General features: G+C 34.3%; 5 protein-coding genes across 8 annotated transcripts in view; 3 read left to right on the forward strand and 2 right to left on the reverse strand.

Annotated features, from left to right (window-relative positions):
- The first annotated feature begins 772 nt into the window (after nucleotides 1-772).
- On the forward strand, nucleotides 773-1692 carry LOC126706802 (uncharacterized). The gene is made up of 2 exons (XM_050406356.1): nucleotides 773-1133; nucleotides 1243-1692. Exons 1-2 carry the CDS (start codon nucleotides 890-892, stop codon nucleotides 1482-1484), a joined length of 486 nt encoding a protein of 161 aa, XP_050262313.1. The 5' UTR covers nucleotides 773-889; the 3' UTR covers nucleotides 1485-1692.
- A 5262-nt stretch (nucleotides 1693-6954) lies between these two features.
- LOC126714033 (nibrin homolog) lies at nucleotides 6955-24633 on the forward strand. 3 transcript variants are annotated; one of them, XR_007651521.1, is made up of 15 exons: nucleotides 6955-7240; nucleotides 8226-8279; nucleotides 10234-10498; nucleotides 10786-10871; nucleotides 12353-12483; nucleotides 16699-16745; nucleotides 16872-16980; nucleotides 17300-17386; nucleotides 18761-18932; nucleotides 20966-21450; nucleotides 21846-21907; nucleotides 22008-22110; nucleotides 22184-22242; nucleotides 24172-24334; nucleotides 24424-24633. XR_007651521.1 is itself a non-coding variant. In XM_050414021.1 (14 exons), exons 1-13 carry the CDS (start codon nucleotides 7204-7206, stop codon nucleotides 22235-22237), a joined length of 1692 nt encoding a protein of 563 aa, XP_050269978.1. In that variant the 5' UTR covers nucleotides 6955-7203; the 3' UTR covers nucleotides 22238-22242; nucleotides 24172-24633. The 3 variants fall into 3 exon arrangements, 1 of the variants encoding a protein (XP_050269978.1); XR_007651522.1 differs by having other exon boundaries at nucleotides 24172-24237; XM_050414021.1 differs by having other exon boundaries at nucleotides 24172-24633.
- A 3625-nt stretch (nucleotides 24634-28258) lies between these two features.
- Nucleotides 28259-29398, reverse strand: LOC126714034 (NDR1/HIN1-like protein 6). The gene has a single exon (XM_050414023.1). It carries the CDS (start codon nucleotides 29241-29243, stop codon nucleotides 28470-28472), a length of 774 nt encoding a protein of 257 aa, XP_050269980.1. The 5' UTR covers nucleotides 29244-29398; the 3' UTR covers nucleotides 28259-28469.
- A 17363-nt stretch (nucleotides 29399-46761) lies between these two features.
- LOC126700621 (uncharacterized) lies at nucleotides 46762-48581 on the reverse strand. The gene is made up of 3 exons (XM_050398840.1): nucleotides 48028-48581; nucleotides 46969-47859; nucleotides 46762-46783 (listed from the first exon to the last, which is right to left on the reverse strand). The coding sequence occupies exons 1-3, from the start codon at nucleotides 48579-48581 to the stop codon at nucleotides 46762-46764; spliced, it is 1467 nt and encodes a 488-aa protein (XP_050254797.1).
- A 19270-nt stretch (nucleotides 48582-67851) lies between these two features.
- Nucleotides 67852-72089, forward strand: part of LOC126714035 (WAT1-related protein At3g02690, chloroplastic) — a 7220-nt gene continuing 2982 nt past the window's right edge. Inside the window, exons 1-5 of one of the 2 annotated variants that reach the window (XM_050414024.1) lie at nucleotides 67852-68567; nucleotides 68645-68692; nucleotides 69063-69137; nucleotides 69263-69385; nucleotides 72050-72089. The exon at nucleotides 72050-72089 is cut by the window's right edge and continues 110 nt beyond it. In XM_050414024.1, coding sequence (XP_050269981.1) covers nucleotides 67950-68567; nucleotides 68645-68692; nucleotides 69063-69137; nucleotides 69263-69385; nucleotides 72050-72089 — 904 coding nt within the window. In that variant the 5' untranslated portion in view covers nucleotides 67852-67949. The remainder of the gene's footprint in view (nucleotides 68568-68644; nucleotides 68693-69062; nucleotides 69138-69262; nucleotides 69386-72049) is intronic. The other variant, XM_050414025.1, reaches the window with a different exon arrangement.

A 72089-nucleotide genomic window follows, 5' to 3' on the forward strand; every position in this document is an offset into this window, starting at 1 on the left:
TGTTTCAAAAAAAAAAAAATTGTCTCTCTCTATATATAATTATAGTCATATAGATTTTTAAATAAATTACAAGACTTGTTTAAATAATACACATAATAAATATACTATTATAAATCGTTACGTAATAAGTTGAAAAAGGTAATCTTAAATTTATTTTAAGGCATATTTTTTTATATTTCAATATGTGCTTCGAACAAAGTTATTTTCCAAAAACACTATTTAAAAAATAAAAAAAAAATCTTAAAGATCAAACGTGTGTGCTAATTAGGCTACGTTTGGATTGGGCTGAAAATGGAACATGTTTGTGTCTGCGTTTTTCCTTCTTCTTTTTTTCATGCGTTTGTGAGACTTGTGGTTACTATTCATGCACTGTTCAATGAACAGTAGCCGCAAAGTTTGACTTTTCTCATCTTTTTCAGTCAATCAGTGCACATCGTGTACTATTTATGGACCCACAAATTTCACTTTTCAGTAACTTTTCATTAAAAATAGGTCTCACGGTACTATTCACACATTTAAAAATTATTTTGTTACAGTATTTTTCAGTTTTCAATTTTCAATTGTATCCAAACTGATCCTAAAAAAAAAAAAAAAAACAAACAAAATTCAATCGTGCATGGAATTAATTAATTAGTAATTTTTTTTTTTTTTTTTGAGAAGGAATTAATTAGTAATTAATAGAATAGACGAGTGATTAATAGTACAAAAGAAGACAACTTTCCAGCTTCCAACTTTTTCTTCTGCTACAGATATTAAGGAAGCCTGCCCTGTTTTGTGCTTTTTGCCTCTTACGTCTTTTCGAGGAGGCCTCGGGGTCTTTTCATTGTCTCCAAACGCGCGCACAGAGAGAGAGAGAGAGAGAGAGAGAGGTTACGGAAAATTTTTTTTGATGGAAAGAAAGTTTATGGAAATGGCGGAGGTGGATTGGAATAATCAAAGGAGTAAAAGGATGATAGAAGAACAGGCAAAGGAGGAGTTGGAAATACTAGAAAGCCAACATCCCAACCGTTTTGAGTACCTGAAGCTTGAGCTCAAGTCCTTCATCTTTCACATTCAATCCCAGAGCCAACTTCCACTTCCTGAGAACTACAGCTCCAGCTCCTTTCCCACCTCTTCTATTGCTACCACTCAAGGTTATATATCTTTCTCACTCTCATCTCATATAATCTTCTTTTCTTTATTTAACTTTCCATTATTTTTCTTTGTGATGACTTCCTACATATAATTTTTTTTGCTAAACAGAATCAACCAGTAATAGGAAGAGGAAGGTAGGTGATTGTCTTTGTGTATTAATGGAGGATGGAAATGAATCACCCAAGAAGAAATTGCAAATGGGTACTACTAACATTATGGGAAACATGAAGGGGATCACTACTAATAGGAAGACCAAGAAGAAGGAAAGGGTCGATGAGGTTCTTGAGAGGGCTCAAGCATGTCTCCAAAAAATTCAGCACTTAAAAGCCTCTTTATTATTCTGCTGCTGATGCCTTGTTTGTATATTATGCTAAAAGAGCAAATGTTTTGTACTTTGTAATGAGATGCAGAGTCTACTTTAACCAGATAAGTGTTTTGGTTTTTGGCAGGGTGAATCTATGTACATTCACAGATTCACTACATTGTGCTTGTTTTCTACTTTACTTTTGATTGCTTTCTGAAATTTTTTTGGGGAAAATAAAAATTGTCGAAAAAGTTTTTTAAAAAAAAGCATCTTTGCTTTTGCTGTTTTCTTTTCAAATTTTACTGATTTGAATATTGTCTTTTTCTACTTTATTTTACTAGTTGTAGGGGTAGCAATTTTATCTAATTTAAATGTGCTAAGTTTTCAACTTTTTATGCTTTATTTATTTATTTTTTGATGAATAAAAAGGAAGAGGGGCGATCATATGTGACTTATCCCAAAGCGTGACCTAATAGAGACACTCCCTGCTAGGGAATATTGGATTGAACCATAACTACTGTAATCGAGGTGCCACATACCTCAATTGTGTTCATTAATATGGCAAAATCAATTTTATCATTTCAAAAGCAATTCAATTTAATTATATGATTATTCTAAGATCACATAATAACGTGTCACACATGCAATAGTAGCAAAAAAAGATGGGATTGTCAAAAGGCATAATAATTGTTGCAAAGAAGTGGCATTAAGATACCAATGTCATATAAACCAAGGCATCAAACTAGGTAATCACCAATATCATCACACAAGGGGAAGACTACATAAAGAGCTCACATGTTAGTATAGCTAATTTACAAAGCATATTTCCCAATAGTTTCATAAATGATCTAAATATCTAAGATTTTTACAAAATTTGCAATGTTCCCAAACTATATTCTTAGATTTCCCCATCAAAATTTCCCAATAACATTGTCCAAAATAAACAATTTTGACACTTCCAAATATTCCAAAAAATCTATAAAATCCATAACCAAAAGATTAAATAAAAAATATTCATCTTTTCCAAACCAACAAATTATGCATTTTCCCATCTACCATACTAAGGAAATGATTTTTTTCATAATTAAAGAAATATTAACAATCTAGACACTACCATCGTGCACCTTTGGTGCGGTGGTCACTCTACAAGTATATATGCTTGTGAGGTGTAAGAGGGCAAGAGCCAAGATTCAAATCTCCAGGAGGGAGTTTCACACATATATACACTTAGATTAGGGTAGTTAAAAATTTTATCTTATATAAAAAAAATAAAAAAAAATTAAAAAAAAAAACAATTTAGACACTCATAATACTCTTTTAGGAAAATCTTAGTTCCATGGGCAATGTTCTAAAATATGAATTCTCCATGCGATAAAATGATTATAATCGTGGATAAAAGGAAAGTATAAACTTATAACTTGCATTTGTAAAAATTCATGATAATTTATAGGAATTTTTACCAAACAATTAAATTTATATACATGAAAATAATATATATTCTCAATTTTTTACTAATTTAATATATTTATTTATAATTTAAATAATTATTGAATTAATTATGACATCATCATGGTTTAACCTCGGTTTGATCTCAAAAAACCTTGAACCTCTTTCTTGCTTGGTTCTTTAAACGATCCAAGTTTCAAAACCATGTCTAAGATCACATGATAAGGTGTCACACAAGTGCAATAGTAGCAAAAAAGATGGGATTGTCAAAAGGCATAATAATTGTTGCAAAGACGTGGCATAAAGATTCTGTAGGGACACGATTTTAGTTGACCCGATCCTTGTTGGTCAAATCTTGGCCCAAAACGTCCCACACAATGAATTTTTTCGTAGAGTACGGGCTGAAGAACTTGGTTCCAGTTAGCTTAAACGGTTTGTTGCATGGACTCAGGAGATACAGAAACAAGAACAAAAGGAGGTAGCAGTGAAAAGAGATCCTTCTCAGATGATAAGGTTTCAAACTGGATTAATAGGCACAAATTCATACAAATAAAATTTCTCTACAATGTTCTCTCCGCTCTCTCTCTCTCCGTTTTTCCGTCCCCCTCTCTTGGGGGACTTCTACATATTATATAGACCCTCTTCTATCATCTGGGCTTTACACTTGTTGATCATCCAAACTCCTACTTGAGCACCTGTCCCATCAGACACCCTTATCAGTTCTTTGTAAGTTGCAGTGACCAAGGCAGCACTGTTCAGGGGTCTTCTCTTCATTAATGCGGCCAGGAGAGTAGTTGTGGTGCATTTAATGTGGTAGTGGCAGCCTTTGCTGAGATATTTTGGGTTTCCTTTCTTTTTACGTGCTTGAAGGGAGGACTACAGTAGCAGTGACGCACCTTTGATCTGGATTTTGAAATGTCCGAGGAGGAATTACTTCTTGGACATGTTCTCTTTGACCCAGTGGGCCTGAGTAAGGATTCTGGGCCACGATGTCTCCTCGGAAGGATCGGTCCTCGGACGAGCCCAGGGCCCAGTCAACCTATTATTCTGGGCTAGTCCCCACAGATTCCAATGTCACATAAACTAAGACATCAAACTAGGTAATCACTAATGTCATTGTGGTCATCACTAATGTCATTACACAAGGGAAAGACTACATAAAGAGCTCACATGTTAGTATAGCTAATTTACAAAGTATATCTCCAAGTAGTTTCATAAATGATCAAAATATCCAAGATTTTTACAAAGTTTCCAATGTTCCCAAACTATATTCTCATATTTTCCCATCAAAATTTCCCAAATAACATTATCCAGAATAAGCATTTTTTAAACTTCCAAATATTCCAAAAATCTATATAAAAAAATATTAATTAAAAAATATTCAACTTTTCCAAACCAACAAATTATGAATTTTCCCATATACCATATTAAGGAAATGCCTTTTTCATAAATAAAGAAATATTAACAATCTAGATATACATAATACTCTTTTAGGTATAATACTTAGGTGTTATTCTTTATATTCATTCTTAAGATTTTTCCATGTGGATTTTTTCTCATAGGATGGAAGTGTATATTTTAGTTAAGTAGCCATATGACTGAATCTTAAGAAGGAAACTTAAGGAACAACACCTAAAGTACTGTACCTAAGTTTTGTTTTTTAGGAAAATATTAGTTCCATGGACAATGTTCCAAAATGTGAATGCTCCATGCAATAAAATGATTATTTCATATTTTCTAAAATTGTACTAGGTATCTAGTTAGACCAAGAGTGTGTTTGACACCAGTTTTTAGTTTTTATGTATAGTTTTTTAAAACTTCACTTTTTTAATGCTTTTTCTTACATTTTCAAGTACAATACTTTTAGCAAAAAATTAGATAAATTATTCTCAAACAAATGCCAAGTGTCCAAAACCAAAGAGCACAACTCACGTGATACTAAATTTGTTACCAAAATCCTTGCAATTTAACAACACAAGCATCAAAAGCCTAAAGTAAAGGCAACATAGTTACTTGAGGTAGGTTCCTGTACCTAAATTTTGTCTTTTAGGAAAATATTAGTTCCATGGACAATGTTCCAAAATGTGAATGCTCCTTGCAATAAAATGATTATTTCATATTTTCTAAAATTGTACTAGGTATCTAGTTAGACCAAGAGTGTGTTTGACACTAGTTTTTAGTTTTTATGTATAGTTTTTTAAAACTTCACTTTTTTAATGTTTTTTCTTACTTTTTCAAGTACAATACTTTCAGCAAAAAATTAGATAAATTATTCTCAAACAAATGCCAAGTGTACAAAACCAAAGAGCACAACTCACGTGATACTAAATTTGTTACCAAAATCCTTGCAATTTAACAACACAAGCATCAAAAGCCTAAAGTAAAGGCAACACCGTTACTTGAGGTAGGTTCACCTACACCTATTTTATGTTATCACCGATTAGTTAAATATGAAAAATTATTTCATTTCAGCTTCTTGGATTATTATTATTTTTATTTATAATACATTGAATTATTACTTTAATATAAGCAAGTATATCCTAAATAACTATTTAAATAAAAGAAATATATATTTCATTATGAAATACAAAGTTTGTTTCTATAATGTCCAAACATCATACTTATACACAACTTCTTATTCTTCGTTTTTATTTGGGAAAATTACATTTTGCTCACCTGTGGTTTGCCCAAAAAGCACTTTGCCCACCTGTGGTTTAAAAATTGACACTTTACCTGCCTAAGGTTAACTTCGTTAGTCTCCTGTTACCCAGCTCTGTTAAAAATATGGACAAATTTGTATTTTTGTTACTCTTTTATGTCTCACTCCTCTCAAAACATAAAGAACTAAAAAATTAAGGGAAAAAAAGATCTAAAAGATAGGTTCTCTAAAAATTAAAACTTAACTTTTACATTTCTCAACTTTTAGATCTTCTATTTTAACACATAAAAAAAAAAATTTCATATGATGAGATATTATTACTTAAGGAATGAAGAAAGTAGAATTCCAATATTACCATAAATTCAGAAATGAGAAGAAGTGGTTAGTTTATGCAGAAATGATGCATATGCCATTGGCATTGGAATGTATGCTATTGAGTGTTTTTTTTTGCTTAATTAAATTATTGTTTTGCATTTTGATTGATTTGATTATACCATCTAAGTCCTTCACACAATGAGTTTTTATCAGATATGTTTAATTAGAGAGATTCGTATACTGTATGACAATTATTTTTTCTCTTGATGTTCGCTATCCTTAAATGGAAATTTGCTATATAGGTTCTAGTTTTTTCATTACATGAGATTTTAATTCATTTTAATAATTTCTTTAAATTTTCTCTTAGGGTTGGGACAAATTTACCGGGTTGTGGGTATTGTTCTGTAGTCTGTACCCATCTTATTGCTATCCGATTATGTTATTGAATTATATGAATTATTGTTTGTCAATGATGGCAAGTATGATGTGCTTCTAGCATAATTTTTTTTTTTAATTCTGAAATGTTTGTTGAATGAAAATTTATCTGTTATCCTCATAAATTTATCTGTTACCTTACCTTAATGAATTTTTACATGACCAGAGGGAATAAAATTGATCATGGATTTTAGCTGAGGCATGGATTAAAATAGAAGATCTAAAAGTTAGGTTTTAACCTTTACAAAACCTAGCTTTTAGATCTTATTTTCTCTTGACTTTTTAGTTTTTTATGTTTTCAGATGAGAGACACATAAAAGTGTAGGAAAATACAAATTTATCATTATTTTTAACGGAGGTGGGTAATAGAAAACAAATATAAGGTAGGTAAAATGTCAATTTTTAAACTACAGATTGACAAAATATTTTTTAGACAAACCACAATTGGGCAAAGTGTAATTTCCCATTTTTATTTTATCTATTTGAATGGCATACCTATGGTGGATAATTTATAACTAGGATCCAATATCTTGTATATTAAATACTTAACTAACATCTCTTAGTATATTTTATGATGATTTCTTTTATTATCATATTAATTGATTTTAATAGTTAATTTTCAGCGTTGAAGAGTTTAAATTTCAAATATTAATTGTGTTAAATGAAAAAAATGGAAAGGAATAAGGGAATGTACGGGGTTGGACATTATAGAATTTAGCCGCATGCAAATTGCAAAACGGCGCCGTGGATCGGCCTTGTTGAAATTGGCCATGTAAGTGGCAAGTGGTAGCAAGTAGTAAGTAGTAACGCGCACATTGGCCCTCGGTCTGTATCGGTCGCGGCGCTTCCGTTCGACTAAAACGACAAGAGACAGAAATCAGAAAATCAGAAAGAAGAAATTTGACAAACTATGGTGTGGGCTCTCTTTCCTGTAGACCCTGTCTCAGGTAGCTTCACTTACACCTTCTTCTTCTTCACCCAAACACCATTTCTTGATTATTTATTTGGCATTCACCTATTTCATCAAAATTGGAAATTGAATAATCATTGTTACTTTTGTTTGTGGTGTAGTAATCATCTCAGAATCAAAGGATTAAAGTTTAACTACACTTTTCACACTACCAATGTGGTTGTTGTTAACTTTGGCTTTTTTTATTTATATGATTTACGTTTGCTAAACATTGTCTTTTGTTATGTATATAGTGTAAGAGTTCCAAGTTTGTGTGCTTTTATTTTATCTTCGATGTCAAAATTTGGCATGTGTATTGTTGAGTTCAAGAAACGAGTTCTGAAGGGTTTTTGGGGTTTTAGCTAATTCATTGGCGGTGGACAAGGTAGACCCTGTGGTGGGAATTTTTGGCTTGAGACCAATTCAATGTTTGGTTTCTGTACATATTACAGATTTGGTCTTGCATTTTAGTATGTGAAAATTGAGCATGTTTGTGTTTACTCTCTTTTGGGGTCATGCTGAAGACTGTGATTTTAGATGTTGGAAAGAAAAGAAAAGATTTTTATTGTCTAAGGAATTTTGAAGATTTGGAAGGCTATTCCCCTGTGTGTGTTGTGGACTATTTGGCAAGAGAGGAATGGTAGAGATTTTGGTGGTGTTGATAGGACTAATAGTGTAATTAAGCAAATGATGTTGTGCGGATGACAGTATTGGGAAGCATTCCCTCCTTTTTTTTTTTTTTTTTTTTTTTTTTAAGATCTTGTGAGCTTGATATTGTATTTCTTTGGGAGTAGTCCACTATACATAATTGCATATTGTGTATTTGGACTATCTCCAGTTTTGAATAAAAATTATTTTAATTGTATAATGTTATTGTTTTCTCTGATTTGTTCTATAGCTTTGAAACATAATATTTTACGTCTGTTCTTATTTTAAGGTTCAGGCTTATGTTGATATCTAACTAGGTCTGATGTATATGACAGGTGAGGATAAGTACTATATATTTGCAAGGGGAACTTACAAAGTTGGTCGCAAAGGTACTCTAGCATGTGCTCCTATAATTCAATTTCCTAATATCTAAATTTTTATAGTTACACATTTATTTACATTCTGAAGGCCTGCTAATGTGATTAAAATTTTTATAATTTAGACTTCTAGGTTTTCTCTTATCTCAGCATGGTACTGGACAATGGGTGATTCTTAGACCTAGGCTATCTATCATCCTTCGTGCCTTACTATTAGCCAGTGGCAGGATGCTGCTTGGTCAAATATATTTTGATGTTCTTTTTTTTTTTTTTTTTTGATTGGTTGATTTCTTTGTTCCATAATTAGTCTCATGTCTTGGAATACCTCTAAAAAGTCATCAAAATTAACAAGCAAAAGAATGGACACTATCAATTTGTCCCCACAAATATTTCTACTTTTGCTTGAATGCTCTAGTAAAAGAATGGCACTATCAATGGTGGTTTCCAATTAGCCAATTGGTAAAGTCTCTTGTTGTTGAACTAATGATTTGGGTTCAAATCCCTCCCACACCTATGAGAACCCAATTGGTGTCTTGGCCTAGTGATAAAGAGCAGTTATCATGGAGTGGACACTATAGGTTTCCTATTGTGTGTCTATATATATATATAAATTGTCACTATCAATGAAATGAAATTCAGGACTTAGCAAATCATTTTATGATAGGTAAAGGTAATTATTATTATCTTATTTTTAAATCAGTATATTTTTTGACTATTAAACAACAGATAAGTTAGACATTTTATCAAGAGAAAGGAAAGTTTGAAATGGTGAGCTTCCTTAAAGAATTACAAACGGACATTCATATTGTCCAAAAATCAATTGTAGATATACATGACAACCCCTAGTCATAATGTAATATTCAAACAAAGATCTCAGAAAACTTTTCTTAATTTCCAAGATTGATTTCTCTTAATTTTCAAAAGTCCTATGGTTTCTCTGTTTCATTTTCAAAAGCTATTTTCATAGATGCTTTCACTATCCAAATTTCCTTCCAATGAAAATTTGACTTTACAATCCCTTTTATTGCTTTTAGTATGATTGAATAGTGAAATGACTGTGTCTATTTATTGCCCAAGGCACCTTATCTTTTATGCCTTGATACATGAATTTGGGCTAAATACAACTGAAAATAATTGTTTATCAAATCCAATTCTCAATGGTGTGTGGAACTCACACAAATTGTGCTATTGTGTATGCCAATGAGATCTAGCTCAATTGGCACCTCCTTCCCCTGTAAGAGCGAGGTGGGGAAGTGAAGATGTAGGTTCATGACCCACCAGGTGCTTGTGTAATTTTCCAAACATGAAATCCAACATATCTGGAAAAAGAATCTCACCTTGCTTTTATCTCCTTCTAAACTCGGCGAATAAAGACACTAAAGCTCTATCAGCCCACCAAATATCATACCAAAAATTCACTCTTGTTCCATCCTTAATGTGAACCTGGAAAAGGAATCTCACTTTGCTTCGATCGCTTTATAAACTCCTAAGCCATATGTTGTACGAACTGGTGTGTATCCAACTCTCCTCATTACCATTCTTCTTTTTAAATCTCTGAAACCACTTTCCCAACAAAGCATGGTTAAAACTTAAAAAGTACTCAATTTCCTAATACCTAGACCTTTTGTCCATAAGTATGTACTTGCAATTTTCCAATCCACTAAATCATCAAATTTAGCCCTTGTAATATATATATATATATATATATATATATATATATATATATATATTATTCTTCTAATCTAAGGAGGTCTGGACCATGTTCAGAAAGACAGAAACCATGGTTGGGTTGGGGCTTATCGGTGTAAGCCACATAGGGCGTGCAATAACTTTGTCAATCTTTAGATTTGACTTGTGCGTGTGCGTCATGTGAAAATTTTCTCCTAGATTATGGTTATTTTACCATCTTTTGTATTGTGTTTAACTTCTGATTCATATTTTTCAAACTTATGGTTTCTGGTTGCAGGTTGTGACGTAATTATTAACAAAGACAAAGGAGTTTCTCGGATCCATGCAGAAATAGTTGTTGATGCACTGAATTCTTTGAATCCCCTGAATAAAAGACCTTTCAACACTTTGTCTAAAGTTAGGATTAGAGATTGCTCCAAATATGGAACATTCATTAACAAGAATCTGGGGCAAAAGGAAAAAGTTCATGAGCTCCCAAATAAGGAAACAACTTTAGAAGATGGGGACCTGGTTTCTTTTGGAACTGGTAATGCAACCTACAGGTAAGTAAAATGTTTTTGCTGCATTTAGCTGCTGCATGTGTGACATTTGCTGACAGCATCATGAGATGTTCAGTTTTTGAGATTATATCTATATAACATCCTTGAGGATTACATTTATTATTTTTAAATGTTAACATCCTTGTGTATCGCATGATCATGTCCATCTCTATGTTGATTAGGTCGTGTCTGCCCTGGAAAAAAAAATACAGCGTTTAAAATTGGTGCTATTACATAAAACTTTACACTATCATGTTCTACTTATTCCTTTGAGATTTCACTCCATACAGGTTTTGTTTTGTTCCTCTCATATTTTTTGTTTGCTCGGAGTCCTCCCAAGTGAATCAACCCCTTCAAGACAAAATTTCAGCAATTGGTTAGTGAGAGGTGCCCTTTTTAGCTATCAAGAGATATGTACTTGCTTTTATCTTGGAAATATTGCTTATTATATTTTCATAAATAATATGTGTCTTGATTTTCGTTCAAATAAGGTCTTCCTAATATAATAATATGAGTTCTGTCAACAGCGCAGAAAGGTAAAAGACACTATCACAGAATCAAATGCTTCCTTGTTTATAGATTTACTTTTATCCATTGAATGAGTTGAGTCAAATAGCATATGGCCTCACCTTCCCCTTTTTGAGTACAACTATCACCTTGTTTTGTAAGGATTATGGGGAAGTAATTGGTCCTACATATGTAACTAATCATGGTTAGAGATATAATAAACATGAAATTAAGATTCTTGAGATGCTTGATAGCTGTACTTTTAGTGCTTAATGCTGGTGTATCTTTGGTATACATCCTTTGTCCACGGGTTGAGCTTGTGTCTCTTCGCTTTTAATTAATGAAATGTTTACTTAAAAAAGAAAAAAGAAAAAGAAATTAAGACTGTAGTGAGTTGAATATTTTCAAAGTGTTAGTTTGCCAATTGCAAGTGCTTTAGATTATGGCATGTTTATGACACGCAATTAGAAAAGAGTAAAAAAGAGAGAAATCTAGATCATAAATTATTTGAATTTATGAAATTATAGGTTGTAACTTCTGAAGGGGTTTAATATATATACCTCCACTATGCTCAAGAAATTCTGTTACCCATCAAAGTAGAGAGAAGACCAGACAATAACTATGAGTCTCACTGCATGATGAAATGCCTGTCTCCATGTGGTCCAAATGCTGCTGGTAAAGGGACCCTAAATGTGATACCCAGTTATCCTACATTTCAAGTAATTGTACATCGCTCTGGCTATCTTACATCTCTAAATTGTACAGCTGCTTGAATATTTGTTCACTATTGTGATTATTTTGGTTCATTATGAAAATTGAAATATTATTGGACATGACACAATTTATTTGGATTGCATCTGAATAGTAATCTTAATATTTTGGGGGTTATTAATAAGCTTATTATTATTTGGGAGCTTTCAGACCTAAGAAGTATGCATAAGAGAATTTCGTTATACTTATCCCCCCCCCCCCCCCAAAAAAAAAAAAAAAAAAGTTTCAGTAAAATTGGGTTCTAGAAATTCGATGTAATAACTTAAAAAAGAAGAAGAAGAGAAATTCAATGTAATAACCTGGTTATCCTACATTTCTAATAACAATATTTAACAAATTTTTAGAAATTTTCCCATTTAGAAATGTAGGATAGCTGGGGTATCACACTACAAAAATCTCTATAGGCTTTATGGTGGTATCATCTTTATAATCTTTTCGCCCAAATATATTTGGAAACATGGTATGGTTTTGCTCAAGGCAACATCTGACTCTTGTAAAAAATTATTGCTCCTGCTTTCAATGTGACTTTTGATAATATTCTACAAGTGATGTATAATAAATACTCTGCTTTCTTTATAGGAGCTCATATTACTCACAGCCTAGCTCAAGAGTGCACACATGTGCTTGTTGATCAACTCAGGCCAGTGAAAGAAGATGTGCTTGATGCCATTGTATCAAAAAAACCTATTGTTCTTAGTAGTTGGGTTGAGGTAAACTAACATTAAACATCTTGAATTACTTCTCTGGGATATAACTGTGTTGTTAACTTATAATTGAGAGCATACTTATCAAATAATTTCTTTCCAGAGTACAGATTTGTATGCTATTTTGATAACACGGTCATTTAGTTGCACATTCATTTTAACTTATCCAAAAAACGGCAGTTGCATGCACATCTTAAGTTTTAAGAATACCTTGTGGGCAAGGGAATAAGATAATTAATACATGCTTAAAATAAGAAATATTAAGTGCAGCTTTTAGTACATGCATTTTTTTTTTTTATTAGTAAAAAAGTTTCTTTGATTAAAAGAACATCAAGTATACAAGGAGTATACTAGGTATACTAGAAATATCACATTCTGGAGGGTTGTGCCACACTTTGTTATGTGGTGCATTTGGCGAGAATGGAATGCGAGATGCTTTGAGGTAAGTGAACGGTCTATACTTGAGATTAAATGCCTCCTTCATTCTTTGCTGGATTGGAGTACTGCTTTCTATTCTCTCCCCTATTCTTTTCTTTTAGATTTAATTGAGTTTTGTAATTTGAGAGGTTGATGTACTGCTACTCAAGTACACTTCTGGTGTACCTGGGTATTCTCTCTCTGTTTTTTTGATCAATACATTTTCATTATCAAAAAAAGAAAAAAAAGAAAAAGAGCTAAGCTTTTATAGTACAATGATCCATGAAATCTAAGAACTTAGAGAAAGGATATGTCCCTGAAGCTAGTATCCACTCAAACAATGTTCTGAAAAGTTGCATCTTCAAGTCGGAACTAGTCTGTTCACACCCAAAGTTCTAGCATTTCTTTCACACCACAGACACCATTACCATATCAAACAATGTGGAACGGCCTTCCATATTGCACTGTTTCTATGTCTCCTAAATTGGTTCTTCCAACAAGATAGTAATTCTATAACCCCCTTAGGCATGACCGGTTGAACCTCAAAGAGACTAAAAATCACATCCCATAGATCGCTAGCAACAGGACAATTCACAAGCAAATGGTTCATTGTCTCCCTGTCCTCCTTGCACATACAAAACCAGCTAACCACATTTATATTCCTCTTCTGCAAGTTCTCAGCAGTTAAGATCCTCCCCAAAGATGTAGTCCAAATAAAGAAAGCGACTCTAGTTAGAAATTTTAACTTCCAAATACCTTTCTGAGGAAATTTTGCAACTCCAGTAGGGACTAAGGCTTTGTAATAAGAACTCACCTCGAATCCCCTATTATCAGCAAACCTCCAACATAACTTATCTTCCTCATTACTTTGCACTGTTAATAGAGTACTTCCAAGAAAGTCAAAGTGGACTCCAACTCCCAGTCCTATATCCTCACAAAATTCACTGCCTAATGAACCTCACCCTTCATTTAATTACTATGGGAGAAGGAAGTTCTAGTTAATCTATAGCTCATTGGCAAAATAAACCTTGAAAGCTTTTCCCAACTCCTTATATTTTTCCAAAGGTTCACCCCCATATGTCCTAGTAACTATTGAGTTAGTCCAACTGTCCTTGAAAGAGCCATACTTCCTCACAACTACCCACCCCTAAGGTAGTCATCAAAACATGGTATCCTCACATTAAACCAAGTCTGTGACTATGGAATCTCTTTCCTTTGAAGTTTTTGGGTATATTCTTTTAATAGGTTGGGTTTGCTGGGTTATGGATCCGAATTGCCATCCACATTTTGTAAGGGGCCTAATGGGCCATTAACTACTCCTACCCTTTATCTTTAACCTATTCACCATCGGGGGCCTCCATACCCATTCGGTATTTGGATGTGGCCCACCCGCTTTATTATTTTGGTCAACACTCACCATACCCACAGCAGGGGTGGGCTTGTTGCTTGTGGGCCTAGTTTCCTTCTTTTTGTTGATACTAGCCCACTGACCGTTTGACCCATATGCCAACTTAACATTTAGGCTAAAATGCAAATTGTATCCTCTAAGTTTGATTAAAATTCATTTCAGGCCTCTAACTTTACTTTAGTTCAATTGAATCCTCTAAGTTTCAAATTTATTCAATTTAGGAATTCCATCCAATTTCGTTAAAAAATTGCCATTAAAAAAATAATTTTCTTGCATGAAAAAAATTTATAAAATTAATAAAAATACTCTATAGATTTTTTATGTGAGAATTATTTTTTTCAAAAAATCATTTTTCCTTAGTTAATTGCATACTTAACAGCAAATTTTTAACGGAATTGGATGAAAGGTCTGAATTGAATAAATTTGAAATTTAGAGGATTCATTTGATCTAAAGTAAAGTTAGAGGTCTGAAACGAATTTCAATCAAACTTAGAGGGAGCAATTTGCATTTCAGCCTAATATTTAAATTCAAATCCACCTCTTCAAATCACAGCCACGAAGCATGCTCCTACCAGATTGGAGGTGAGTGGGACTCATTGCCCTTCTCTGGTTGATTTTCTTCTTGCTGGTGAGAGATTTGTTGCTATTGGGTATGTCCAGTTTGAGTTTCCTATAGGATTGGATGGCGATTCTCAGTGCCCTTCTCCCTTGAAAAGGGCACCCTTTTCGCTTCTCAGAAAGTTGAAAATTTCACTCAACTTGACGTTGTAGCAACTTTACATGGTTGATAATTTCATCCAAAACCAATATCAAAAAGAAACATTATGAGGCATCTTAGGCCCCCATATGCTTTTCCACGGGAATTCCTTTAACAACAAAGTACAGAACCTATTCAGAAAGGGGTTGTTTTGTCAGTCCAACCTAATTGCAGCATTTCTTCGTCATTGTCCATAGACATCAACTGGCCTCCTCATTTATTCCATGGTTGTGGAGGGGATGAATTTCTAAGTTGAATAGGTGTCCTCATGCTTGTGGTCTTTGGAGGAGCATCCGGATGTGTTGGGAAGGTTTTAGTAAATACATTTAGTTTGAGGCTGGTTTGGGAAATCAAGTGCAATTTTGGCATGATTGTTGGTGTGGTGACCAAATTCTTAGAGATGATTTCCCAATCTTGTTTGAGATTGCTATTGTTCGGGAGGCAGCAGGGAGGGGAAAGGAGTTGGGATGTGAGGTTCCAGCATGATTTGAATGATTGGGAAATGAAATCAGTGGCGGCCTTCCTTCATACAGTATCAGATTCCTCCTATTGAGGGTGGGGACCGGGTGAGGTGGAAGTTGAAGAAGACTGGGGAGTTTGACATTTGGTCTTTTTATAGTGTGTTGAGAGGGCATTCAATTGTCACCTTCCCTTGGAAAGGGATTTAGGGGGTCAAGGCCTCTTGGTGGGTTTCCTTTTTTTGTTTGGATGGCGGCATGGGGGAAAATACTCATTGGAGATAACTTGAGGAGGAGAGGTTATTTCCTTGTGGATCGGCGTTGCATGTGCTGGTGTTATGGGGAATCAGTGGACCATCTTTTGATCCATTGTGAGGGTGCCTGTCATTGGTGGAGCTTTGTTTTTAGATCATTTAGGTTGCTTGGGTTCATCCTAAGAGAGTACTCAATCTTTTGATGGGATGGTGGAACTGGCTGGGGAAACAATAGTCTAACATTTGGAATTTGGCACCTTTGTGTTTGATGTGGTTTATTTGGAGGGAACGGAAAAATTGTAGGTTTGAGGATGTCGAAAGCTCGGGGCTTCAGCTTTTTGCCTTTTTTGTAGGCATCTTATTTGATTGGTCTTAGGCTTGGGAACTCATATCTAGTGATTCCTTCCTGATGTTTATAGATTCCCTTTTAGCTTGTACATAGTTTTGTGTTTTCTTTGTATTTTAATGACATTTTTGTGCCCTTTTTGCACGAAGTAGTCTTTTTTTTTGTGGCTCTTGTAAACTCCTTGTGTATTTGGGCTTCACCCTTTTTCCTTCAATAAAATTGTTATTACTAGCTGATTTATATGACTATGAATTCAGGCTTTTTAATCATTAAATACATATAGAATGTATTAATATTTAAATCTGGAACCCTGAGTAATTTTCTTAAGGGCCATTGCTGCTTGAGCCATGTTTTGGGGAACTCGCATGTGTGGTTCTTGGAGGGTGGCCGGATGTGGAGGTGGGAGAAGCTAGTAGGAGCCATCCTATTCCAATAGCATATTTTGGAACTCATGTCTAGAACCCACTAGCATGCTGTCTTTTCTCCCCCTTTCTTAAATTTTAAATATTTGTTGGCACTAAAATGCTTTTCTACACATATACTCAACTTCTGAAACATAACTGACTGTGTATCTTATTTAGTTTGTTGCAGAAAAGAACATTCGCACTGAAATTCCTAGCTGCAGTTCGTAAGTATTTCTTAAGATCTTGCTTCTTGTTGGATTAGTTTTTTATTCAATGATGTTCCTGGGGAACTAGCTTGGTTTAGCTGATTTTTTTGTTTTGTTTTGTTTTTTTTTCCTCAATAATATCAGCTATGCTCCAATGTTGACAGTAGAAGGAGAATCAATCAAAGTTGCAGACCCTAAATCTCGTGAAAACTGTTTGGAAGGATATACTTTTTTATTGGAAGAGACAAACATGGTTATATTTTGAGTCCTTTAATCTCTTTGAAATGCTAATCTCTCTCTCTCTCTCTCTCACACACACACACAGACAAGCAATGATATCATTAATGATTCTGTTGCAAAAGAAAATTTTGTGATACTTTCATTATATATCTCCTGAGAATTTTATTGGAAGATTATATCATGATACTAAAAGCCTTTTTTTTGGCAAGATGTATTGGATAGTTCTGTTTATTTTCCTATAATATATTTTATTCATATTTAAGGGCATGCTCATTGCTGAGAACATTTGGAAATTTCTCTGGTGTTTAATACCTGTTTTTGTTCATGTACAGTACAAGTTCAGGGATCGGTTGCAGTCCTTATTGGAAGTGGGTGGTGCAAAGATTGTTTCTGTATCAGGCTTTTGTTCAAGTAGCCAAGTATGCAATTCTTGCTCTTTATATACATGTGTGTGTGTGTGTGTGTGTGTGTTTTTTTTTTCCCCTTTAATGTTTAGAAATTTGTAAGTAGTTACTGTAAAATTTACTTTACTACTAATTATAGGTTTTGCCTTTCTTATTATTTTTTAGAAATTTTTGCTTTTCTATGTATTTTATATGATTAGTTGTGACATCCTTCCACTGTTTTCGTAATTTTCATTCTTAATTTCCACATTCTTATCACATGATCACAAGAAAGTTAAAAGAAAATAAGCATGTGAATTTTAAGATTAATTATGATGGAAGTTGGAGAAAGTATAGCGGCATGAGGACATTGTAACTGATTTCATAGTTTAGGGGATTGATTGTTCAAATTTTTAGGTTGTTAAGGATATTACAACTGACCTTATGGTTTATGGTGGGAAAATGCAATCTACTTGTAATTATTATATTTACCTAATACATGATGTTTCTATATTGAACCCTTCTTTTCAACTGGTTACTTTGAAAGTAAGAAAGAAAAAACAAATGGCACAAGATTTCCCTTTTTATTTTGAAGGGACACTATAGTATATGTATATTTTCCCTTATCTTTCCTTTCTCCCTTCCTTTTTCTGGTAACTTCCTTTCTCTTTTTGGTATTTTTAAATGATTGGCTTGTGAAGAGCTTAAAAATTGTAATGGGGGATTTCATTCCTAATTTTTGGCATTTTCCATTGTGCAGTCATTGTCTTGGTTACTTCTTTTATTGTTTATTTTTGGTGGAGGGTTTGGAGGGGAGAAGAAAAGAAGAAAGGATTTTTTTTGGGTTGGGGGTGTTTTTTGGGGGGGGGGGGGGGGGGGTGTGGGGAGCGTATGTGGTTGGGTTCGAAACTATATTAACCTTTGGTAGAGGTGATGGAGTCATGAAGGAAGGTTAGGTTGCTGTAATTGGAGTAATTTTGTTTTTGGTAGTATAAAGTTTTCCTTATGTGGGGTTCACGTGCAAGTTGGATTGACAAGAGTCTTTTATTTTTTTGAAGGGTAAATCATCAGGAGTCTATGGTCAAAACAATTTTTAATGTGGGTCCTTGGTTTAAGAGTCAGGTGTGTTTTGTGCAGGGGCAGGTATAAAATTTCATTAAATTTTTGCATGTAATATTATTTTTTGGGTTCTTTTTATAATTGCATTTTTAAGTATTAAGAGATTGCTGTATTGAGTGGATGAAATTTCCCAACTGTTTTTTATCCATGCTTGATTTTCTGTGCTTTTAGGCCTTGAGGTTCTCATCTTGTATACTTGGATGACAACATTCATTATTTTTTCCAGATTATTATAGTGTGTCTGTTCTCGTGGCCTATGTTCTAAAATTTTAAGTGAATAATTTATTGTAGGACTTGGAATATGGAGATAATAATCGTATGGTTTGTGTTATCCCTGGAGGATCAACAGAGCAGTCTGATCAACTCAAAAAACTCAGTTCGTTCTCGCGAGTAAATGAGATGGATTTAATACGTGCTGTTTTAACTGGATGGCTGAATCCATCCTTTTTGATATCAGCATGCGGTAAGTACTTGTATATATGCAGAATAAGTGTTCCTTGCTTTTTAATCACTTTTAAATAATGATGTGCACATAATTATTTGTACTTTTACAGGTAAACAATCTTTCTATATTCTTACCATGTCCAGTGGCTAGTTAAGTTGCATTTTATTTTTCCACTAAAGAACATTTTAAGTTTTGCAATTTTGGTTATAATTAAGGAAAATCCAATAATACTTGATTCATTCTCCAATTTCTTTTTCTTTTTCTTTCTCCTTTTTTTCCCTTGTTCTTTTTTCCTTCTCTCCGTGTTTCTAGTACACCAGTGTTAATGCAAGCAAGTTTTAGCTGTGCTTTAGTGAATTCACCTTATGCCATCTTTCTCGCTAAACTCATTAAACTTGCAAGAAAACTAGATGAGGTGTTTTGTTAGTGTGTTAGATTATAGTAATTTATTTTATCCTTCATGTTGGGTTAACAAATGATTGACATTCAATGTTGAGTTATAAATTAGAATTTGTACCATTTGGTTTCTTATTAGGGAAAAGTTAACAGATGCCCCAAAGGCATTGGTTTAAGAAGTATTTTTGGAAATTTTTTATGGGAAAAGAAAAAAGCAGCTGACTTTTTTGACAGTTTTTTATATTTCCCATGAAAATGGTATTAAAACTTTCCTAAAATGGTTTATTAACAAATGCCTAAGGGCACCTGTTAATAGGACCCATCTTATTATTCCAAATACTAAAGGCCATTTGCCAGTAAAGCACTGATAAAGAAAGTTTACTGAAACCTATGCCTGAGCATGAGCAGAAAGGAAACATATGTTTTTTTATTTTTTATTTTTTTTATAAATCAAATTTACTTCCTTTAAAAAAGATGAGTAACCACCAAGTGCATCCAAAATCGAATAAAAGTACAAAAATCCAGCAAAATTGAGAAAGAATGGCCACTTCAAGTAGCCATCCAATCATACAGAGTACATAGAAAAATCAGCTTCATATCTACATGGGTCATTCAAGGCCTTTGAAGGTTTGGTTATTTCGTTCCTTCCATATAGTCCACATGATGCACAGAGGGATTGCATTCTTGAGTGGTTTGATTATTTCGTTCTTCCCATATAATCCACATGATGCATAGAGGGATTGCATTCCAAATAACTCCATGGTGCCTAGCATATTGTCCCTTCCAACATCAATGACCCTTTTATGCATGACCCACTGCACCCCCAATAAGCAAAACGCTACTGAAGACCATAGATCTCTGGCCATATAACGATGTAACAATAAATAATCAACAGATTCCCTATCTTGCTTACACATACAACACCAATCCACTACGATAATTCTTCTTCTTCATCGTAAGTTTTTTATAGTAATAATCTTCCCTAGGGAAGCTGTCCAAATTCTGCGCTATCCTGCCTTCTACCTGAGCTTCTACTCTCCCCATTCCTGTACAACAGCAGGATTTCTCTACTTTGTGCACTGATTCTCTCCTGACAGTAGAAAAACTTCTTTTTCAGTGTTTTTTGTTTTTGTTTTTTATTTATTATTTATTATTTATTTATTTCCTGAAGTGAGCAAAACTTTCTACTTTCTTCTTTTACATTTTCTTTAGAAAACCAGATCCCCCCCCTCGGCCTGAATTTCTGTAGCAGACTCTTGCCCCTAGCTTTTATCTTGCATTTTCCACTCTTTTGCTGGAAGTAGAAGTCTCTATATATAAAAAGCAAGCTGAAGAGCTTCATTAGCAAATAGGAATCAACTTCCCCTTTCTTCGAAGAGATTTCTTCCAGAATTCTGATGATCTTATCTTGTATCTTAGTTGAATTCTTGTAGGAAACAAATTTGTTTAAAGATAGGACATATGCCCTTACTTGATAGGTCCAAGAATCCTTCCTAGAAATTAGCATTTTGCTGAATCTTTCCCTTTTTCTTTTATTTATGGCTGTTTTTACCTCTCCTGGAAAGAAATTTATACTTGATCTTTTAGATTACAATCAAATTGTGTATTTCTTTCTTACACCAAAGTAATGTAGTTCAATATTTGTCATTTTGCAGTACTTGTTTCATCTTCATGCTCCACAGACGAAACGGTGGTAGCAGATTCTGATTTAGAGGGGGAAACGGCCACATCAATTCAGGCAAATGTCACAGTCTGCACTGATGAAGCCATTAAAGTTGTGAGCAAAGCTGAAACATCCATGGCTTCTGAAGAACCCATCAAATTTGTGAGCAAAGATGAAGTCATTAAAGTTGTGAGCAAAGCTGAAACATCCATGGTTTCTGAAGAAGCCGTTAAATTTGTGAGCGAAACTGAAACGGTCATAGATCATGCTGCCATCAAATCAAAGGATATCTGTGGTACAAGCTGCAGAGACGTTAGTTGTGGTATTACAGTCAAAATAGACAAGGGTGATGAGTCTGAATGCGGAAATTCAGATATACTTTTCAGCCAAGATTTAGTTGTGCGAGATACGAACATACCTTCTCGCTTCAGTACAACCACCAACAATGGAGTTCTAAATTTCAAACGCTTCAGAAAGGTGATGACCTTTCTGCCAATACCGTGCAATGGAGTTACACATTAGAATAATCACTTTTGGCTTTTTGGAGGAAATATCCATTTGTCCTCTTCTCTTGATTTAGGCATGTGGCATTTGGAAAATAATTTGTTAACTCTGAAATTGTCTAGTGCTTAATCGATCTGATTAATAAATCAATTGATTAAACTTGAAATTTTAGGCTAGGAATACATGTTGAAAAATGTAATTGGCCATGCCCTGAAATGCATCAAACATCTTGTCTTATTTCTACAAGTATATATATAAGTAATTGTTTTTTGCTACAGTAGTTGAGAGGACCTTACCCAGGCTTGAACCTGAGCTTATAAAATGCCTAATTTTTTTATTTTTTTTTGGTTTTTGGAATGCAATGGCAGACAAATACTCAATCTGGGAATAGCTTCAACAATCTAATTCCATTTTCGAAGCACCCATATAAGTAAGATTTATGTCTCTAAGCTTATTCTGATTTCTGTGTGGTGTTTGAATCATTGTGTAAGCATAATGTATCCATTTAACTTTTTGTTCCTTGATGATAGAGATTCTGATGGTGGGAATGAGGAAATGGTTGAGTCTGTAAAAGAAGAGAAAAAGCGAAAGCAAATGGAAGCTATTGCAGAGGACTTATTTAACAACGAGAAGGTGAGAAATGCTTAATATTCTAGCTAAACTGAATTGGGGACATGCCTTAGAACTCTCTCTTTTAATTATGTAGGGAAGGAAGCGTGGTGTAGCTGGTTCTCTTCGTGGGCTTCTTACTCGTGGTTAGCGAAGGTAAACTTCTCTTGATGTGATGTCCATATATTATGTTGGGGTTAATTGTAAAACATCATAGCTGCAAATTTTGTGAAACTTTTGCCTCCAAGTGATCTAAATTGGCTTGAAGTTATACCACTAAATAACTTCACGGTTGCTAATTGTAAGGAAAGTTTCTGACCAAGAGTGCCAAACGGCACTTTGGTACAGACTGATTGTGCATAACTGCACTTTGGGTTTTGTCCAAGAATGCCGATCGGTCCTTCTCCTCTTGCCTCCATATGTGCACAGAAACCTCGGAGAGTCACAAACAAGTACTTGCAGCTTGGGATTTAAATTGGATCTTAGAGTAGAGTTAATTCCTGTAATAAAGTGAAAGAGTCAAAGCATTTACATGTTGGTTGTTAGTAGGATAAGGACCATAAGGTACAGTTAGAATTTCAGCGTGCTAGACACATTAAACACATGTTGAATTCCTATTATACACATGCTAAAGTTTTTTAAGCACATGGGAAATAGAGGACCGACCCTATGGAGCCATGTGAGCCAAAGAGATGATGGTTATGGTTCTATAAATAGCCAATTGTAATCTCTTTTCTGTTCTTTGAATGAAACTACCAAAATTTTCTTGCTTAGACTTGATTGTCTTGCAGGAAGAGACTCTCTCTCTCGAAGTCTCAATTGGAGGTGACTCTCTTGAAGAAGTCACACCTTACATCCTATCATCCATTTCTCATATCATCTCATTCTCTATTCCATTTCTATAGCCAGCACCAAAACCCTAGTTGCGTCACTATACATCCTAAGCCATTTTCCCTTCAAGAAACCAAATCAAACATTCTATACACTTGCTGCCCTAACCTTGCCTGACCATACACTTGCCTAAACAGCTCATTCTAGTCCTGTTATCAACAACTTCTTACATTTACACTTCCGCATTCAACCATAATTCCGCCTAAAGATCCAAGAAACTCTAATCCTTCATCGTTTCTATTCAAGATTCTACAAGAATTCCCTTAAGAACACTCAACCCATTATTGTGTTCTCAACACTAATTTACTGTAAGATCACATGTTCTCTCCATGCACGCTGAATTTCATATCAATTGAATGCTAAAATTTTGAACAATTCACAGAAGAGATAGCTTTTAATCTCCAATCATTGTAATATTCGACGAGTACGATACATGTAATCTAACTCTATGTTTGTGAAAATATTTTGGCAATTAAAAGATTTTGGGGGTGTTATATTAACCAAAAGTTGCAGCAGGTGTATATATAAGTACACTACACCCAACATGCACACACTCAGCCAAATAGACACATCTGGTAGGCTTCCTTTTGCCACTGGAAAACCCTTCCTTTTGACAATTTGAACCTTGGACCTCTCTTTGTAAGAATGAGAGGAATCATTAGGCAACAAAATCTGGTTAGATTGAATAAATCGTGTAGTTTATAAATTGTTATGCTGTTTTCGGTAGTTTGTGTTCTAAAAGATGATCAGGGAAATGATGTTGGAAATGTGGATCCAGAGAAAGGGTAGCTTCACTAATTTTTGTTGACTGAAATTCTGTCTTCAGTCCGATCAACTATGGATTTCACCCTGACATATGCAACTTCTTCATGTAGCACCGTTACATGTCAAGCTTCTGAACATAAAGTAGCTATCAGTTAGGAACCTTCACCCTACATTGTACTATCCATCCTAGGAAATCTAGGGTGGACAGGTATATGTGGTATAACAGTGGCTCACAATGTGCTTATCAGTATGTCCGCAGCTCACAAATCACAATGTGCTTATTTATCCACATATGCATTAAATATGTGCATTACAACTGATACTATAACTGAACTTTGGGTGAGCCAAGAAATCTTCTCTGGCTAAGAGCAATTTACAGACCTTTCGGTTGAAACTGATTCATTGGATTACTTTGTGTGCATCTTGCAGTTGGATCGCTGGGTTGGCCAATCTTCAATTGCTGCTTTTATCATGATCTGCTTTAGCCATGAGAAGGCAAGTTCTCTGGCTTATGGCTCAGCTGATTACCACCATAGTCTCTTTTTTCATCAGTGTGCAATCTGTGGCTTATCAATCAGCTAAGCATGTGCCTGTTGGTGCATTTTCCCTCGTTTTCCTTTATCCTCTATTCTTAATTTTCCCTTTTTCTTTTTTAAAATTTATATTTCTCTCTCTTTTCAGTAAACTGATGCTCTTGTGGTTATCTTGGCCTGTAACTAATATGCTCTGGCAATAGAAAAAAGAAAAAGAAAACTAATTTGCTCTGTACATGGTATTGATATAGTTGTCTGAACAAAGTTCACCACTTTCAAATTTGTAAGTTATCACATATCTCTTCTCAAGGATTATCATGCTGTAAATCATAAATGCCATTTCTTCCTTACTGCTGAAGCAACGATCCTTTTGAATACTCTTTTAAGTTATAGCAATTTTTAAGGAGTCAACGGCTGTGCTAGTAAGTAAAACAAGCAACATAAACGTAGGGATATATTAATTCTAACTATGTTGTCTTTTTGGTGATGATGGTCTATGCAAGGAAAACAAATTTTGTAGATTTAATTATTAACTAAAATTTTCAAATAATTGGCTAACATATTACTGTCCCTGATCCTTTCTGACTCTTGGCATTTATTGTTGCTTGTGCAAATCTGGCAATGATGTTGGTAATTGATCTTGTGGCTTTTGCATCAGTCATGAAAATTTGGAAAACATAAAATAGGATCTAATGGAAACTTCATGATGGTGGGTTTAATTTCATCTTCGCTCCTATGTTAGACTGACCAATGCTTTTAGTTAGGAGTTTTTGGTCTGAACTTAGATTATTGTTTAACAAACTGCTACAGTTAGCATGGCCTACAGGTTCCATTTGTTATAAAAATAAGAAAGATGTGCAAATATGTTTTCTCTATTACCTTTATTTATTTATTTTTATTAACAAAAATCTTGTTTCTGTTTTAAATTTAATCATAATCGGCTTGTTAGCTCTTAAATTATTTTGCTATCAAATATTATGGTAATGATACGTTAAACATGGTGGTTTATCTTCTGAAGCGGGCTAAGATCTCCAATGATGCCATCGCAAATCAACCCACCTGAATTTACTCTCTCTTGGTGATATCCTCCTCTCTCTCTCTTTGCAAAGTAGGAATCAGGAAAAGTTGTTGCTGGTGGAGCTAGCTTGCGTATGGGTGTGTGAGCTAATTAGCTAATTATGGTTTTATTTCTTTCATTTGGTTTTATTTGCGTATGGGTGTGTCGGCCATTTCCCAAGTTTATCCCCCGATCTTCTACCTCTTGTGAAATCTATAGGCTTGGACCATAAGAGGAAAAATTGTTGTCTGAGCTATTGGAAGTTGGTCATGAGTGAGTTTTAAGAAGCTAAAGAGTCAAAATCCTTCCTTATGGCCAGTTTGGAAGTTTAGAGAGGGAGGAGAGTAGAGGGGATGAGAGTAGTAGGGAGGAGAGTAGAGGGAAATGGTTCTCCTCCACCTTGTTTGGATGTTTTTAAAATTAATAAAAGGGAAAAGAGTAATTAGTCCTTCCCTTTATTTGGATGTTTTAAAAATTAGGATAGAGAGGAGAAGAAATGATTAAAATAGAAAAATTTACCCCTATTTGAAAATGGACTTGCAACATTGGTCTATTATTAATTTAGAAAGGGTAAATTGAGAAATTTATCTAGTCAATAATTTATTTACTCTACTCTCCCTCCAAATCTCTCCAATTTGGGGAAATTAAAAATGAGGGGTTAGAGGTGGTTGAAACCCCTCCAAACTCCTCTCCCTCATTCCTTAAAAAACTTCCAAACAAGGTAATTGAATTACTTTCCTTCCCTCTACTCTACTCTCCCTCATTTTTTAAACTTCCAAACAGGCCATTAAAGATCTTATGTTTTCTAGGATGTTTGTGAGTCCAGCAACTCTTGTACGGCTTATTCGTGTTGTCTGTTAGTCTTTTGCTTTGCTCCAGCAATTTTAATGAAGAAGATGATACAAACATGTCCTTTGTGCTATGCACTATCAGTTTCAGTGAAGCAGATGATACTATGTTGACATGTGTGAGATGTGATCTGTTTGTGATAGATAATGCTTATGACTTATGAGTAGTCAAGTATTTTGTGAGACTTGGTTGTGTGCTTCCAAGAGCAGCACTTCACTCCCTTGATGATGATGATGATGATGATGCTCATTTGTGATTGTGGGTCGTAAAAGTCCAACCCATGAAGTAAAGATAATATGGGTTAAAGGCCCAACCTATGTACTAAAAAAATTGTGGGCCAATAGCCGAATAGTTTATGAAGAAAAATTATGAATTGATACTTTTTTAGGCCTAAGCCTGGTTCCTCTGTGTTATACATAGTTAAAAATAGATTGTGTTCTAATTGTATTGAAAGTCTGTGCCTAGTGCATCCATACTACAATCTACATAGGTCTCCTTTTAGGTATCTTTATAAAATTGTATAATATAAGAAACTATGATTGGTGGCGTTTAGTTAAAGTAAATGGGCGGTACAAGTTTAATTATGCATGAACCAATCAACTCGGACTGTAGATTTGTAATTCAATTTGTTGATGCTCTACTCAGCGAAAAAATTAAATTAAAAAAAAAAAAAAAAATGACGCGGCTTGCTAGATGCTTTCTTACGGCATCTAGCGGAAGCATATATTTTGGTATGGGCAATGTTTATTAGTTATTACACACGCCTGTTTTAAACACCTTACATTAACATACACACGCCACGGACGACGGTATAGCCTTTGAACGAAAATACTACCATTTAGGGGTTTGTTTGTTGTACATGTTAAACAGATTGCAATATTTAATAATGCCGAGTACATAGCTGAATCCCTTGTGCCTTCTTTAGGAACGCATTGTCCTTTACTTTCGTGGAGTGAAAGTCATGGTAGTCACACATAATAATCTCCATATATTATGGTAGAGGATCCGAATTTCTTGTTTTGATATCAGATAGAATTTTCTAATTCTGTCAGTGTGAACAATGTGACGAATGTTTGTAGTAATCTGGGAATTCTCTTTCCAATCAAAGACTAGTGGGTTGTATTGTAGGCTAGTTGTAAATCTCTCAAGGGCTTAGATTTTTCTTTTTCTTTTTCTTTGGAGGTTGCTTTTATGTCATTGGGATATATATATATATATATATATATATATATATATATATCTGTTATAGTTATTAACTTACTATAAGGGAGGATACGAATACTAAATGTCATAAAAACATGAGAGTATCAACCAATTGAGTTACAAAAATTCTTGGCGTTATGTCATTGGGATTCGGGTGAAGATTTTTATTATATTTTAATTCGATAGTACAATGTAGAAGGGGGATTTGGGTTAAATTTTAATTTGATAAAAAGCAATCCCCATTTTGTTTTAATCATAACTTACCATATAATTTCTCCTACTCTTTGTAAATAATCCTCACTAAGGGTTGATCTAATTAGTGATACAACTATAGTTTAATTCAAGACTTTAGAAACACTATGAGATGTCAATTAAGCTACGGAACTCTTAACAAATTTTGACTTAATGCTAACATGAGCTTTAAAGAAAAAGCTCCAAATTTGAACTTTACCTTAATGCACTTTTTGGGAGCCTTAAAGCTCTTTTCAAACTTTGCCAAACAATTATGTTTCTCTTAAAGAGTTTGAAGTGTGTTAAAGCTCACTAATGAGTCTAGTAATGCAATACCATTAATTACGTGTATTTTAATCACATAATTCATTAAGCGATTTCACTATTAAATCATAGGAATATTAAATAAGTTAGGTAATTTAAGCTACTCATAAATGGTCACATGACAGATTTAAAGAGAACTTTCTGATTAAAGGAAAAAAAATCTGTTCTAACTTCTAACACTTACTATAATATATATATATATATATATTTTTTTTTTTTGTGTTGATAAAATGCTATTATCTTTAATTATAAGAGACATTAGTTATGTCACATGCAGAGAGAGAGAGAGAGAGAGAGAGAGAGAGTTTGCACCATAAACTACATATGAATAGTACTATGCTCAACAAATAATATGAAGTATAATGCCTGAATAGAATACAAAGGACATATAGCAGTGTATAAAAATAACATGGGGGACTTATGAACCTAAATCTAATCCCGCACTTCTAACTGGGAAAACCCAGTAGGTAAAAAATTAAAAAAATACAATCAAGCATCAAATGCAGAGATATACTAACATAGTATAAGATTTACAGCCTAAGCCTGAACTTACAGCTACTACTACTTATAGTAATTTGATTATTAGCAGCTAGATCATCAACTATAAGCGTGCACCTAACCCTGAACTTGACCGTAAAGAGCTTCAAGCTCCCAAGCTTAATCTTCACCGGCTGATTAACCTTAAGACCGAGCGGAATATTGCCTGTCTCTTGCCGCTGCTGTGACAACGCGTTGATCAAGCCGGTCGCGTTCTGAGTTTGTCCCGTCAAGGCCAGATCAAGCACTGTGGTGTTCTTGTGGCCCTGGTAGAATTTTGGCAAAGCACCTTCGCATAGTTGTGTGTTTTGGTACCACCCACTTATCTGACTCCCACCCTCATAGTATATCCCAATCTTCTTGTTTGGATTTGTTGCAGTAATTGTGACATCAAAAGTGGCATTTAAGGTGTCATCGCTATTGTTGAGATTGAATTGGGTTATCTCCAACTTGTCCACAGAGAACTTGGGAAGCTTTGGCCGGAACACAAGGAATAGGATTCCAACAGTAGCACCAATGAGAATCACTAGCAGCAATAGCAGACTTATTGTCCAACACAGGCACTTGCAGCAACAGCTTCTCCTCTTTGGTGGTTTTGAATGCATCACAGGGATGGTGCGTTGAAAGGGAGGGTAGTGCCCCTGCCGAACCACAGCCGGATCACCTTGGTCGGATTTGGACGCGCCTCGCGGCACCAATGGGGCGGTCGGTGCTGGAGGTGCTTCAACATCATGGGCTACCGGATGGATTTTCTGATGATCAGCCATTAGTTAAGGGGTTGATGAGAAGTTTAATGTATTGTTGATGGATCGATAGGAAAAACTCGTGAGAAACAATTTGTGATCACCAGTGAAATATAGAAGAATGAAGAAATGAAAATGCTTCTTCTGGGTCTTGTATTAATAATAGAGGCTGTATATATGTATATAGCAGTGTCTCTTTCAGCTATATAATGTTTATTTGATTAAAGTAGTTCCCATTTATTGACTTTCAGACCTTGAAAACTTTAGCGTGTGCCGCTTTCTGCGAAGTATTCAATTGTGAGTTTTTCTTTTATCACATTCCTACCCGAGGACGTAGCATAGTATTCTAGAACACATGCGTTTCCATTCGATAGAGTCACATTAATGCTGCGGATTTTTTTACTATTATTTATTTTTTAGTTTTCCCTGAGAAGTCTATTGCATTGAAGGCTATATAAGTTTCACAAAAAAAGAGGCTATATAAGTAACAGTCATTTTGTCTCACAATAAATACTAATATCACAATAGTTTCACAAAAAAATATCTCGGGACATGTTGTATTTGTAGCTTTATTAATATTGGAAAATAGAACTTCATACTCTTTAATTTGTTTTTCATACTATTCTAATATTTTCCAAATTCAGATAAGATTTTTATAAAAATATTTCACTTCTAATAGAAAAAATAAACAATGTTTTAAAAAAGAATACTATAATTTTACGTCTCTATGGGTGAATAAAAAATTGAGGTGGAAATTACGGTCATGGTTCTAGGCTTCCAGCTGAAGAATAATCTCTTCACGGGTGGGAAGTGGGAACACACTGGAACAGGATATGGTATTACTTTGGTGAAACGAATTGTCGAATGGAAATGTTGACATTGTAGCCTTGTAGGTGTATGTAGAAAATTATTACTTTAGTTTGAATCTGGTACTGGTATAGCGACTCCTTTGAGGGCATTATAGGGATTTTTCTATACTTAAATTCAAGTTTAAAGTGTTAAATTTCACACCACACAACATTTGGAGAGATTGGAGTATGAGAGGCTTAGTAAAACTGTCATGCATAATGCATATACGTATTATTGATTTTGTTTTAAAGCATTATGTACCTTTTAAATCTTAATGATTTTCTTGAAGTTTTGATTTTATACACTTTGTAATTATAATTTATAAACCAAATTAAATGGTGGAATTTTTTTTTAAATTTAATATTTCTTTTATATAAGAGGTGTCATTTTTTTTTTTCTTTTCCAAAGGATATATAATGGAGAACATACAACATATGCCTTCTTGAAATAGCAAAGGCACCGAAAATCATGGCGCAAGATCAACGGGGGTGTCAGTAGAAGCTATCAGGCTGACTATGTCGGAATTGCATGAAATTTGGAGGGTTGAAGGGAAATAGCCTTTTGATTAAGACTTGAGATTTTGCCTCAACGGTCGCCCTAATTTAGGTGAATTTCTTTGTTAAGACCCTGAAAACAGTGATTTTGATATTTTTAGTAATATTTGTTTTCCTCAATACCTTCTATTTTAAAAGTCAAAATAAGATCATGTTTGTTTCAATTTTCGCAATTATTTCAATTTTTCTATTTTTGGTAAAATTTACTATTTTGCCACCTAATTACGTGATAGCGCGAATTAGGGTTTTCAAGGCATTTTCGTAACCGCCATAAGTTTTCCATTTTACTATTTAAACATATCGTAGCCTCTAAGGCAATTCAGTTTTGAGATTAATAAAAATTCAAACTTTGTCTTTTTTTTTTTTTTTTGGTGAATTTCAGAACCTTATCACCTTGTAAATTCAAAAAACCCTTAATAGATTCAAAGTTTTCATGTAGAAGTTAACGTGTTTATTTTATTTTTCATTTAGAAAGTAACATATTTATTTTCTTGTAGGTTCCACGATATCAATATATTATTTATAATATATGACAACTCGGGATATCATTTCCTTAAAATTATGGTTTAGTACAACTTGTTGCAGGGAAGTTCTAGCTTCCTCAATGGTGAATTATGGTTTGATATCTAACATGTAAAGATAACCCTTGAACTTTCTTTATTAGCAAATCTCCTCTCATGACCTTTGCCTTTGTCTTTACTCATCGAACTCTATATGAGAGACCATGAAAGGTTAGTAGAAAGGATATTTTCAAACTATTACTAATATATATAGAGATTTGGACAAAACAAAACAAATTTAAGATACAGAAAAGTGCATTTTGTCACATGAGAACAAATTTCAGAAGCCGGACCCTCTTTCCAAACAACATTTTGAAAAACTCAAGGGACCAAGTCTACAAACGCAAAGAGGAACCTTCGAAGTCAAAAAAAGAAATCAAAATAGTTTCACAATTGCAAGTTAACAAAAAAAAAAAAAAAAAATATATATATATATATATATATATATTTATATATATCTAAGCAAGGCCGGCCCTAGGCCTAGGCCACTTAGGCCACCGCCTAGGGCCCCTATTAGAGGAAGGCCCCAAATTTTGGGGCAAAATTTGATATATTAAAAAAAAAAAAAAAAAAGGAGATATAGGGAAAAAAAAAAAAATAGTTTTATAATTTTTCTCTATTTTCAAGAAGTCCCAAAGTATTGAATAATGCTAGAGATAATACAACTTTAAATACATGGGTCTTACAAATAGAGTAATGCTATAGTTTTACAAACTATTTTACAATATTTTTACAAACTGTTGTTATAGCCAACTTCTTCTGGTTCTCATCTGGACCCACCGATAACATCACTTTTTTATTTATCAATAATCATTCTTCACATCATCAATTTGTAAAAGTTTTTGTAAAAGAATTTGTATTTTTAGCATTTTCTCTTATAAATATATGTGTCACTAATCGCAAGAAATAATTCAGATAGAAATATGCTAGAAATATTATTAATTTTACTTGAAAATTTTATAAATTGATGTGACAATTAAAATGATATTTGGACGTCAATAACCTATTAAATACATTTTTGAATTATTTTTTGTGATTAATGATACATCTTTGCAAGTCTCATGTTGTAAAATTTATAATATCCCTAACATCATTCATTCAAATACTTGTTTATTATCTCCTTGAAGTATCACTAATCGCATTCATTTCTACATTGTTTGAAAGCTTTTTTTAGTAAAATTTGTTATATTTTTAGCATTTTTCCAAAAAAAAAGAGCATATTACAAAATAAAAGGAATAAATTTTTGTTATAAAAAATTATGATATTAAATACTAGTTAAATATATCACCTCAAATTAAAATATATCGCCTTAAGCCTCAAATTTGTTGAGCCGCCCCTGTATCTAAGATGATAATAACAGTGGACTTCTTAATTATTACTTCCAATAATGAAAGAGATGGGGTTGAGGTCAAGGACTCAAGTTGTTCATCTACTACAAGCAAATTCCTTTTGTCCTCTTTTAAAAATGACCGTTTATATAGCAGCGTGAGCAAGGAATATATCATTTCAAATTACAATGGAGATGCTCAAAAGCTAATGCAATACGCGGTGTTTAAAGAAATTAAAGCAAGACAAAGTCGAGCCAATTCTGCCATTGCACGTCAAGATTCAAAAAAGTGTTACGTATTTTTTTTTTGTTTTCAACCTTTTGGCCATATATATATACCACATTTATTATTCTAGAATCTAAATATTGTAATGGGAGCGTATGGATGACTAATACCTACTATTTTTGACTTTTCCGAGGCAGGTGATATTTAATGCCTCATTGACCTCATGCCTGCCATCACCATCTTTACTTTTTCCCTTCTAATTTTATAATCTTATTTTGTTTTCTTTCGCTTGTTTCTTTTTCGGATCCTAAATATTTATAAAAACCATCAAACTAACTACGTTTACTTTCAATCATCAATATCCCAGAGGGCTTAATGAGGATTAATATATATATATATATATATATCTATAGAAAGTACAAGGTTACCTTCAATTTTATTTATTTATTTGGTTTTTTGTTTTTTCCTTGCTAATTGGTAGAAGAATCAAATCTACATGTCTCACAAGATTATGGATTAAATGATATCCATCTAATGGCCAAAAAGAAAATCGTGGCTATCTTAACAAGCAGTACCAATTTGATTGAGTAGTCTTGAACTCTCAAAACTTTCTACTAGGCATGAAGGCATTGATTTAAAAAAAAAAAAATTATGTTCCTATATATAATGTTTTTTTTTTTTTATTGATGGGAATGTGACGTGAATGTGGGTTTTATAAGTCAGATGTGAAGCATACTATATGTTCGAGTTAGAGGCACATGCTACCACATAATTTATTATCCTGGCTATAAAACCAAGTATCGAGATTGTACAATATAAGGTATTGATCCAGGTAAAGGAATCACAGTTGGTCCTCTTATCCTTTTGTTTTTGTTTTGTTTTTTCCTTTTTGAAAACTTATCCTTTTGTTTTTGGTTATGCACACACACAAGAAACAACGACAACAACCAAAAAAAATGTGACCTTAGTAATGTTGGGTCAATAATACAATTGAGTTCATGTAAAGGCTAAGCTATGGTTTATTATTGATATCTTAATGTTTGAATTACTTTTATGTGATTAATGACACAATTATGTGAAAAATTCATAATATCCTAAGTATTTCTCTAAAAAAATTACACTTATATGAGTAACATTTTAGTCCAGTGGTATTTTTCTTTTTTATTTGGAAAAAAGGGTTGAAGATTCAATTATATTAAAAATAACAAGAAAATTAGATACAAATTTGTTTTGTTTTAGGTGAAACGTGAGAGATCCATATTTTTACTAATTAGGAAAATGAGAAAAAATAAACAAATGTTTAAATCATTTGTTTCTGTTGGAACCTTTGGTGATAGGTTTACATCAATGAAAGTGATCAGAGTAGAAAACCTTTATTTGAAGCCAATCAGTGGCGGCTCCAGAAATTTTGTTCAGGGTGGTCATTAAGAAATTTAAATTAAACAAAATTTCATGAAAATAAAATTTGAATATATTGACATAAAAAAACAATCGCAAATACATAAAGTTTTAAAATTTCATTTTACAAGTTTTTCATATTTTGAAATTGTTGTATGATAGCTTCATTATTAATGCTGTCAACTATATTTTTTTTAACATACACAATCAAGTAATCATTAAACTACTGATCTCTCTTTCAATTACCAACATCTTACCTAAATAAGTAATAATATAAACAAAATGCATTATCCTTTTTTATGATATGTTCCAACCTATATTTCGTATTCTTTAAACTAATTAGGATTAAATTAGTGCAGTGCTCTACTAATTTCTTTTTTAGGGAAATCATGGCAAAGAGGTTGATAAGAACATCTTTGTAAATATGCTCCTTTTATTTTCTCTCGATTATTAGGATGAAAAGATGACAACTTTCTCATAGCCTAGGATCTAAAAGAAGATTATTCAAGTGAATACAAATTTGCTTAAAAGATAAATTTTGTAATAAAAGTAATTTCCTTATAAAAATTTTGTCCATAGTGATAACAAAAAAATAAAGGGTAAGTTACAAGTTCATTCAACGTATTCAACTTAAGCATTAAACCGTTACATTAATCATGTTCAATAAAATATTGAGGTATTATTTTAGTGTATATGTGTATGTACAAGATGTATCACATAAATCCAATAAATTCATCTAAAGACTAAAGCAAGTACTAATTGACTAGCTATTGGAAAATATGCATTTTTTTAATAAAAAAATAGCAATTTAAAATGTCTTTTGTAAACATAATTTAAAATATCACAATTAAACATTTGATTTGGGCTTTTAGGCTAGTTTGTTTGTTTGGACAATTTTTGAGAAATGTTACGTCCACAATATTTTTACAACAAATCCTAGTTAGCAATTGTTACTAGTTTTAATTTACATATCATTAAATTTTTTTTTTACCGGTTACAATCTACCACTTAAGATTTGTTATAAAAGTGTTGAGGACATGTTGTGAACATAGCACTTCTTGTAATTTTTTGGTTCAATCTTCAATGGACCAAAATTTTGGAGAAGTCAAATTTTTATTTTTAATGGACAAATTTTTATTTAGGATGTTCAAGTTTTTTTTAGGGTGGTCAAGTTTTTTTTTTTTTTTTTTTTTTTTTTTTTTTTTTTTTTTTTTTTTTTTTTTTAGGGTGGTCAACAATCTATATTAATTTAGAATTTCCCTTTTTTTAGGTATAAAATTTATTTATTTTTCTAGTTTGAGGGTGGTCCTGTGACCACCCTCAATTGTATATGGTGCTGCCCCTGAAAAGCTAAGTTACAAATTCATTCAACATATTCAACTTAGGCATTAAACCGTTATATTAATCATGTTCAATAAAATATTGAGGTATTATTTTAGTGCATACGTGTATGTTCAAGATGTATAACATAAATCAAATAAATTCATCTAAAGACTAAAGCAAGTATTAACTAACTAGCTATTGGAAAATATGCGTTTTTTTAATAAAAAAATAGCAATTTTAAAATGTCTTTTGTAAACATAATTTAAAATATCACAATTAAACATTTGATTTGGGCTTTTAGGCTAATTTGTTTGTTTGGACAATTTTTGAGAAATACTACGTCCATAATATTTTCACAACAAATCCTAGTTAACAATTGTTACTAGTTTTAATTTACGTATCATTAATTTTTTTTTTCTACAGGTAACAATCTGCCACTTAAGATTTGTTATAAAAGTGTTGAGAACATATTGTGAACATAGCACTTTTTGCAATTTTTTGGTTCAATCTTCAATGGACCAAAATTTTGGAGAAGTCAAATTTTATTTTTAATGGACAAATTTTTATTTAGGATGTTCAAGTTTTTTTTAGGGTGGTCAATTTTTTTTTTTTTTTTTTGGTGGTCAACAATCTATATTAATTTAAAATTTCCTTTTTTTAGGTATAAAATTTATTAATTTTTAAAGTTTGAGGGTGGTCCTGTGACCACCCTCAATTGTATATGACACCGCCCCTGAAGCCAATAATTATAATTTGTCATGTCCTTCAACTCATGAGATTGAGCACTTTAAATCCTTACTTAACTTCACCCCTCCCCCCCCCCCCCCCCCCAAAAAAAAAGGAGAAAAAAGAAAAAGGAAAAGGAAAATATAGTTAGGCCGATTGAACCTTGCAGAGGGTTAAATCAACCAAAATCCAACTACAAGAAAAATACCTATTAGCGACCAAGAATTTTTGACGGACCCAAAAAGCCCTCTCAAAAAATTTTATTTGTGATGGCAAAATAAAGCACTCGCAAATACTTGATAAAATGTGAAATATTTGTGACCAACAAAAAAACCTATCGCAATTATGTGTTATAGCCGTCACAAATACTAATATTTTGGAGGGAAATTTTCCCTCCATATTATTTGTGAGGGACAATTAAAAATCCCTGGCAAAAAGTGTATTGTTTGTGACGGTTAAAAAAAACCGTCACTAATACTAAGTTATTTGCGAGGGCTAGGATCGATCTTCACAAATAATCATTAAAATGTCAAAATTTTTGAAGAAAAATGTTCTCACCAAATTATTTCCGAGGGACAATAAAAATCCCTTGAAAAATGTTTATTTTTTGTGTGGGTTAAAAATATGCCCTTACTAATACTAAATTATTTGTGAGGGCCACGATTGACTTTCGCAAAAAATCATTAAAATATTAATTTTTTTTGAGGTAAAAGTTATTCTAAAATTCAAAGAAAAATAAAAAGAAACGTATAAACATATAGCATTTTGTATTCTTTAGATGATCCTTTTGTTTACAATCTAAAAAAAAACCTTTTATATACATCCTATATAAGAAATGTCTGTTCTTATTTTCTAAACAACTGCACCCATAAAAAAAAAATGATAGTACTTTCAACTTCAAAATGGTAGCCTAAAATTCAAGAATTTCAGCCTTTTGTACTCTCTCTCTCTCTCTCTCTCTCTCTCTCTCAAGTGAATAAAAATTTCTTCCCATTAAAATAACCGCTAAAAGATGAGTTGAAAGATCAAATGGTAAATTACATTCGATTGGCATGAAAATTGACATGAATGTTAAGAACGTATAGAACATGTAATCCAATGGTTGAATTTTCAAAATATGAATTCAATAATAAGTTATTGGGTGATGTAATATTTTTTAGAGTTACAACACGTGTAACTTGAATCCAACACTATATTTCTTAATTCAATGTGAATTTTGACAAATTTACTGTTAGATTACATTATCTTCATATATTTTTCATACTTATTAAATTTCAAGGTGATCAAATATTAATTTTCATGTCATCAATCAATTGTTTAAATTCAAGTTTTTGTAGTTTAAAATAATGCATAAAAGATAAGTTTATAGATCAAATGGTAAATTACATCCGATTGGCATGAAAATTGGCATGCATGTTAAGAACATATAGAGCATGTAATCCAATGGTTGAATTTTCAAAATATGAATTCAATAATAACTTATTGCGTGGTGTAACATTTTTTAGAATTACGTCAGGTATAACTTGAATCCAAACCTATATTTCTTAATTCGATGTGAATTTTGACAAATCTACCATTAGATTACATTATCTTCTTATATTTTTCATGTTTACAAAATTTCAAGGTGATCAAATATCAATAGTCATGTCATCAATCAATTGTCTAGATTCAAGTTTTAGCAGTTTAAAATAATGCATAAACGATGAGTTTATAGATCAAATGGTAAATTATATCCGATTGGCATGAAAATTGGCATGTACATTAAGACCATATAGAAGATGTAATCCAATGGTTGGATTTTCAAAATATGAATTCAATAATAAGTTATTGGCTAGTATAACATTTTTTAGAATTACATCAGGTGTAACTTGAACCCAACCCTATATTTTCTTAATTCGATGTGAATTTTGACAAATCTACCGATAGATTACATTATCTTAATATATTTTTCATGCTTACAAAATTTCAAGGTGATCAAAAATCAATAGTCATGTCATCAATCAATTGTCTAGATTCAAGTTTTAATAGTTTAAAATAATGCATAAAAAATGAGTTTATAGATCAAATGATAAATTACATCCGATTGGCATGCATTTTAAGACCATATAGAAAATGTAATCCAATGGTTGGATTTTCAAAATATAAATTCAGTTATAAGTTATTGGGTGGTGTAATATTTTTTAGAGTTACGTCAAGTATAACTTGAACCCAATTCTATATTTCTTAATTCGATGTGAATTTTGACAAATTTACCATTAGATTATATTATCTTCATATATTTTTCATACTTATTAAATTTTAAGGTGATCAAATATTAATTGTCATGTCATCAATTAATTGTTTAAATTCAAGTTTTTGTAGTTTAAAATAATGCATAAAAGATAAGTTTATAGATCAAATGGTTTACATTCGATTGGCATGAAAATTGGCATGCATGTTAAGAACATATAGAGCATGTAATCCAACGATTGAATTTTTAAAATATGAATTCAATAATAAGTTATTGGGTGGTGTAATATTTTTTAGAATTACGTCAAGTGTAACTTCAACCCAAACCTATATTTCTTAATTTGATGAGAATTTTGACAAATCTACCGTTAGATTACATTATTTTTGTATATTTTTCATGCTTACAAAATTTCAAGGTGATCAAAAATTAATAGCCATATCATCAATCAATTGTCTAGATTTAAGTTTTAGTAGTTTAAAATAATGCATAAAAGATGAGTTTATAGATCAAATGGTAAATTACATCCGATTGACATGAAAATTGGCATGCATGTTAAGAACATATAGAACATGTAATCCAATGGTTGGATTTTCAAAATATGAATTCAATAATAAGTTATTGGGTGATGTAATATTTTTTAGAGTTACTACACGTGTAACTTGAATCCAACTCTACATTTCTTAATTCGATGTGAATTTTGACAAATATATGGTTAGAATACATTATCTTCATATATTTTTCATACTTATAAAATTTCAAGGTAATCAAATATTAATTGTCATGTCATCAATTAATTGTTTAAATTCAAATTTTTGTAATTTAACATAATGCATAAAAGATAAGTTTGTAAATCAAATGGTAAATTATATCTGATTGGCATAAAAATTGGCATGCATGTTAAGAACATATAGAGCATGTAATCCAACAGTTGGATTTTCAAAATATGAATTCAATAATAAGTTATTGGGTTGTGTAACATTTTTTAGAATTACGTTAGGTGTAACTTGAATCCAAACCTATATTTTTTAGTTCGATGTGAATTTTGACAAATCTATCGCTAGATTACATTATCTTTGTATAGTTTTCATGCTTACAAAATTTCAAGATTATAAAAAATCAATAGTAATGTCATCAATCAATTGTCTAGATTCAAGTTTTAGTAGTTTAAAATAATGCATAAAAGATGTGTTTATAAATCAATTGGTAAATTACATTCAATTGGCATGCATTTTAAGACCATATAGAAAATGTAATCCAACGGTTGGATTTTCAAAATATAAATTCAGTAATAAGTTATTGAGTAGTGTAATATTTTTTAGAGTTACGTCAAGTGTAATTTGAACCCAACTCTATATTTATTAATTCGATGTGAATTTTGACAAATCTACTGTTAGATTACATTATCTTCATATATTTTTCATGCTTATAAAATTTCAAGGTGATCAAATATTAATTGTCATGTCATCAATCAATTGTTTAAATTCAAGTTTTTGTAGTTTGAAATAATGCATAAAAGATAAGTTTATAGATCAAATGGTTTACATTCGATTGGCATGAAATTAGCATGCATGTTAAGAACATATAGAGCATGTAATCCAACGGTTGGATTTTTAAAATATGAATTCAATAATAAGTTATTGGGTGGTGTAATATTTTTTAGAATTACGTCAGGTGTAACTTCAACCCAAACTTATATTTCTTAATTTGATGTGAATTTTGACAAATCTACTGTTAGATTACGTTATCTTTGTATATTTTTCATACTTACAAAATTTCAAGGTGATCAAAGATTAATAGCCATATCATCAATCAATTGTCTAGATTCAAGTTTTAGTAGTTTAAAATAATGCATAAAAGATGAGTTTATAGATCAAATGGTAAATTACATCCAATTGGCATGAAAATTGGCATGCATGTTAAGAACATATAGAACATGTAATCCAATGGTTGAATTTTCAAAATATAAATTCAATAATAAGTTATTGGGTGATGTAACATTTTTTTGAGTTACAACACGTGTAACTTGAACCCAACTCTATATTTCTTAATTTGATGTGAATTTTGAAAATTGGCATGCATGTTAAGAACATATAGAACATGTAATCCAATGGTTGAATTTTCAAAATATGAATTCAATAATAAGTTATTGGGTAATGTAACATTTTTTTGAGTTACAACACGTGTAACTTGAACCCAACTCTATATTTCTTAATTTGATGTGAATTTTGACAAATCTATGGTTAGAATACATCATCTTCATATAGTTTTCATGCTTATAAAATTTCACGGTGATCAAATATTAATTGTCATGTCATCTATCAATTGTTTAAATTCAAATTTTTATAGTTTAAAATAATGCATAAAAGATAAGTTTATAGATCAAATGGTAAATTACATCTAATTGGCATAAAAATTGGTATGCATGTTAAGAACATATAGAGCATGTAATCCAACAGTTGAATTTTCAAAATATGAATTCAATAATAAGTTATTAGGTGGTGTAACATTTTTTAGAATTACGTTAGGTGTAATTTGAACCCAAACCTATACTTCTTAATTCGATGTGAATTTTGACAAATCTACCGTTAGCTTACATTATCTTTGTATAGTTTTCATGCTTACAAAATTTCAAGGTGATAACAAATCAATAGTAATGTTATCAATCAATTGTCTAGATTCAAGTTTTAGTAGTTTAAAATAATGCATAACAGATGTGTTTATAGATCAATTGGTAAATTACATCCGATTAGCATGAAAATTGGCATGCATGTTAATACCATATAGAACATGTAATCTAACGGTTGGATTTTCAAAATATGAATTCCATAATAATTTATTGGGTGGTGTAACATTTTTTAGAATTACGTCAGGTGTAACTTGAACCCAACCCTATATTTCTTAATTCGCTGTGAATTTTGACAAATTTATCGTTAGATTACATTATCTTAATATATTTTTCATACTTACAAAATTTCAAGGTGATTAAAGATCAATAGTCATGTCATCAATCAATTCTCTAGATTCAAGTTTTAGTAGTTTAAAATAATGCATAAAAGATGAATTTATAGATCAAATAGTAAATTACATTTGATTGGCATGAAAATAGGAATGCATGTTAAGACCATATAGAACATGTAATCCGATGGTTGGATTTTCAAAATATGAATTCAATAATAAGTTATTGGGTGGTGTAACATTTTTGAGAATTACGTCAGGTGTAACTTGAACCCAACCCTATATTTCTTAATTCGATGTGAATTTTGACAAATCTACTGTTAGATTACATTATCTTCGTATATTTTTCATACTTAAAAAATTTCAAAGTGATCAAAGATCAATAGTCATGTTATCAATCAATTGTCTAGATTCAAGTTTTAGTAGTTTAAAACATGTAATCCAAGTTGCAGTCACATTCTGGAGAGACTCCTAGCCACCATCAAGATGCCATCATTCTGTAGTGAATGATGTGATTCGTCGATTAATGAGGATTGAACTAAGCGATTACACAAAAAGAGACCTCCTTCATGATTTCATTAGGCAATAAGGTTTAATAGTAGACTTATTATGAAACGAGTTCTCCCCAAATCAAATGCCAAGAGCCCTTAAATCTAAAAATTTTAATTTATTGTAAATGATTTATTGTAAAGAGGAGTCCCCCTCCCCCCCCCCCCCCCCCCCCCCCCCCCCCAATCTTTGTCTCCTGGTCCTACCTAAGGAAATGCATTAAGAACTATTTGTACCCAAGTACTATATACTGTTTTTTTGGATGCTAGCTTTCCTAAAATGAACATGGTCAACTTGGGTCTGCTTCCTCCTCTTTACTCATGGGTTAAGGCAATCAGCCATTATCTAGTGATCTAGTGTAGTTGTGTCATGATGCTTTACATTAAGATTTGTTATGAGAATCAGTCCCTCATGTATCTATCATACAAATACAATACACCATATATGACTTATATAAATTTTCATGAATTCAAATAATATATCTAATACTAGTTAGATGTTTTATTTGGGTTCGTAATTAAATTATAATTTATACTATACATGACAGAAATGCACAAAATGGAATGTCAGATGAATCGATAATGCTATTTAATGGCATGAGAGAGGCAGGTGTTGATCCAGATAAAATCACATTGATTGGAGTGCTGTCTTCATGTGCCTCAATTGGAGCCCTTGACATCGGGAAATGGGTTGATACATATGCATCAGAAAGAGGCTTGCATCATGATATTTATGTGGGTACTGCACTAATTGATATGTATGCCAAGTGTGGGAATTTTGTGGCAGTCTTTAGGCGTGGCTTGAAATTTTCTTTTACATTTTCTTTCTCTCGGTGAAATGTTAGGCGTTCCTTTACAATGCACACATGTTTGGTTTGACAGGAATGCCTTGCACATATTTTTTAAGGAATTTTCCATTTATTAATGATGTTACTTATTGCTTTATTTTTAGTCTATGCATCTTCATTTCTAAAGAAAGAAACATGTTAGATTGGTTGATCTTAATAAAATAAAGATTATAGTATGATGGAACACAAATTCGTCAGTAAGAGTGGGCAGATGGAATCCCCTGTAGAATATGAAGGTCCGCTCGATGAGGGCCACCGGTGTGGTCCCTGCCACAACGTCTCCGATGCCAAAGTTAGGATAATGGACAAACACAATAAAGAAGTAGAATGTGCTTTTAGAGTATTTTTTGCATATCTCTTACCTTCCGTTGATTGTATGAAAGCTTTATACCTGAGGCCTTAGGGGCTAACCGTTGAGGCTGTTAATGCTCTCTGAAGTAACGCCCCTGGTCCAGTAATGAGACTTTTAAGAGGCTCCCAACGGTCTGCTTGGTCGATTTAGTAACTGCTCAGGTCATTGATTGACTGCATTGAATGACTCCCTGCCTTCGTCAGTGATGATGGCTTTCTTCGTTGTTTCTGATGACCTCGTCATGGATGATTCCTTCATCATTAATGTTATCTTCGTCAGTGGGATGTAGAATCGTCATTCCTGTCAGTTGCCCCCCAGGTTCTGGGGTCGTCGGTGACACGTCATGACGATCATAGAAGATGAAAATTTTTTCTTGTGACTCTTGGGGTTCTGTTCTGCTTTTAATGCTTAGTGGCGGCGCTACACGCAATCATGGCCACGTGGCGCGTGATGATCTGTGGAATTAATGGCATGACCCTTGGGTTTCCCGCTGGTTTTTCAATTGTTTTTTGGCCCACATTTAAAACTTCTCCTTTTTAATTTTTTGTCTACTTCTCAGAGAGCAAAAACAGACCAATTCTTCAGTGATACTCTGAACATTTTCTTGGGACTTCCTTTCTTCTCCAAATTGCCTCGCGCTGTGCTTCTGCTGTTCCGCCATTGGAGGTACGTTTCTCTTTCCTTTTTCTTTCTTCTTTTTCTTCTTTTACTGTAGCATAATTTCTGATTTGCTATTCCCTTTTGCTTCTCTTCTGTTGTTGGTCCTTGTTTTTCTTTTGGGGTTTTAGTTTCGTACCTTATTTTTCTGCCCTCCGATTTCTGCATTTTCCATGGTTGATAGCTTGGAGGTTAGGATAGCTTGCCCGTCGATCTCCTTCCTTTTTGCGCGTCTAGGGGGGTCTTTGGGTAATTACCCGTTTTTAGAAAATTTTGTGTATGAGGGCAATAGTCTGAGCGTGGTTTTGGGCGAATTATTGCCCTTGCTCCGTCAATCGCTCAATTGGTTCGAGGGTTTAGGAGGGAGAGGACTAATTTCTGAGGTTAGGTCTAGTGACCTTGAGACTGGGCTATCATCCAGTGGTGACCTGGCTGAAGGAGATACAGCCGTCTCTGGCCCTCGAGAGGTTAGGGCTTTTTATGCCCTCAATGAGATTTGTGGTCTGGATGCCAAGACCGTAAATAGATTCAAGGATAGGTTTCAGTTTCCGTCTAGGGTTCATGTTCGTCTACCTAGGGAAGAAGATAGGGCCTGTCACTTTTTTCCAGGCGAAATATGCTTTTACGAGTCAACCTTTACCTGCGGGCTTAGGCTCCCCGTCCACCCGTTCCTGATGGAACTTTTAGATCACTTTGGTATAGCTCCCGGGCAGCTCATGCCTAACTCGTGGAGGATTGTCATCAACTGTATGCAAATATGGTTGGCCTCCAACGGGGATATGATCAGGATAGGCGAGCTCAACTACCTGTATCGTTTGAAAGAGTCTAAGGAGTGGGGGTATTATGAATTAATCCCTTGGGAAAGAAAGACTAGGATCGTCAAGGGATTGCCCTCGTCATTCAAGTATTGGAAGTCGCGCTTTTTCTTTGTGTCTGGGGACGACTTCGAGACTCAATCCAGCAGTGATTGGGGTGATATCCCGAGGTTGCTCCGTCGGTGGGGAACCCCGACCTTAGGTGCGTCAGTATTTCTTCCCGTCGTTTCAATTTTGCCAATTTTGAGGCTCTGGTCTTGCTAACTTCGTTGTTTCTTTGTTTGGTATAGTTAAGAGACGGCCTGGACTGAAGAGTCAGTATAAGGAACGCATAGAGACTGCGATCGGGTACGCTGAGACGATTGAAAGCTGGGACGAACTGGTTGACCCCCGGTCTCTTGCATTTTACAACCTTGGTCCTGACCCGTCTCCTTTCGTTCTTCGTCAGCTTGGCATTGAAGGCAAAAAGAGTAAGTTTTAACTTCGTCAATGCTGATTCTTCTTATGTACACTTAAGCAATTTTTGACAGACATTTCCTTCTTGCAGAGATGACGACAAAATTCAACAAGGATATGTACGCAAAGATGAGATCAAAGAAGAACGAACCCCTGTCCAATCTGGGGAAGAAGGCTGTGCGAGTCACCGGGAAGGGTCCTGCATCCATCCCCCTTAGTATCGTTCCTTCCATAGCTTCCGAAACGACGAGGACTGCCTCCCCGACCGTTTCAATAGAGGAGATTCCTACTCCCGGCTCCAAAAGGCCGCGTGTGGCTGGCAAAGGGAAGGAGAAGACTGATACTCGTTCATCCACAATATGGGATGACGAGTCATTGGCCGTAGAAAGAGCTCACGAGGTCGTCACTTCAGCGGACTTGAAGGCTCTCTCTGACTTGTCCTTAAACGATGTGGCCTCTCGTCATGTCCACAAACTCGTCCAGGTATGGGGTTCTTCCCTCTTCCTCATATATATATATATTTTTTATCGTCAGTAACTTACATCCGTCAAGGCGGAATCTTGTTACTTAGTTTTTTTTTTTTTTTATCGTCTGTAACTTACATCTGTCAAGGCGGGATCTTGTTACTTAGTTTTTTAACCATTTTATTATGGTCGTCAGTAACTTACATCCGTCAAGGCGGAATCTTGTTACTTAAGTCTTTTAACCGTCCTACGATGGTCGTCAGTAACTTACATCCGTCAAGGCGGAATCTTGTTACTTAGTTTTTTAATCATGGTTGTTAGTAACTTACATCCGTCAAGGCGGAATCTTGTTACTTGATCTTTTAATCATCCTATGATGGCCGTCAGTAACTTACATCCGTCAAGGCGGAATCTTGTTACTTAGTGATTTATAGACCTCATGGTTGACCAGTACTGCCTGCGCAAAAACATCAGAGGAATAATACTTTTATTAACTTCAAGAACGAATGCATTCGTGTATTACATTTACTCATGGTATTTCTTTAAATGCTCAATATTCTAAGGACGAGGGAGCTTTTGTCCGTCCATAGTTTCCAGATGGTAACTTCCCTGTCTAGAGTAGTGAACGACGCGGTAAGGCCCTTCCCACGTAAGGCCCAGCTTCCCTTGAGTAGGGTCTTTAGTTGCTATAGTGATTTTGCGAAGGACGAGGTCCCCTATGTCCAGTCGCCTGAGTTTAACCCTCTTGTTGTAGTACTCGGCCATTTTTTTTTTTATACTTTGTCATTCTACTGGACGCATTGTCTCTTACTTCATCCAAGCAATCCAGGTTGAACCGCAGTTCCTCGTCATTGAGTCCATCTCTGAAAGTTCCTCGTCTGATGCTTGTTACTCCAACTTCTACTGGGATTACTGCCTCTGTGCCATAGGTAAGCCTGAAGGGTGTCTCTCCTGTTGGGGTTCTGGCTGTAGTCCTGTATGCCCACAGGACACTAGGTAGTTCTTCTGGCCAGGCACCTTTTGCTTCGTCCAGCTTGGTTTTGATTATCTTGAGCAGCGTCCTGTTCGTTACTTCCGTCTGTCCGTTTGCCTGGGGGTGTCCCGGGGATGAGAACTGATTCTTGATCCCGAGGTCCGAGCAGAAGTCTCTGAAGTCTTGGCTGTCGAACTGCCTCCCATTATCAGATGTGATCGTCAAGGGAATCCCGAACTTGCAGATTATGTTTTTCCACACGAAGTTTCGGATCCGAGCCTCAGTGATGGTTGCTAGGGCCTCTGCTTCAACCCATTTTGTGAAATAGTCAATAGCAACTAGAAGGAATTTTACTTGACCTTTACCTTGGGGCAGAGGACCGACGATATCGATTCCCCATTGTGCGAATGGCCATGGGGAGGATATTGTCGTCATCTTCTCCGCTGGAAGCCGTTGTACATTCCCGTACCGCTGGCATCTGTCGCACCTTCTGACGATGTCAGCAGCATCCCCCTGCATGGTTGGCCAAAAGTACCCTACTCTTATCACCTTGTTGGCTAGGGATCTGGAGCCGACATGGTCGCTACAGACTCCTCCGTGTACTTCTTCTAGGATGTATTTGGCCTCATCCTCGTCGACGCACTTTAGATAAGGCATAGAGAAGCCTCTCTTGTACAAGACGTCATTTAGGATCGTGAACCTGGCCGCTTTCTTTTTGACCTTTCTGGCTTCGTCAGTATTCTGAGGTAGGTGCCCGTCTCGGAGGAAGGATATTATGGGCGTCATCCAGGTGTCTGTGCTCTGGATGGTGAGCACCGCCACCTCTTCAATACTTGGGTGTTTCTGGATCTCTATTGCCATGTCTGTGCTTGTCCCTCCTGCTTCTGATGACGCTAGTTTCGATACTTCGTCGGCCCCAATATTCTGGTTTCTTGGTATCTGGACGAACTCCACTGTGTCGAACTCCTGAGTTAGTTGCCTTGTCAGTTTAAGGTATTTCTGCATCCTTTCTTCCTTTGCCTCGTACTCTCCATTGATCCGTCTGATTACCAGCTTTGAATCACTCTGGATCAGCAAATTTTTGGCACCAAGAGCTTTCCCAAGCCTCAAGCCCGTCAATATTCCTTCATACTCGGCTTCGTTATTGGTGGCTGGGAACTTTAGTTGAACCCCATATTTCATCACTTCTCCGTCGGGGGTGGTTATGACGACCCTTACTCCCCTCCTCTTTTGGGCTGACGAACCATCTGTCTGTATTGTCCATTTATCAGCTTCGTCTGTAATTCCATCTTCATCTGGGAGAGTGAATTCAGCGATGAAGTCAGCCAGAGCTTGTGCCTTGATAGCTGTTCTTGGATGGTACTCGATGTCAAATTGGCTGAGTTCGATTGCCCATTGGACCATTCTCCCTGCTGCTTCTGGTTTGTTCATTGATTTCTTAATTGGTTGATCCGTCATCACAAGGATAGAATTTGACTGGAAATATGGCCTGAGCTTGCGCGAGGCTACTATAAGTGCAAATGCAATCTTTTTGATCCTTGGGTACCTGAACTCAGCTCCTTGAAAGGCTTGGCTGACGTAGTACACCGGGAGTTGTTTCTTGCCTTCTTCTCTAATCAAGGCTGCGCTTACTGCCGAGGCTGACACCGCCAGGTACAAGTATAGGTTCTCTCCTCCTTTGGACGGGCTTAGGAGATGTGGACTGCTCAGATATTGTTTCAGCTCTTGGAACGCTACTTCGCATTCGTCGGTCCAAGCAAAAGCCTGCTTCAGGGTTTTGAAGAAGGGAATGCATTTGTCTGTGGCCCTAGAGACGAACCTGTTTAGAGCTGCTATCCTTCTTGTGAGTTTTTGTACATCTTTGACGGTCTTGGGTGAGGCCATGTCAATGATTGCTCGTACCTTCTCTGGATTTGCTTCTATTCCTCTCTGGGACACCATGAATCCCAAGAACTTTCTCGAGGCTACCCCAAAAACACATTTGTTTGGATTCAACTTCATCTGGTGTTTTTTGAGGGTTGCAAAAGTCTCTTCCAGGTCGTCCAGATGAGCGAGCTCTTCCTTACTCTTGACGAGCATATCGTCTACGTATACCTCCATGTTTCTACCAATTTGTTGGTTGAACATTTTGTTTACCATCCTCTGATATGTAGCTCCAGTATTTTTCAACCCAAAAGGCATCACCTTGTAACAGTAGAGTCCTTGGCTTGTGATGAAGGCGGTCTTCTCCTGATCTTCTTCAGCCATCTTTATCTGGTTGTACCTTGAAAAGGCGTCCATGAACGTTAATAGCTTGTGTCCGGTGGTGGAGTCCACGAGCTGGTCTATCCTTGGTAGAGGGAAGCTGTCCTTTGGGCATGCTTTGTTCAGGTCGGTGAAGTCTACACACATTCTCCACTTTCCATTCGCTTTCTTTACCAGGACGACGTTGGCGAGCCATTCTGGATAGTATACTTCCCGGATGAATCCAGCCGTCAAGAGTTTGGTTACTTCCTCTGCTACTGTCTAATCTCGTTCTGAAGCGAAGGTTCTTCGTCGTTGCTGAACGGGCTTCCTGCTGGGGTCCACATTCAGCCTATGCTGGATGACTTCTGGAGATATGCCTGGCATGTCCTCGTGACTCCATGCAAAGACATCTAGATTCCCTTTAAGGAACTTTATGAGTCTCGCTCTCATCTCTGGGCTTAGCGTCGTCCCTATCCTGGTTGTCCTGTCCGCATTTCCTTCTACCAATTCCACTACTTCCAGGATCTCCATCCCGTCTTCCTCTTTTTCTTCTATCGTCCACGTGTGGTTCTCCTTTCTTGCCAGTACGGCCTGATAGCACTCCCTTGCCAGGACTTGATCACCCTTCACTTTACCCACACCGTTGTCTGTTGGGAATTTCACCTTCAAACAGTAGGTTAACGTTGCCGCCTTCCACTTGTTTAGGGTGGGCCTCCCAATGATGACATTGTAGGACGAGGGGCAATCTACCACCAGGAAGTCTACTTGTTTGGTCAACTGCAATGGATAGGTCTCTGCTGTCACCGTCAGAGTCACTATACCCCTGGGGTAGACCCTGTCTCCACTGAAACTGACGAGCGGAGAGTCAAAAGGGCGGAGCCTTTTTGGATCTAATTTCAACTGCTGGAAGGCTGGGAGGTAGATGATATCCGCTGAGCTCCCGTTATCAACAAGGATCCTTCTGGTATTGAACCCTTCTATGTTCAGCACTATGACCAGGGGATCGTTGTGAGGCTGCTTTACTCCCCTGGCGTCTCCTTCATTAAAGGACATGTCTTGGTATGTTCGTCGGTGCTTGGACGGAGGCATGGTGTGGACGCTGTTCACCTGTCTATGGTATGCTTTTCTGAGTGATCTAAATGATCCCCCTGAGAATGGTCCTCCTGTGATCGTGTTTATCTCCCCGATCACTTTGCGTGGAGGCTGGGACGGATGGTCGTCATCCCGAGTGAAGGATTCATGTTGTGTCCTGTTGTCGTCTATGAACTTGCTATATTCTCCTTTCTTTACATACTTCTGTAACTTTCCTTTCCGTATTAATTCCTCTATTTATTCCTTCAGGTCTCTGCAATCTTCTGTGTTGTGGCCGTGGTCTCTATGGAACCGGCAATACTTGTTCTTGTCACGTACGTTAGGGGACGAGTGTAATGGCCTGGGCCATTTGAGATAATGCTCGTCTTTGATCTGCGTGAAAATCTTGTCAACAGGCATAACCAGAGGAGTAAATTTTACCTGACGAGGATTTTTGTCGTCCTTCCTCCTATTCCCGTCATTGTTCCGACGTTCTGATCTATCTCTCTTTTGCCCTCTACGGTCGTCTTCCCGTTTGGACTTGTCTCCTGGCCTCTCAGTATCTTTTATGGTAGCTAGGGCATCTTCCGCGTTCATGTACTTTTGTGCCTTCAGGAGCATTTCAGCCATCGTCTTCGGGGGGTTTTTTGCAAGAGAGGCCACGAGGTCTCTGGATCTCAACCCCGCTTTGAAGGTCGTCAGCTGCACCTTGCCATCAGCTTCGTCTACTTCCAGAGTTTCCCGGGTGAATCGCTTGACATATGACCTCAGAGTCTCCTTCTCTCCCTGTCTTATGGTGAGCAAGTAATCTACTGGTCTCCTTGGGCGTTGTCCCCCTATGAAGTGACGCAAGAATGCACTACTCAGCTGATCGAAATTGTCTATGGACGAGTTTGGCAACTTGGTAAACCATTCTCTTGCAGCTCCTTTGAGAGTCGTCGGGAAGGAACGACACAATATCTCGTCAGGTGGTTGCTGAAGACCCAGAGTCGTCTTAAAGGTATTAAGATGATCCTGAGGGTCCTTGAGTCCGTCGAATGGCTCTAATTGAGACAGGCGAAACTTTGATGGCACGGGGCAATCAAGTACCGTTGCAGTGAAAGGCGAGTCCGTAGCCCTTATCATTTTGTCTACACTCTGGTCTGTCTTTTCTTTGATAGCGCTCCTTAGTTCGTCCATCTCTTTCCTCATCTCCCGAAGAAGATCTGAGTTCTGTTCGTCCGGAGTAGTTGGTCTCCGGGGGGTTTCTCTTCGTTGGCTATTCCCCTCTTCCTCCGTGTTACCCTTGGACCGGTTTTCTTCTTGTTGAGCTTGTTGAGCCTGCTGGAGCCGCAGCTTCATTTCCTGGTTCTGTCTAGTGAGTTCCTCAATGGTGGTTGCAAGGGCTTGAACTTGCTGGGCCAAGGTTGCTGAGTCTGGGTTGGATTCCATCTGGATATGGAGAATTGATGGAAACTACGTTTTCGAGTATGAATCTGAAAACTCGTTCCCACAGACGGCGCCAAACTGATGGAACACAAATTCGTCAGTAAGAGTGGGCAGATGGAATCCTTTGTAGAATATGAAGGTCCGCTCGATGAGGGCCATCGGTGTAGTGCCTGCCACAACGTCTCCGATGCCAAAGTTAGGATAATGGACAAACACAATAAAGAAGTAGAATGTGCTTTCAGAGTATTTTTTGCATATCTCTTACCTTCCGTTGATTGTATGAAAGCTTTATACCTAAGGCCTAGGGGCTAACCGTTGAGGCTGTTAATGCTCTCTGAAGTAACGCCCCTGGTCCAGTAATGAGACTTTTAAGAGGTTCCCAACGGTCTGCTTGGTCGATTTAGTAACTGCTTAGGTCATTGATTGACTGCATTGAATGACTCCCTGCCTTCGTCAGTGATGATGGCTTTCTTCGTTATTTCTGATGACCTCGTCATGGATGATTCCTTCGTCATTAATGTTATCTTCGTCAGTGGGATGTAGAATCGTCATTCCTGTCACAGTACTCAAGTTTGTAAGTGCATTGATGACATTTTCATAAATATTATACTCTTACTTTGCAGGTTAACCACTCATTTATTGTGATAAGGAATTGGGATGGTGTGTTATGGACTGCAATATCTAGTATTAAGGTAAACCATATTAAAATTAAATTCCACTAAAAGTTCCAAAACATATAAGGGTCCAATTAATGTATGCTCTAAGAAGGCATTTGTGGAATATGTGAAACACCACTATTCTGATTGGATGTTTCACATTAAAAATCTTTTTTTTTTTTTGGTTGGAACATTAAAAATCCTATTTTTAAGAAGTATACAAAGAAAGAAGATCGTTACAAGAATGGTCCTTCTTTCATTCCTACACCCTTTTGGAAAAAGATGGTGGATAAATGGATGGATGGAGAATGAGGGGTGAGCATAATTTCTCTCTATCTCTCTTGCACTCTCTCTAATCATTATTTGTGGTTTACATTTTTTACAATTGTTATATTATTTTAATTTATATTTAATTTTGATAGTGGTTTAAGTAATCAAATTAAGTTATTATTATTGTTAAATTAAAAAAAAAGTTATTACTGTTGTTTATGATATATTATATGAATATATTTGATATAGTAATATGTGTACTTATTTATTGAAGCATTGATACAAATACAAATTCACTTTAGTTGTTTCATTTTAACTCATGTTTAATGCTTTTTTTTTTTTTTAATTTTTTAATTTTTTTAGGATGGTACTAGCAGAGATGAAGAGGACAACTCAAACAATAACGTGGAGGTCGAAAGCAACTTGGAGGGTGACCTAGAGGAAAACTAATATAGATCTTTTCGTAATTCTAGTTGTTTAAAACAATATTTTTATGTCATGGTTTAATTTCAGGATTTCTTTGCATATTCTATATTTTAAAGTTTGAACTTATTAGAATTTTTATGTTTCAATGGATCAATTTTTAGTAATCATTGTACTATTGTAATAGGATAGTTAAACAAAAATGATATAAAATAAATTAAAAATAAATAAACAATAAAATATTTAAAACATTATCACTGACATAAAAATTTGGTCATAAATAATTTTATAGTGATGACAAAGTCCCTCGCAATTTATAGAATAGTGACGCCACTTAACCCCTTGCAAAAACGTTTTAAGTGATAGCTTAATGTCGCCACTATTATTTCTAACTAATTGTGAGGGGTCAAAAGCCCTCACAAATAAATTTTAGCGATGACACCATTTGTCTCTAAAAAGTATGTCATCAATTTGGAATTCATAAATAATTAATTGTGAGGGTATGAAGGTCCTCATAAATAGTTGTTAACGACGACTGCTTCTCCTCGCTAAAAATAAGTCGTTGACTATTCTCGTCGTTTAGTAATATATTTGTGAAGGCAAATTTGTTCAATAATGATGGTGAATTGCCCTCATAAATTATCTATTTGCAAAGGTATGGTCACAAAATCTCTTTTACCAACAAGAGCAAATACGATGGCTTTCGAGGGCTATATGCCCTTGCTAATAACCTTTTGCGACAATATTTGAACTTTTGCGAGGGCATTTTACCCTCGCTAGTAGACTCTTTTCTTGTAGTGCAAGAAAACAACTCAACCCAAAACTTGTGGTTCAAACTAACTCATATCTGGCTCAAAGAACCTCTACAATATGATTAAATAGCAAAATTAAATGGGTCAGATCATGGGTGAACCCTGAACTTAAGTAGAGAAACTTTATGTAGCTTAACATAAAAACCATCTGTAATGTGTGTGAAACAAAAGAACTGTATATATTGGGAAAACTTTTTGTTAAATGTTCCAAGAGTATTAGATACCCACATTAACAAAAATAGATAAATAAAAAACCACAAACGTCAAATTGTGCCCAACTAAAGTGACATTCACGTTTTTTTATTAGATGCCACGGATTTTTAACTACATGGGGTAAAATGTTTATTGCTATCAGGTTTTATTTATTTATTTATAGGGTTTATTGCTAATAGTTAAGGGAAGACATTACTCAATTTTGAAGTATAGGAGAACATTACAATTGTAACATGATTACGGGGAAAGCCTGGCAATACCCGACTAATTGTTGTGGCATCTCGTGAAGCTGGGGCTGCTTGTCCACTTTATCAGTGGCTTCTAACTCTTTAGTCTTTACCCGCCTTACTCCAGCCTCATTGGTGGCTATCGTTGGGAGAGGTCATTCGTTAGGCACATCTTGGGACAGTACATGATGCAACAAATCTTTATTTTTCTGTAACACCTCTTGTGCATGCTTTGGGTGAGATCATGCACTTATGGCCACTTTGGATGGAAGGGAACTACTCTACTCTTTTTTTTGAAAGGAATCTTGTTAATCGTTCCCATAGATGGCATGTGGTTCATTCGATTTGAGTATAGCTCTGCTCATATATACTAGAAACCCAGCACATAACAAGAGGAAAATAAGTAAATAACCGAATAACTCATGACACCCTAATTGACTAACAACTATAACCATAGGCTCCACTATCTACAATGGACCAATCACAGTTTTACACTTGGCAGTCCACTTGTGTGAGATAAATAAAATTCAATCTAAGCTACATGTAGTTTGTTGGACTTGTTCACTAAACTACAAGTCGTATACAACAACAGAGAGAACCTAGCCTTTATATAAAGTTAATAGTATGCCCAATATGTGAGGTGGGGATTTTTCATTCTAAAACTATCCTAGCTTGGTGACAATAACTTAAATGAAATTGTTGAAATAATGGGGAGCAACAATGGGTGGGGTTTGTGTTTGTAGAGAGTGAGAAAGAGAGAGAGTAGCAGCTGAATGAAGGAAAGAACAATGAAAAATCATAGTGGTGGAGCAAAAGTGGTGGTCAAAGTGGGTTCACAATTCCACCACTTACAACTCGTCATGTGAATAAGTTGTGGCAAAGTTATGACCAAAGTTGTGGTTCTAATGTTATTCAAGAACAAAATTGATTTGTTTTAAAGATATTGGGCTAGGTTTTCAACGCAACAAAAGCCCACTTAATTTATTTTCTTTCCCTTTGGTCTACTTGGCCCAAAAGGCTTGTTACTTATCTCATTACAAACTTTATGAACCAGTCCTACTCGAATTAAAGGCACTGGACTCCTAAAAAGAATTCTCTCATATTTTATCCCAAAATATACGAGGTTTATTAAAAATAGGATTCTCTTTAATAAAAATTTTGATCCCATTTTTATGTTGTGTAGTATAATTGATGGAATACTGCTCATTATGTTAAAATTTACGGGGCATTACACACAAACCCACTAGCTTCCTCCCGTATGATAATATATACAACAAAAATGTTAATTGTATCTACTATCAAAGGCCAAATGGGGAAAGGATAAGTGCCTAATACATTCCCTACATACGTGGTCCTGGCAACTATATATATATATATATATATATATTAGCAAAAAAGTTGTATATGGTATTTTGGTAGCTTCTTATGTACTCCTTTTTTTTTTGGAATTTAGATGACTATAGGTTAAATTTTTTATTATGGGTCAAATTTAGTTCCTATTCCATAAAATTAGTGAAAAATCCTCTATCATCTCTTAATACATAAGTCTAATGACTTAATCATATGCCCATATTTCAAATGAGTTTAAAGTAACTTGGACCTAGGAAAAGAGATTATTTGGTCTATGTCATTATCTTAGTGACGGAAAAAACTTACGTTGCTGACAGATTGCACATGTAACAAACTTAAATATTACTTAACTAATATTTTTTAAAAAAATATTAATTGGATTTAAAGAATGCCACATCAGTATCTAATAAATAAATAAATACAAATTTATATTAAAAAAAAAACCCACAAAAATCTTAATTTCTCAATTTTAAAGAAAGGGGAAAAAAAAAGAGAGAAAAACTCAATCCTTGATTTCTTTCCTCTTAATCAAACACACTTGACATTTAATCTCCTTTAAATCTTCTTGCATTTTGTATGAAAACAAGTGAGAAGAGACAACTAAAGAACCCTAACTTGAAGCATTGGATAGATCAGCTCAAAGATGCGCTTTCTAAGACTTGAATGACTTGTTGAATGAGTGAAACACCACAATAATCAAGTCAAAACAACAGGAGAATGTACGCTTCTTTATCCCCTCCCCCGGTGTTTCCAATCAAGTTAATAATCTACATATTCCACTCAATTAATCAGTTTAATCTGAAGTTTTGGTTGGATTTATTGTTATTTAATGGTATTTTATCATATCCCAACAATTTAGCTTTGGAAATAATGAAGAAATTGAATAAAATTGAGCTCAAATATGCTATAAACCCTAACAATTTTAATCGAAATTTTCTTTTACAACTAACTGTGATTTATTTTGATGGTTCCAATATGGAGGATGATTATTGCCTTTATATTGGAGAGTCATTCAAAGTTCAAAGGTGAAATTAACAATTATTAGCACAACTAAATAAAAGAAAAGGTTTGGCTTCAAACATGTTTGGAATTGAACTACTTTTTCCAGCCCATAATGTGGTAATTAAAGAGATGATTCATGTGTATTTTTAATCACATGAATTAATTTTTTAATGAGTCATGTAACTTAATACATATAGATAGTTTAATAAATCGCTATGTAATGGGTTGGAAAAAAAAAACTCAACCAAACTTTGTTCATAAATAAATTTCATTGTTCTTGTTGGTTGGGGTGATTTGGGGAGGATCGAAAAGAGAGAGGGCAAAGGTGGTTGTAGGCAAATAACTTAATTGCCTATCTTCTCATGTTTTGGATTTTCTTTTTAAAATTTTTTTTTTATCAATTAGGCGTGATTTTTTTTAATAAACTTGGCTCGATTGCTTTTTTTGGTTGATTGTTTTATTTTATTTTATTGGGCATAACTTTTTTAAGAATGGTATGAGTCATTTTATATAACGTACGTTTATCATCCTCTCACTTTTCTCCTCAACAAAAAAAAAAAGAGTTTTCTATGCATATTTTTCCTATCGAAACGATAGTTTATGAGCTAAAATCGGAGTTAAAACAGATAAGATATCATCAAAATACCAAAAATCCTAATAAAATCCTCACTTATTTTTAGAAAAACTAGTAGTTTTTCACTTAACTTCGTGTAATAAACTATACCGATGGTGCAAGAATTGGAATGAGTAGGCTAGACCATCATGAAGAACAAGGTCTTAGTTAATATTCATCAAAAGGGCTTGACAATATCTACTCTGGATTGGAAGATATGAATTTTTCAAGAAAAAATGTCACAAAATTTTTCAGCACTATCTCACCTTCCTTCCGAGCGCGATATCTTGACGATTGTAGCTCCAAAACAAGGACAGGACCGTTGGAAACTAGACATCTAGAACTTTTGGTGCGTATAAAAGTTGAAGAAAATGGAGCTTGAAAAGGCCTCCAAACAACAGGGCAAAGATCGGGTAGAAATACCCCCATTTTTGAGAAAAATCACAAGGAAAATGGGTGAAAAATAGAGAAATAGGGAGAAAAAGGTGAGAAATATCAGAAAATCTGTGTGTGTGTGTGTGTGTGTGTGTGTAGGAAATCATTACAAAAAGACTCATCCATTTTGTTTGTAATTTTTGTAGGTAAGGCTATGGGGATGGGTTAGTTTATTAATAACTACACCCATCCACCTTCCTCATTATATTGTAAACATCATTCTCCATATATATAAAATCTTTCTTTTATCTTTCTTCTTGTTCATAGTTGCTTTATTTTCTTATGCTCTTGTATCTATTGTGTATATATCTCTCTCTTTATCTCAATGTTCATATTATTGTTGTTGGTTTATATTATTGTGCTTGTTTCCCTAGATGAGTTTTGGACCATCTCCTAGGATTTGTATGGGAAGTACCCTTAGGGGGAAGAAATCCCATCCCACCTAGGCATCTAGGGATTTTACTATTATTGCTTTTTAATTTATGTCATCCCATTTACTTTTAAGCAATCCCCATCCTCTTTTAATTTATGTCATCCCATTTACTTTCAAAAGATCCCCATCCCCTTTTAATTTATGCCATCCCTTTAATTTCTTGCACCATTCATCTCCCCTTTTACTTAATTTATTGCACACACGCACGCACGCATGGACCTAAATAAAAGAAAGATTTTCTATCATCTCTCTTAAATGGTTTTTAAACCTCCATTAGAGCACAATATGGGTATGTCTCTTAAAAATGGTGATGGCTTAGAACTCCCATTTCTCTATGATGAATTATTCATAAGGTTTGAAAGAGAATAAAATCTATTTAAGAGAGAGAAAAAAAACTTTTTTAATCAATCTTTACAATATTCCAAGCTCTTTACTTTTATGTCATTTAAATTTCAGCTCTTTACTTTTAAGTCATTTAAATTTCTGCTATTTACTTTAATGCCATTTAATTTTCTGTACTTTATTTATTTTCTGCACTTTATTAGTATTGTTTCTTTATTTTCTCATTATTAAAGTTGCCATAAAGTAAATATGCTTGGGTAAAACATTTCTCCTACACACTATTCTAAGAAAATACTTTTTCAAAAATCTTTTCCCACCTCTTTCTTAAAAATGAAGTTTTTCAAATAAAAAGGGTCTTTTTAAAAAGAAAGGTTTTTCCCTTTTTCTTCTTAAGAGTTTTCAAAACAAAAACTTCTTTTTTTTTTTAAGAAATTTTTTCAAACCTGTTTTTTTTAGGGAAATCCGAAACCCATTTTAAAAAAAAAAATAAAGATTTTGCTAATGTGTGCCCTAAGGGTACACAATAATTTTCATTTTTGGAAAAAATTTTCTCGAGAATTGAAAAAGTATTAATAGCTTTTTCAATTCCCTAAAAAATGATTTTAAAATGGATAGCTTAATGTGTGCCCTAAGGGCACACATTAACCGGACCCAAAAAATAATAAAACTATTTTCAAAATATGAAAAGGGCTTATTTGGTAATGTTGTTCTAATAATGTTGTTTAAGTATTGTGGAAATATGTGTTAGTGAAAAAGTGTTGTGGAACCAAACAAGCCCTATGTTTTCTAAAAAGAATTGTTTTCAAAATGAATCTCGTTTGGTAAGAGATTTCTAATAACGATGTTTAAGTTTTGTGAAAAATATGTGTGGAATGAAAAAGTATGTAGAAATACGTGTTGTGGTGTTTAAACAACAGTTTTTATTGTTTAAACACCGTTACCAAACGGGACCCGCTTTCCAAAACTGTTTCCAAAATTAAAACTTGTTTTCTAAAAACCGTTTTCAATAATAAAAAAATCTGTTTTCTAAAAAACTGTTTAAAAAAAAAAAAAAAATCTGTTTTCAAAAAATGTTTGGAAAACAATTTTTTTTTTTTTTTTTTTTAAAATAAGGGGGAAAACCCAAAGCTAAAAAAATAAGTATAAATGTTTTCAAAGTTTTTCAAAAGAAAATGTTTTCAAAGTTTTTCAAAAGAAAATGTTTTCAAAGTTTTTTTCTACATACAAAAGTGTGTTTTCAAAAATGCTTTCTTCAAAAAGATACATGCTTTTCAAAACAAAATGTTTTCAAAAATACTTTTACCACGTTGATTTTGCCAAAAAAATGTTTTCTTCCATCCTTTAAAAGGAATAAAATATATCTTTTGAAAAAGTGTTTTTACCATGTTAAAAAAATGTTTGTTTTAGAGAATTTGTCTCCAAAACCTTTTTCCTTTTCTGACGAAAATTGTTTTTTTTTTTTTTTTTAAAAGAGGTTTCTAAGGAAATAGTTTCTTTTACCACATTGGGCTTTCCTAAAAATAAAAAACAAGAATTTTCTAAATAAAAAAAATTTCTCACAACTTTTCAAAAAAAAAAAAAAAAAAATCTTTTCTAAAAAAACTGTTCTAAAAAAAAAGCCTTTTCAAAATAATAAAAGTTAACGTTGTAACTTTTTTATGCACTTTAATTTCAAGCATTTTTTTTTTTTTAGAATTGTTGTTTGAGAATTTGTGTTCAAGGTTCATTCTTTTGAGTCTTTTAGCACTCTATAAGCTTACATTGTCCCTACTATTTCTTGGCATTAATGCGTTTTATTTGTCATCTTTTTGCGTGATAAAAAAAAAAAGAGAAAATGGTGGATAACAACAAGGTGCTATTCTTCAAACTTTTTTTTATTTTTTATTATTTTTAATGTTGTGATTTATTTTTGTATAGCATGTAGTACTCACATGCTAGCTATATAGTAAATAAATACTTACATGCTATTGTAAAATACACTTGTATGTTCTCTCACATGTTACTTATGTATATATCTCACATGTCTTGATTGTATATATCATTTGGAGTTAATATTCACATGTTAGCTATATGCACTACAAGAAAATGTATTTTTAGTGACGAAAAAATTCGTCACTAAAAGTCTTGTTTTTCGTCACTAATAACCTTTAGTGACGAAATTGGACTTTTAGTGACGAAATTCGTTTCTTCGCTGTAGCCCCGTCGCTAAAAGTCCTGGCGACGAAAAATTTCGTCACTAAAAGTCCGATTTATTTAAAAAAAAAAAAAAAAACTTTTAGCAACGAAAACGTTTCGTCGCTAAATGTTTTCCTCGCTAAAAACAGTATTTAGTGACGAAAATATTTCTTCACTAAAACAATTTCAGTTTATTAAATCATATTTAGTGACGAAATATTTCGTCACTAAAACTATTTTCGGGTACATTTAGTGACGAAAAAATTCGTCACTAAAACTATTTTTAAGAAATTTCAGACGTATATAGTGACGAAAATTTTCATCACTAAAACCATTTCTTACAAAATTCTGCTGCATTTAGTGACAAAATATTTCGTCACTAAAACAATTTTTTGTTGCCATATTTGTGACGAAAAATTTCGTCACTAAAACTTATTTTCTATTTTTATTATTTTCATGGTGTTGATATTAACCTGTAACTTGTCATTACATTATTAAAACCTCACATTTGATTAACAGATTTATTTCAACAACACATTTATAAAAAATCGATCCATACATTCCACAAGTTAAAATTAAAGTAAGTATCAAATTCAAACTCCTTTCATATAATAAGTGTTTGCAACACATACAATAATTGTTTGCAACAAATACAATAACTTAAGATGTTTTATAACAATACAAAAAATGTGGCATAATATAATTAGAACTAACGGAAGATGTCCTCATATGTCTTCAAGTAATGCCTAAAGGAAATCCCCTAAAGCCACCAATAAGAAATCTGCACAAATATAAATCTTTAGTCAAATATAATTCTACATAGTGCCAACATAAATTTCACTTCTATATCTTCAGTATCATAAACTAAAGATTGAATAACCTATCACGTGACAAAGATTGAATAACCTACAAGTATTGAAATCAAATAAAGTTATATTCATCACATCTAATCAACAATTCTCATTCACATTTGCAAGAATTGAAAAACACTCCCAATATGTATTTAAACCACCTTATAACACCATGCAAGCCACCTGCTTGCTCCAACACAACATACCACCACAAAACCAATCACAAGGATCACAAGTCTAGAGTACTTACAAGTATTGAAATCAAATAAAGTTATATTCATCACATCTAATCAACAATTCTCATTCACATTTGCAAGAATTGAAAAACACTCCCAATATATATTTAAACCACCTTATAACACCATGCAAGCCACCCGCTTGCTCCAACACAACATACCACCACAAAACCAATCATAAGCATCACAAGTCTAGAGTACTTACAAGTATTGAAATCAAATAAAGTTATATTCATCACATCTAATCAACAATACTCATTCACATTTGCAAGAATTGAAAAACACTCCCAATATGTATTTAAACCACCTTATAACACCATGCAAGCCACCCGCTTGCTCCAACACAACATACCACCATAAATCCAATTTCCAACATCACAAGTCTAGAGTTTTATATAGTTTTCAATTAAAATTTACTTACTTTGCTCAAGCTAAGCTTACAACTTTCAGAAAAAATCCAAACTTATTGCAAACAATGTGTATTTAGCCTGCAAAAGAAAAGTTAAACTTATAAGTACTTCAGTCTTTATAATGAATAGCTCTTACCAAAAAATAGATGGCCTTTACTTACCTACTTTATGAAATTGTACAACCTAATAGCTCTCTCTCTCTCTCTCTCTCTCTCTATATATATATATATATATATATGCCTTTAAGTTTTTCTTCATTAACCAAACAAGTTTAGTGAACAAATCCTTTAGTAGTATAAGCCATACATAACATTTCAGCTCCTAAACTTGTTAATCCACATTCGTTGACATCAAACATGTGATTGAACCCAACAGTATAAAATATGAAGCTTTTAGCAATACTATCATGCCTAAACAAAAGGAAAAGTAATAACAAGGGTTTCAGTTCATCCATACCACCGTTTAGTCAGAAACCAAAAATGCTCTAGAGTAAATTACCTGAGCTGGATAGACCTCTCCTCCTGTATCACGCTGGCTAGACCTATTCTCAACAAACTCATAGATTACTTCAATCTTAAAAATGATCCGCTCATAAATTACTACACAAACTCATAGCTTACGCATGTAATATAGGTAGTGCTTACACCAATCAGAAAAGTGATAAGGACAGCAGTCCAACCTACATTAGAAGCAACGCCCAAAGAAAATCTTTTGAGTGCTTACCATATTCAAAGAACACAACAGCACATTGGGCCTATCCAAGTAATTTATCACATTGGGCATAACAAACAGAGTTTATAATCCATAACCAAGATAGATGGGACAACTGCTATCATGTACTAAACTCTTTAAACTACTTAATAATAGACCCATAAGCAAACAATGAAAAAACCACAGAATTTATTAAAACTGTGAAATATCTCAACACTTAAACAATGTGCAAACCCATAAACCCCTTTATAAATCACAATAATCTACAGCTATAAATCCCCACATTAACATCCAATCTTCAAGTCAACTATAAATATTCATTTTATTAATGCATACTATAGTTGTATAAACAAGAAAACAAACAAAAATAGTTTTAAATATACTTTAACATACATTATATATCAACCTGCAAACCAAAACAGAACACAACAATGGTATGTACTCATAGGAAAACATACCATTGATTCCAATCCTTGTCTTCCCACCAGTCCTTGATCCTAAACAAATAAACATAAAAGTGAAAATGGAAGGGAAGGGAAGGTGAAAAGGAAAAAATTAAAAATTAAAAAAAAAAAAAAAAACCTTACCGATTCAGAACAAAGGCGATGGGGAAGGGAGGCGATGGCAAAGGAAGCAAATCAGCGGTGACGACTTCGAGGATCGTCACGAATGAGAATCGGTGTCGCGAATGGGAATCGGAATCGTCGAGGATCGTCGCCAATGGGTTTGGCGGCGTCGCAAATCGTCGGGCGGCGTCGCGAATGGGTTCGGCGGTGTCGCGAATGGGTTCGACGGGCGGCATCGCGAATGGGTTTGGCGGCGTTGTGAATGGGTTTGGTGAAGTCGCGAATGGGTTCGTCGGCGTCGCAAATGTGTTCGGCAGTGTCGCTAATGGGTTCGTCTGGCGGCGTAGCGAATGGGCTAGTCGGCATCGCCAATGTGTTCGTCGGCGTCGCCAATGTGTTCGGCGTTGGTGTATTTGGGAGGCTTATCAGCTTATGGTTCGTGACTGCTGAAATAAAGAAGAGAAGGGATAAAACGAAGAGGAGTAAGGGAAGTATATATAATCAGGTTTTTAGCGATGAAAATGTTCCGTTGCCAATGCCCTTTAAATTCGTCGCAAAATGTATCTCATTTTTAAGCTTTTAGTGACGAATTTAATTTTCGTCACTAAAAGTATGATTTAGCGACGAAATATGAATTTTGTCGCTAAATCATACTTTTAGCGACGAACTTAATTCGTCACTAAAAACCCCAGGCTTTGTATCACTTTTTAAGTTTTAGCGACGAATTTAAGTTTCGTCACTAAAGACCCAAGCTTTGTTATGATTTTAGCGACGAAATTCATATTTCATCGCTATATCATACTTTTAGTGACGAACTTAATTCGTCACTAAAAGGCCTAGGTTTTGTATCACTTTTTAAGTTTTTAGCGACGAATTTAAGTTTCATCACTAAAGACCCCGGCTTTGTTATGATTTTAGTGACGAAATTCATATTTCGTCGCTAAATCATACTTTTAGTGACGAAAATTAAATTCGTCACTAAAAACATATAAGTGCAAAACATTATTATTTTTAGTGACGAATATTTTTCGTCGCTAATTCTTCCTTATAGTGACGAAAGGATTTTCGTCGCTAATACTATCCACAACAATACCTACAGTGAAGAAATATTTCGTCACTAAAAGTTTCAACTTTTAGCGACGAAATATTTCGTCACTGTAGATTAATTAAACTAGCGTCAAAGTTTCCCTCCACTGGCGCCCATTTTTTAGATTACAATAGTGACGAAATTTAATTTTCGTCACTAAATGTTATAATTTTTTTTCATTATTAGTGACGAAATTCATATTTCGTCACTAAAGCTGTATTTTTAGCGACGAAAAATATTTCCTCACTAATTTTCATCGCTAAAAATACATTTTGTTGTGGTGATGGTAAATATTTAATCATACGTGTATATATGTACATTGTTTGCAAATAAAAAACTTTTTAAAAAAAATCAAAATACCAAGTATTCTATTTTTTTCATAAAAAGTTTATGTTTGAAATAAATTAAAATGAGGTACTATTTTCGGATAGGCGTTGTGGGGTACCTAATATCTTCTCCACATGTAACCAAACTTCCGAGTCTAAGATTTTTGGTTCAAAGACTTTTGGTTTACCTTAATTAATGAACCTTTAAAATTTGGTTTAGTTAATTAGGTAACTTAAAATAAAATTAGAAATCTAGGTGACCAATCACACCTAATACAAAACCAATGATTGGTGGTAGCTCCTAATATAAAAAGGACAAAGTTTAACAACAAAATTGGTTATATCTTAAGGTTACAATTTTACTCAATAAAATAAACATTACTATATATTTTGAAAATCTAACCGTTGAATTGCATATTCTTTATGCTCTTAATATACATGTCAAATTTTGTGTCAATTGGATCTTATTTACTATATGATCTAAACTATAAAAACTTGCAATTTAAATAATTTATTGATGACATAGCTATTGATATTTAATTTTTTAGAAAATTTTCAAGTATGAAGAATATAAAAAGAAGATATCATCTAATGATGAATTTGTCAAAATTCACCTCCAATAAAGATATTGAGCTTACAACTAATTTTATAACTAAATTTTGTCCCAAAAAAAATAAGAGAAAGTAACTCACATAAACACCCTATTCTAAACACATAAGAGTCAAGTGGCCAAGAATCAATGTGCCACACGAAACTGAAAATTTTCAATTTTTTTGGAACGTCCACAACTAGGGCCGTAAACGAGCCGAGCTTTGTCGAGTAGTGCATGTTCAAACTTAAACTTGGCTTGTCAAAAAAAATCAAAAGCTTGAGCTTGGCTTGAGCTTGTGACAAGCCTAAAAATAGTGTTTGAGTTTGAGCTTGTGGGAAAACCAAAAAGCTTGAGCTTGGTTTGGCTTGACTTGATTAATTAGTCAAGCCAAACTCAAGCTTAATATTAAGCCCAAGTCAAGTTTTTGAGCTTAAGATCTAAAAAAATTACATTATTAAATGCTTAAATCTCTAAAATTAAGAAAAAAGAAAAAGAAAAATAAAATAGTATACTCATTTTATCATACATCTAGTCTTACTTATGATTAGCCATTATTTAAATTAGTAATTTACATAATTAAATTCATTCATTTATCATTCCTTGTCTACAGCTTCAGTAATTGTTTAAAATACAATTTTTACATTCACGTTAGATGGTGAAAGACTAGAAAAATACTTGTTTGTAACTATTACGAATGAGAAAATACTACCATGTTTCATAACTTTACTTTAGATAATTGATAGAGAATGATCATATATGGCCTACTTAATTATTTATTTATTTTTAAATGTAACTATAGTTTAAAGTGGTTCTTGATCAGTTTAAAGGGAAGGAAAAAAAATTAAGGTAATATAAGTAGTGGTCTCATGTTGGCCATGTCATTATTAAGAGATGTGTAATGGGTATATTTAGTTAACATATATAAACTTATAAATGAGTCTATACTTAAATTGTTGTGTATCATGCCTAATAGCTCACGAGCTTGTTTGTGAACAAATTTTTTTGCTTGGGCTCGGCTTATTTATTAAGGCACAGTTTGGATCCACGTTTGCTGCGTTTTAAGTTTCTGCGTTTTCCCTTTTTTTTTTTTTTTTTTTTTTTTTTCACGCCTTTTCCCCCAACAAGCGATACTGTTCATATACGGTACATGAACAGTAGCCACAACTTTTGACCGGTCTTCCATGAATAGTGCATCTGTGCACTGTTCACGGACCCACAAATTTCATTTTTTATCAATTTTTTCATTAAAAATGGGTCCCACAGTGCTATTCACACATTTAAAAATTATTTTACTACAGTGTTTTCAGTTTTCAGTTTCAGCAAAATAAGTTCTATCCAAACAGACCCTAAACAAGCTTAAAATTAAGGCTTAAACTTGGTTTATTTATAAACAAACAAACATTAACAAACTTTTTATCAAGTCAAATCCAAATTATTCATGATTGGCTTAGTTCATTTAAAACCCTCTCCACAACTGTACCTAGGGATGGCCATACCCATTAGGTAATGGATATCCAACCCTACCCGATCCAAATGTTTCGGATAATACCCGATTCTTCATGGGTAGAGTTTAACCGAGTAGGGTATGGATATTACCCGAATTGTTCGGGTAGGGTATGGATATTATCCAAACCTGACCCGTAAAAAAAAAAAAAAAAAAAAAAAAAAAAACCAACATCTCTCATCGTCACTTCCCTTTCTCTGGCATTAAGATTAGAAGGGTTGTAATCACCTTGAGCATTTCCCATGACAGTCTCAGTGGCAAGATGAGAGAGGCCATCACCTTGAGCATTTCCCATCAAATCCTCGAGCAATTCGAGCTTCTGGGCAACCTCGGCCATGTCTGAAGCTTGAACTTGGTAACCCAACACAGCTAAGAGGTCGTCCATGCCACCATATTGTTGTACTTCCTCTTCCCAACACATCTTGGCTTTTCCAGTACTTGAGCTGCCAGTCACGGACGAGTCAAGCAAGGGTTGGAGATCTCGCCGAACAAAACCCTCATTGAGCTGCCAGTCACGGACGAGTCAAGCAAGGGTTGGAGATCTCGCCGATCAAAACCCTCATTGATCAAAACCCTCGTCGATCTCGCCGATCAAAACCCTCATTGATTAAAACCCTCGTCGATCTCCCCGATCTCGAAATCCGTCGACATCGCTCCATTCTCGTCTACTATCCCCATCCTTATCAACATGTCCATCTTCGGCGGCAGAGGAAGAGGCGACGGTGGCGGAGGAGGAGGAGGAGGAGATAACATCGCTCCATTCTCTCTCTATCACCCTGTTTGTTTCTCGAGAAACTGTGGGGGAAAAAAAAGAACAGATATATCATAAAGACTATGAGATGAGAATTAAGAGAAAGAGAGATGAATGTAAACGGTGCAAAAAAAAAGAAAAAAGAAGTTGCTGTATTTGGATTTATTTTTAATAATAATAATAAATTAAATGGGTTTCGGGTAGGGTATGGATATCCATGGATAATATATTCGGGTAAGATTCGGGTATGGATATTAATGGGTATTGATATTCGGGTATCCATAGGTAAACTTTTCGAGTAGGGTATGGGTATACCCAATCCATACCCTACCCATGACCATCCCTAACTGTACCCTCGTACTTACACAATTTTACCTGATCTAAAATGTTGGGTAATTTCTGGTCAAAAATGAAAAATATGTAAATTTGACACTTTTTTACCTCTGAATTTATTAAGCTGTATAACTGTAAACTGTTCCTGATAAAGATGATTTGATTAGAAGTTATAACTTACTAGTGCCACTTACCACTCACCCCTTTACCCAAAAAAGAAAAAAAACTTACCACTCACTCACTCGTCACCGAACGTTTCTGTCTCTCTTTCTGTGTGTTTGATTAGAAGTCATCAGCGGTCACCAGTGGTCGCCAGTTATCACTTACTAGTACCACTTACCTCTCACTCACTCGTCACCGAACGTTTCTGTCTCTCTTTCTGTGTGTTTGTGTGGTTCAGCGCATTTGATACAAGATATAGGAAAATGGGGTCATGGCGGTGGTCCTCCACCTCTGCCTTTTACCCCAGCTACTGCCGTTGTCATGCTCCTCTCTCCCTCCATAATTTTTCATTTTCAACACCTTCTTCTTCTTTCAAGATTTCTACTGGAATTAAGGCTAGGCTTCAGCTTCAACACTACAACAAAAAAACCACCACCAACAACAACGTCAAGAACAGGAAAAACTTCACTGGTTTCAGAGATATAATCGTCAGATGCACCAGCGACACATCCAACACCGACTTGGAAGAAAAACAGCAAGAACAAGAAGCTGTTGGTTTTGATTCCGTGAGTACAGGACAGGACAATAATAAAGTCGTTGCTATCTTAGCTGAAAATTCTAAAGAAGAAGAAGGAATATTAGAATTAGTATGGGAATGGGCAGTGCTAGTTTCGCCATTCTTCTTCTGGGGTACAGCTATGGTGGCCATGAAAGAAGTGATTCCAAAGTATGGCCCTTTCTTCGTTTCCGCCTTTCGTACCATCCCAGCTGGCTTTCTCTTGATCGCATTCGCGGCTTCGCGTGCTCGCCCCTTTCCTTCTGGACTCACCGCTTGGCTTTCCATCACTCTCTTCGCTCTTGTTGATGCCGCTTGTTTCCAGGTGATCACCTTTACTTAATTTGTTAATAAAATTTACTTGCTCTTAGTGATGACATATGGTAGTGATGGTGGACACAGGGCTTTCTTGCTGAAGGGTTACAGAAGACATCGGCTGGTTTGGGTAGCGTATGTTTTCCACAATTCACACTTAATTGTTGTTTCGTTGAATTTTTACTACATTTCTATTCATTTTGAGGTTGTCACTTTTATTACTCACACATACACACACCAAAGGTTGTAACTGTTAATATATCCAACTTTGGTCTTTTGTCCTGTAAATTATGGGTTAATAATCAATTCTTAGTTGCCAAGAGCCTTGTAGCTCAATTGACATTTCCTATGTATCCTTCCCTCCTCCATTGTAACTTTCGAAAAAAAAAAATCAACTTTTGATTTTTCTTTATTGTTATTACTGCTACTTTGCTATTTATTTTCAACTATCTTGTATTTTCATATCTAATTGTTTCACAACACGTCTTGGTAAGCATTTATATAGATATGGATTCAAACACTTTCTTCCAGGGGACCGATTACATGGATAAATTTTTTTTGGAAGAAAGCAATTCCTCAGGTGGTATAAATTAAAAGTTAAGAATATTTAAGGGACATAAATTTCCTTTCATTTACCAGTTTTGGTGAAAAATGAATATATAGGTTTTTTGTTTGCTTTGACCAACTACATTTTCCAAAATGCAGGTGATAATTGACTCTCAACCTTTAACAGTGGCTATACTTGCGTCTTTGTTATTTGGTGAGTCCATTGGGTTTGTTGGAGGTGCAGGGCTTGTACTTGGTGTCATAGGACTTTTACTCCTTGAGGTAAACATTGTTGTTCCTTCATGTAAATGCAAAATGCTTTTGAGTTTAGGTTTCTTTTTTCAATTTGTCTATTTTGGCTTCAAATATCTCCTTTAGTTGCAGACTACTCATAGGAGGAGTAGTGTTAAGCATTAGGAAACTCTAATTTAGGTAACTTTGGTGTGTTGTTGTTTGTGCTACATTGATCTTTTTGTACTTGGGGAGATACTTTTGTATTTTTTCTTTTCTTTTTTGGGAATGATGTTTTCCGTTTGTTGTTGGTATTTGTGAATTTGATTGATACTCTGTATGGTTTGCAACTCAAATTCATCTATTAACCGAATATCTCGTGACTATGAATTGCGGTTTATACCTGCTTTATTCTTAGTGCATATTTATTGGTTTGTTCATGATTTCAGGATAAGACATAATTTTTTTTTTTTAGGTTATAAAAGTCTCTAGTTGTTGGTAGTGATTCCTTGTTTTGGTCTGTAATTTATCAAGACTTACTGTACTATATGAGTATGTAATGGGGGTTTTGTCATGGAGTTTCCAAAGGCAGAGATTGTTAAGATTTATATCGGTAATATTGTTGACAATGTAATATGAAAAAAAGAGTTGCAATACTTGGTCATTTGTTGAGGAACAAGTAAAGGTTGTAACTGCTTGAAAAAGTACAATCTGCGAGAGCTCACTTGAGTAAACTCCTTTCTTGCTTGAACAAAATTGTAATGCTCACTCGAGCGAAACAACAACTCAACCCAAAAGTTTGTCTATCCCTCGCTCAAGAGAGAAAGTCCGACATTATTTTCCAAGTTCAGTTTGAAAAATAATCACAAAGATTATGAAGTTGCTGTGGTAATGTCAACAAGTTGTCTGCTGGGTCAGTAGAATTTAATCACAAAGATTTTATGAATTATTCTGTAAACTCCTTTGTTTATAGTGAATTTCCTTGTGGGGTACATTATTATTGGAGTGGTTTTTCCATTGAAGAATGACTTCTTTGGTTTTCCACTTTTACCAAATTGCAGTATACTTTGCTTTATTGCTTTACTATTACTATTATTGAATTTGGTAATTGAGATTGGATTGTTACTTGTACTTGAACTTAAATATAGATTTACTGAATTTTATTAGTTAAGTCACATTGTGGTCAAAATAGAAATTTCAAACACTTACATGATGTGTTTGAACTACTTTTGGAAGTTCAGTATACTTTTTCAAGGGTCTAACCAGGGGTAATGTTGGGCAGTGTCTAAAGTACCTAGTTCTTTATCAGTATTTCTCTGTTCCTACTGGCTTGCTCAAGGATGATTGATTAGTTGCACCGAAGAAGGGAAGCCTACAATTGGGATTTATGATTTTGTGTTTAAGCTAGAGGAGATGACCTTTCAAATTAAAGATATTTAACAGTGGGAATAACCATTCTTATAAATGATGTTCAGTTTACTACTTGTTAAACAAACTGTTATAAAGTTTGGAAATGGAAGTGTGATGCAGGGAAATATAATGGGCTGTAATATGAATTAGAACTAGATGGAATAAGAGTTCATCCGTAACTAACTCACATTTATCACATGCTAGAATACAATTGTAATGTATTAATGACATGCTATATTTAATATAGCACATGGCTTCTAATTCTAACAACTTTCTAAAATCTAGCAAGTGCATGTGCCACGTCACTCCTTGCCACATCACCACGCCATGTCAACATCTTCCATGTATTACATTTCACTCCTACATCAGTGTCTGTTGGAAGTGATTTATCAGTCTACTATGAAATTTGTGAGCTTAAGTGACATAGGTATTGTAGGGTAAGTTTATAGAGAACAGATGTATAGTGTTTGGTGGGCAAACTGAACCAAACATTGAGTACAACAATCAATGGTGGGGGAAGGAAAGGCTCAGCGAGTGTCAGACTTCCTATGGCAGGGGTTGGGTAAGGTTGTTGTGTGCAAGCTAATGAGCTGGATAGGGGGAAACAAAGCATGAAAGCTAATCAAGATCTTTTGGATTGATGTGAAACCTCACTTATCACAACATAGTGTCCGTTTGGGACAAGCTAAAAATTTCAGTTTATTTGCAATTTCAGCTTATTTTTGTTACTATTTATGGGTCCCACTGCATTTTTTGGTACTATTCAACTAACTTTTACCTTTATATACAGTACTTTTAACAAAATGTATCATGGTTTAAAATGCCAATGAATTAGCCAAGCAATGGAAACAATATCTAGATGTTGAGGCTTGATGTCTTGGTGGTGAGCAAACACTGGGTTATTGTTGGTACGAATAATTATTTGCTAACTAGACAGTGGGGTTGGTTTTCTCTTTGATATTCTCTCAAGGAGGTGAAGAGAGAATCAGATATGGCTTTCGTGAGGGTGTACTAAGCAGCCATTATTTTGATGTCTGCTGTGCAGCAGATCCACTCTTCCTTTTGTTCTGTAAATTAGATTGGGTCAAATTCCCTCCCCTTATTCCCTTGTCCAAGCAAAATGCTCAATGAAAGCACCCATCACTTCTCTTCACTTTTCACTTATCGTACATGCAATGTATCATACAAATTTTTGTCACACTTTTCTCTTAAAATAGTATAGAAGAGTTTCATAACTTTTATTTTCTAGAAATCTATTGACTTGCAATTTATTGCTTTAAAATGATGCTAAGCTTTGTTGTGCAGGTATCTGCAATTTCTTTTGATAGCAGTAACTTTACATTGT

Source organism: Quercus robur, chromosome 2, assembly GCF_932294415.1.
Source record: "Quercus robur chromosome 2, dhQueRobu3.1, whole genome shotgun sequence".
NCBI lineage: Eukaryota > Viridiplantae > Streptophyta > Magnoliopsida > Fagales > Fagaceae > Quercus > Quercus robur.

What these genes read in the sequence shown, in the direction of transcription:
- LOC126706802 (XM_050406356.1), top strand. Translation starts at nt 890, where the DNA reads ATGGAAAGAAAGTTTATGGAAATGGCGGAGGTGGATTGGAATAATCAA. An exon ending in TTCTATTGCTACCACTCAAG is followed by an intron (nt 1,134 to 1,242) that starts GTTATATATCTT and finishes TTTGCTAAACAG; the next exon opens with AATCAACCAGTAATAGGAAG.
- LOC126714033 (XM_050414021.1), top strand. Translation starts at nt 7,204, where the DNA reads ATGGTGTGGGCTCTCTTTCCTGTAGACCCTGTCTCAG. An exon ending in AGACAAAATTTCAGCAATTG is followed by an intron (nt 10,872 to 12,352) that starts GTTAGTGAGAGG and finishes CTTTCTTTATAG; the next exon opens with GAGCTCATATTACTCACAGC. An exon ending in ACTTATTTAACAACGAGAAG is followed by an intron (nt 22,111 to 22,183) that starts GTGAGAAATGCT and finishes TTAATTATGTAG; the next exon opens with GGAAGGAAGCGTGGTGTAGC.
- LOC126714034 (XM_050414023.1), bottom strand. Translation starts at nt 29,243, where the DNA reads ATGGCTGATCATCAGAAAATCCATCCGGTAGCCCATGATGTTGAAGCA.
- LOC126700621 (XM_050398840.1), bottom strand. Translation starts at nt 48,581, where the DNA reads ATGGAGGTATACGTAGACGATATGCTCGTCAAGAGTAAGGAAGAGCTC. An exon ending in TTTCAAGGAGCTGAGTTCAG is followed by an intron (nt 47,860 to 48,027) that starts GTACCCAAGGAT and finishes AATCGAACTCAG; the next exon opens with CCAATTTGACATCGAGTACC. An exon ending in GCTGCTGACATCGTCAGAAG is followed by an intron (nt 46,784 to 46,968) that starts GTGCGACAGATG and finishes GGGTTGAAGCAG; the next exon opens with AGGCCCTAGCAACCATCACT.